The following is a 72,089-nucleotide window of genomic DNA, read 5'->3' on the forward strand; positions in this document are numbered from 1 at the left end:
TCACTGCCAGGTGGGTGGGGATGCAGAGGGTGCTCACTGGTGCATGGTGACATGTGGGCTGGCTGGGGGGCATGCCCTGGGTGGATGGGCTACATGCGGGGCATTCCCAAGGTGGATGGGCTGCCTGTGGGGTATGGCCTTGGGTGCAGGGTAGTCCCCTGTGGTGTGGGCTGCATGCAAGGCCTGGGGAAGGGGGAGAGGGCACACCTGGGAGGTCCCACACTGCCAATTCACGTGTGATACTCCCCGCGCACCCCTCAGAATGCACGTACCACGCTCGCACAAGGCCTATCGCGTGTGATGCTCCCTGCGCACCCCTCAGAATACACGTACCCCACTTGCACAAGCCCTATCGCGTGTGATACTCACTGCGCACCCCTCAGAATACACGTACCCCGCTCGCACAAGGCCTATCGCGTGTGATACTCCCCGCGCACCCCTCAGAATACAGGTACTTCGCTCGCACACGGCCTATCGCTTGTGATACTCCCCGAACACCCCTCAGAATACACGTACCCCGCTCGCACAAGCCCTATCACGTGTGATACTCCCTGCGCACCCCTCAGAATACACGTACCTCGCTCGCACAAGGCCTATCGTGTGTGATACTCCCCGCGCACCCCCCAAATGTACTGTCCCTGTGAACTGGTGCAGGGTTAGCACGGCCGTTTGCGCTGAATTGGGGATTTCAGTGCCTTATCCTTGCGCAAGGGGCGTTCTTGGGGGCGTAACTGGCGCTGCGGGATGTTCTCTGCGCCAGCGCTCAAAATGGCTTTGATGTTCCATGAATACGCGGTGCTCGTGTGCGCTGCCTCTCTGCTGAAATCTATGAATTACCCTGTATATTTCTAACAGTGCCCTGTAAGGTTATTAAAATGCCATTTAATGCTTTGGCAGATTTATGTATACACTTAAAAGAACAGTGTGGCTGTTAGGCCTTCTTGTTTGATGCTTATTGAAGTGATAAATTGTGTTTTGAGTTATTCCAGTCTGGCAAAACCAAATAGTGTTTGATGATCAAATGGACCAGCGTGGATTTCAAACCTATATTTCCCCTTTTCCCCCCAAGATGTTGGCCAGCAATAGGGTTAAATGCAGATGCAACAAAGAGATGGACGTTCTTCTGATTCACATATTTATTGGTTAGGAAATATGGCATAAACATAGCTCTATCATGGACAAGCTTGAATTCAGGCCTCCCGAGGAAGTAGTTAACATGTTTTCACATGCTATCATATGTGTTGGAAATAGCTTTGGACATTTCTTTGCTTCTAAGTCTATTAGGCTGATTGTCCTGTTGCATGTAGGAGGCCTTCCCATTCTTTAACTTTTCAAATGTTCTCTCATTTTGGGCTACTTTAATCGATTGCGTAATCCTTCCATTGGAACTAATTTCCCCTGGAGGTTCATGCATTTAACGTAATGTAATGTAACTACATTTATTAAGCACAAACCAAGGGTAAAAGGCATCTGGGCACTAGCCTAATAGTAAATATCTCTCTCAAATGAGCAGGCAGAGAGTACCACAGCATAGGGACGAAGACTGAGAAAGAGTGCCCTGCAGCAAGTGCTTTTCAAAATCACAGAACTTTCAACAAATTAGAAGAAGCTGATGCAAGGCCCTGAAAGGAGCATAGCAAATGAGCTTGGATCACAGAAAGGCAGAACCAGAGAAATAAAAGGCCCAATGTGCGATCTAATGTATTTTGAATTTTATATGACTCTTCACTGGAAGCCAATGAAGCTTGGCCAACAGAAAAGAAAGAGAGGACCACCTAGGGGCATTTAAGGTCAGACGTGCTGAAGAATTTTGCAGAATCTGGAGCCGATGAACCAAAAAATCCAGTTGCCCAAGATAAATACCATTGGAGTAGTCCAAAGAACCCTTGATAGAGGCAGTTACTACAGAAGGGCGAAACTGAAGTGGAATAAAAGGGAGCACCTTCCTTGGGGGTTTCAGTTTTGAAAAACCTGAGCTGCAGACTGCTGCAATCTGCACTTCTCTTGAGCCCAAAGGGAGAAGCTTAATCCCGAAACTGTTAGCCAAAGAGCTATGAGCTGGGCAGGGGCTGAGAATTTAGCCAGAAGTTTGAAAGCCAGAAAGAGTGGGCCTTCGGAGGACCAACCACCAGAATCTTCCTTTTCTCACCATTGAGCATCAACCAATTGTTTGACATCCAGCCGCCAATCTCTGACAAACAAGATGTTCATTTGGAAGGAGGGTCAGATACAGGAGAATTCAGCCTGAAAATGAATTGTGTGTCCTCGGCATATGTATAAGAAGATTTGTCTAAGGAGGAAATAAGATCCGCCAAAGGGCATAGGTATAAATTAAAAAGCAATGGGGTTAAGGACGATCCCTGCGGAATGCTGCACGAAATAGTAGTTGAGGCTGATTGAAAAGGAAACATAGATACTGTCTGCATGCCATCTGTCAAGAGAGAAGAGAACCATACCAAGACAGAACCTGACATCTCCACCTGTTCCTGTCGGCACAAACAAATCTTGTGATCAATTGTAGCAAAAATGTATCATGCATGCTATCACTCTATCAATTTCCCGATGTCTCTGTTAGTTAAATATTTCAAAGTATTGGGCTAACCATGTTGATTGTGGAATTTTTGCTGCTGTTGCAGTTTGGTTCCAGATTAATCGCCTCATATTTAGCTTTCAGAAAACATTTGACTCAACCACCTTTCTTCATAAAGTTATCTATTTTCACAGCCTATTACACTGTAATGTTTTTGGTTTTTCTAGATTTTCATTTGGATGCAAACCAAGTTTAGGCCTCTTTTCTTCTCTACAGTGGATGAATTTTCCCATGCCACGCAAAATACTGTTGCTTCTGAAGGTGTTGCTCCTCCTCCTTCCACCCACCGGATACCTTGGTCCGAAATGCAAACTTCTTTGTTTATGTTTCATATTTTGAAATTATGCCAATGGTCTCACCTAGCTACATATGCACCATTCTGTCATCTTGCAATTGAGATGTTGAAACTCAAATACCCAACTAGTCTTTATTGGAAGGGAGCTATTTACTTTTTTCTACTGCTAATTATGACAATACTTTTGTTTACCACATGGGTGAGAGCATCTTAAGGTTGGGTTGTGATACAAAAAAATTGTCTCTCTGCTCTCCATGTGATTATGTCATCTTAAGCCTTTTCAGAGTATTTATATTGTATGATGACATTGCCTCTAACCATTGAAGCTCATATATTGCTTAAAGTCGACATTACATTAATGTTTGCATCTGCCATGAAGGGTTATGTCCCAACTTGCACAGCAGAATTATATAGCATGTTAAATCTTCTGCTGCACGGTCCTGCAAGCATGTGTTCTATGTGTGATGAGATAAGGCAAGAATTAGATTTCCAGAAGCATATTGCAACCGAGTGATCTTAATCTAAACCTTTATATTCTATAATTCCCCTGCTGCCACTTTCCACATGTGTCATTCATTTATTAAGCCTGAGAGGTTTTCTGTTCTTAAGGGGAGTGAATATTGCACTCAAAATGTCAGCCAAAAGGCCCCTTATGGGCTGCTGAATAGTCTATTCAACTTTATGCCAATGGCAATTTGATGCTTTCCACCCATCCTCATAGTGTAAGGTTCAGTTTATTCCAATAAACATGTACAATGTATACCTGATCCTACTCACCCTGTAAACTATATCCAAGTATATTATCAAGCAGTCCATTGAACGTAGTGCCTAAGTGCTTCCTACTACTCTCCCACTTCAATCAGAACGACTGAACATTTGTTTTATCACTAGTTGGTTAAAGTGAGTGCATTGCATTTATCCCAGTTATTGTCTATGCAGAGGATTTGCATATAGCGCGTGATAGTTCTTCTTGTAATTCAAAGTATGCAGAATATCACCTGCATGCGTTAACACCTTAATAACTGTATTAGACCTGAGAGCAATTAAAAATGAGTCTTTGTCAAGAAGAAATAACAGTGGAAATGGAGACCATCCATGCCCTGGGCCCCTGCTAACCATGAAGTGGGCAGAGATATTGCCCTCACAGTCAAACCTTATGTAGCGTAAGATTTTAAATAGATAGAGCATTATTTCACAGTCAAATCTTGCAGGAGAGTTTAATGCTGTTGATAAACTTGGGGAAATACTGTTCATTGTTTACTGTATATTTAAACATTTTCATCTGAACTTACATTTAGAAAAATAGTTCATTTGTTTAAAACCAATGCCAATAAAAATATAGATTCTTTAAAAAAAAATACAGTTCTGCAAAATATAGTAGTTTTGCAGTTGATATAAAGGAAAAAGAAGAAAAAACAAAGCAGATATATGAGATAGGGTGGGGGAGAGAGTTGGCCATCACATCCCTTTTCATTTTCAGCTTTTTAGCGCTCTACAATTATATCATTGATGTGTCACTCAGCGGCAAAGGAATGATTAGCTGGCAATGTCCATAGCTATGGTACTTGCAGGGTCTTACTTTGCTCCCCTATCTATTCACAGATGGCTTCCCCAGCTTGCTGCATTCTGTTTCTTAGTTCTAACACTTCATGGAAGCAACTGGTGGCTGCTTTTATTGTCTATGGTCACTGGCCATTAAGTAAGAATGGGAGAGCTCTTTGATGGGAAAGCTCCAGACCCTCCTTTCTCAGAGGAAGGATAATGTGTCTTCTCCTTAGCTGATTATGCCCTGGCCATTATAGGATCAGGTGTCGGACATCTTAATTTAAGGGGTTGCAGTCTTTGCATTCATCTGCCCCACCAGGATCTTTTTGGTTCTCTCATTGTGTTCAGTTGGATTACTTTGCACTGGTTTGAGGAAGAATCTTCTTGTCTCACTACTGAGTTTCTTAAAATAAAGATGTATCTATTGTCAATGATCAATTATTGCATATGATCTATGTTGTTTAAGTGGTAAATTGCGTATACCTGTGTGTTTATTCTACATTTCTCCCACTCTCTTCTCGACACTGCGCGTATGTTACTTCTTGTGGCTTTGGTGCCCAGAATTATGGTAAAATGGGGCTTAGGCCATTACCATGTATTTTTTGTGCCATCTGTTGCCATCTATTACTCCTTGCAGACTGAGTAGTCAGTTCCTTTCACGACTCATCAATTAGCATGTGGCTGCTACTTTTGGCTGTTTTTATTACAGACATAACCTGTGCCTTGTGGAGTCTATCTTTTATAAATTCATAATCCGCATCTGCTTCCAAGATGACATTTGGGAGCGAGCTGGGAACTCGTAGTATCTTCTTCCCGGTTTTTCATTTAAGTACAGCTAGTCAGTTGACATTGATATCCTGCTCCCAGATTTCGCTTCCACATGTGAGCATGCTTCCCACTTTGGCTTGGATGACCATTGTCATATTAAAGTGAATTGTTCTGCTACTGGCAGAGATGAATCTGGTAACAACTCCAGCTGCAATGTCTGCTTTTCCCAAAAATGCTGCTGCATGTATTTTCCAGGCAAGGGAATTTCTTAATGCGGTCCCTCGGTTTTACTGCTTCTGATCTTTCTATTTCAAGAAAAACGTTTTCATTTCCTTGATGTTGGCCATTTCAATACTTTATTCCTATCCTAGTTACGGCATAACGTATTATCTCTGCATGAGGCTTGTGCTGCATCTAGTTATTATTGCAAAGCATTGCAGTAATCAGTCCTCCGGGCACTGATGGCGCTTTCTGCACCCAATTCCCTGCATTTGTGCTGGAACTACAAACCAAACATTCTAATGTGATGGTCATTGGTGACTTTAGTCTGCCCACCAACTCTGCTATTGCTGGGCAACCGGCCAATTCTATGGCCCTTATGTCCGACCATGGGCTTCCTCAGAGGGTAACTGAACCTACCCACTGGTTAGCAAATACTCTGGATCTTATTTTTGCACCAGAGGCAATTGCTGACACATCCCATCCTATCCCGATGGCTTGGTCTGATCACTTTCTTGTCCCTTTTTCGATTTTCTTAAAGACAATCTCCTACTACCAGCCCAAGCCTGCCATCAGCAAATGCAACTGGCGTGGGGTGGCTAATCAGAAAGTAACTTCCTCCTTGCAAGCACACTGTGGGCAGGCAGCTAACTGCTCCCTGGCCACTCTGGAAGCCGCTTTCACAGCTACGGCTAATCTATTAGCGGCTGAAAAAATGTGTAAACAAAAAATACATCACTCTGAACCTTGGTTCACTAAAGAGCTGAGATCGACCAAACTTCAGTGCAGACAAGCTGAGTGGAAATGGCGCATTTACTACTCTGATGAGGCCAAAACTACTTACCGTAATGCTCTTTCCTCATATCAAACAGAAATCCTCAATGCTAAGAAAGCTTATTTTAGCCACACGGTTGAGATGGCCCTGAATAAGCCCAAGGCCCTATTTGACCTGGTCCACTCACTCTCTGCTCCTGAGACAGGTTGCCCTTCAGTGCCACCCTCACAGAGCCTTTGTGATTCACTATCGTCCTTCTTTGTGGAGAAAATATCCACTATTAGAGATAATATCAAAGCTCTGGCTGAGGCATCCTCTGCTGAAAATGCTCATATTGAACCTCTCCCTCCGTTAGGGACGTAGTCCACTTTTCCTCTCTTCTCAGATGCTGATATTTTATCAGCTATTCAACACCTCAAGTCTGCCTCTCCTGCGGATGCCATACCCCTGGCTCTCTTAAAGGAACTATCTGGCGATATGATTGCTCACATTTCGACTGCGGTTAATCTCTCTTTGGCTACTGGCGATATCCCAACCTCTCTGAAACATGCTTTGGTCATCCCTTTACTGAAAAAGCCCTCCTTGGGCAGTACTGGCCAACTATCGGCCTATCTCACTTCTTGCATGCGTGATGAAGGTAATGGAAGCTCTTGTCTCCCCGCTGCTGTCCAATCTCCTTGAATCCTCCTGTTTCTTTGACGTATTTCAATCTGGCTTCCAGCCGGGGTGCGGCACGGAATCGGTCCTGAACTCGGTGCTTGACGACCTAGCACGCCTGTTTGACCAGGGTGGTGTCGGAGCCGTCCTTCTCTTAGATCTATCAGCGGCTTTCAACGCGGTTGATCACTCTACCCTGATCGCCTGCCTGTCCGCCGCTGGGCTATCTGGTTGTGTTCTTGACTGGTTCACTGCCTTCCTCGCTGATAGGTCACAGTCAGTATCTCTTCTGCCTTTTCAGTCCCCTCCTGTTTCCCTTGCTTGCGGGGTTCCGCAGGGATCAGCTCTCTAACAGGTCCTGTTTAACATCCATATCAGACTCCTTCTTCTCCAAGGCCACAGGTTCCGCTATTATTCCTATGCGGATGACACTCAGATCTTAGTCCGGTTAGACCTGACTCATACTCAGACTGCTGCTAGATTGAGGAAATGCCTGGAGGAATTGGGTAGCTTGATGTCATCCAACTGGCTTAAGCTCAACGCTAGTAAAACTGAAGTCCTGGTACTGGACCGCTGACTTCTGGCCACCCTTACTTGGCCCCGGTCCTATACCCGTGCTGTCAGTAAAAAACCTGGGGGTTAAAATCTCACCCTCACTGACCATGGAAGAACAGGTAGCGTCAGTCTGTAAGACTGGCCATTTCAAACTGCGGGTTTTACGGAAGTGTAGAGGAGGTCCCAAATAAAACCTGCACTCCAATCGCCCATTTTGCAGTACCAGGAACATTCACACCAAAATATGTGATGTATGATGAGCAAATAAACCAGCAGAGAGCCGCAGTGGGGCTCTGCCCAGTGCCTATCAGAAGAGCAACACCTATTGAAGTACCGATACCCAGAAAACCATGGACAGTAAGGTATCCATTAAGGAAACCCTACCAGCAAATGAAACGAAATGATTATTGCCTAAGTACTGTCCCGGAAGAAACCAAAAAGGTCTTAATGGAAGACGAATGGTGACATCACGAGGACCCGGACAGACTCACAGATAGAAGAAATGATGACCTGAGTATGACACAAAGAGATGAAACGCCATGAGTAAGGATATTGTGAACTTAAAGCAAAATAATGATGTCCAAATGTAAGAAAATTAATCTGTAAGCAATACGAAGACAGTCGACCACTTTACACCTGTAAATATGCTTGGAACCACAAGAAAGCTAAGGAAACAGTGCGGCTTGCTATGATAATTAGAAGAGTAGTGCAGCAAGCGCCATTATACATAAATATACCTCAAACTAAGTAATTTATTATAAGCATATTTCCACTTTGCAAATGAAGCAGAATCAACCGAGGTTACTAAAGGCCAAATGAGCAGAGATTCATATTTAGCAAAACGAGAAGAGACGGCGGAATCGAAACTCGGCAGAAGCAACTCGTGACAAGGAAGCCAAGATCATACCAATAGACAAGGCAAACAGTAGCTACATTTAATTGAAACTAAGAACAGAATATCCTGCCTCTGAAAGGTCCAGATAAGAAGTCGTAGGCAGGTGGCAGGCTAAATAAGAATCAAATACACAGATTGAGAGTAACAAGACAAATTCACGGTGTGGGAAGCACGTGACCAGCCGAGCAAGAAGAAGCAAGGGTTCACACCTACGCTTGGCAGCAGACCAGGCAGAGATAACAGAACTTTTCCAGACAGAAGATGAAGTTTCGAACCCAACCACAGTGAACTAATTGACACATGGCTAAGGGGCACCCCGCACCTGGCCGACCATTCTGCATGCTGCTAAGCGAAGTGGAAAAGTATGCATGGGGTTGATGCCAACCCATTCACAATGGACCAAATAATCAAGGGTCCTATAGTTAGTAGAACCAATGAGACGTTGTACTTTTAGTGACGTCTACAGTAGTCATTTTTGAAGGAAGGGCTTAGTCGCCCACCTGACAGTGTTTACCCAATCCCCTCACTCCATTACCATATACAGATATAGTACCTTTAGTAAAGTTACCTTTTCATAACCAATAGAATTGCATGTCAACTTTTGAGTGTTACACGTCAATTATGACGAGTTTTGAGTATAAATGTTACAACTTGTATGAAGTTCGTTGGAGTTGAAGCGAGAAGGACAATCACATCACTGCTGATATCCATGGCTCCCCTTTTTTGTACTTGTCATTAAACAGACTCCCTTTGCCAAACCATTGAGTTGTCCTTATTGATTGGTGTTGGAGTAATAAATCTGCACCCCCATCCATCTCAAGGGTGCAGCTATCTCCTCTAAAAGTACTTCTGAGCAAATCTCGGCTCTATGGGCCGGCTGGGAGTCTCGGAGTACAGAAGGTCTTTTCTTTCAGCCCCACAGCCTGTCAAGCCCCTGTGGTGGCCACATTAGTACAAAGTGGTCTAGACTACTGTAACTCGCTCTACCTGGGGCAACCTCACTAACTTATTAAGCGGCTACAACATTAACAAAATGCTGTGGCAAGATCCATCCTTCGCCCTCCCTTTGGTACTCACATGTCCCCCCTTCTGAGGCAACTGCACGGGCTCCCTGTTGAGGCCCATGTCATGTTCAAATCCATGTGTATAGTCCACCGGGACATTTACGGCATCAGTGCTGAGTATTTGCAAGCCAAATTTGTGCACTACTCTCCCACTCAGCTCCTTCGCTCTCAATCAGCTCTTTTTATAGTTATTACTCAATTCAGGCTGGCACAGTCAGATGGGCGTGCCTATTCTATTGTGGCTGCTACTGCCTGGAACAAACTACCACTTTAGTTGCAGAGTATTGCTGACCATTTGGGATTCCGGCATAAACTGAAAACGCTATTATTTTAAAATTCCTTCTTTTGTATCTCCCCGCCTTCGGCCACCAATCCATGTTGCGTTTGGCGAACGTGCGCTTAACACATTTCTATAACATAACATTGTCTGTTTGTCCGATTATATAACATTGGTTTTGAAGAATCTCCAATTTCCAGGCAGTCTGCAGTCTGGAGTTGCAGCTTTCAGCTAGGATTGTATTGCACATATCATTCACATGTAGCATATACAATGCCTCCGAAAATATACAACAATGTTTTACTCTTTGACTGGTTTTTAGTGGAGCAGTTGTTTCATGTTAATCTTGGGCAGATCTTTATTTCTAAATTTAAATATAGAGGCTGGTTTCTAACAGAGTACAATACTTTTCCCATTTTATTTTCATTTGATTTGGACCAATGCTTGCAGTGATCCTCTTTGTCAAATAACTTGGAAACATTCAGCAAGGCCATGTATAAGGGTTGTGTGAGCCTTGCTGAATACTTCTCCATAATATATAGAAATTGATCTTTGTATATGGTGACAAAATCGTGAAAGCCCAATAGGGTCTATCTTGTAAAATGGCACACCTATTGATAGCTACCAGGTTTGTAGCAGGACGTCAGTGATTATAATATCCTCAGATGTGCAGGTCATTGGGATGACTCCTGCCAGACAACCCCCCTTAATTATTACCCTCACCCACCCCCACATATATTTTCGTTCAAATTCAGCTGAAAAAACTCGATGGATTTGGCTTCGACCAATCTCCTGTGAAGAAAACAACCTCTCCCACAGAAAGTCTACATCTCCCCATCACAGTCACCCACCCACATCTCATAATCAGTTGTGTGCTGTTAGTAGGGTACGGTACAACTAACATGCCTATTTTGCTTTGCAAACACACAGCTACTGAAAATTAAATCACAGTGTTCCATTGTGTCTCTCATAGATTTTTAACAGTTGTGATGCGACAGCAGCAAATAGAAAATTAACAGCCACTGCAAAAGTGCTGCAAAAGAACCCAGTGCCGCTTTTGCAGCACAAGCGCCCAATCAAAATCAGGGCGACTGAGGCAAGAAGTCACACAAATATTAGATGCAGCAATTTATAAATACTTCATGTTAATGTTAATGTTAAAGGTATTTATATCGCGCACCGTCACCAACGGAGTTGGTCTCCAGGCGCTCCTGGAGACCAACTCCGTTGGTGTTACTATGTTTCATGACGAAACATAGTAACACAGGTATAATTTCACAAGTAGCGCCTGGTGTAGGCTCAGACTGTTAACAGCTGCAGAGGTATTCGGATCTCGTTAAGGCAGGAAACGTGTGCACAATTGTGATTCGGTATACTTGGAGAAGAGAGAGCGAGAGTGTGCGGTAATTCAACTATTAATGTACCTGTATTTTCCCTCGGGCTAATTGCACTTGCACTGAAGCAAAGTTTCTGTAGTATGGTCCATGATGTTTAAAAATGTATATAGGGGAAAAAGGTCTCTCTCTCTCTCTCTCTCTTTCTCTCTCTCTCTCTCTCTCTTCCTTTCTTGCTCTCTCTCATCTGAAGCTAGTGGTGTGCTGTGCACGCATGATTCAATGTATGCTGCTGTGAATATAAGTTACCCTTCAGTACTCATGATGGAATGTTGTTTGAGCAGCTCTGTCAAGAAACAACCACTTAGTAGGCGTGCGTCGCCGATAATGAGACAGTGACAAATATGCGTCATTTGACCACGCTCACTTTCCGCATCACTTCTTTCAAACATTTAAATGTACGTTGCTTTGCTTTTAAAAACTGGTTGGCTTGGATGTACCGTATCTCAATTGCTCTTACGTTTCACTGTACTCCTTGTCTATCTACTTTCTGCATCGGTTTCCTAAGATCTGGATTCTCTCCCGGCGGACTCCCTCCTTCCAGCTGCCAAGTGACGTCTTCCATGAGATTAAAAACAAAGCCTTCTTCTGCAGTCCGTTTGTATGTGAGTCACCGTGAGCCTGGTTGCTACTGGTGAGAGGCTTTCAATTTAGGCCTCACCAAAACAGGAGCACTATCTCAACATGCCTCTGGATGCCTTGTCTGCCCACGGAAGGAGGACATTTCCTGATCGTTGTCAGAGGTACACTGCCCTTTGGTCGCAAAAGAAGCAGTTCCTTTATACATTGTTATAATAAAACATAACATATAATAATAACAATGTATAAAGGATCAAAACCAAAGTAAATCCTTTCCTCAGTCATGGGATTAATTTAGCAAACTAGAGCATTCTGGGAGATGTTGTGTTGGTTTACTGCGGTTGGTCATGTTTTGCGCACGCATCTGAGGAAATCAACCCTATGGTAAATGAACACCCAAAGGCTGGAAAATGGCGCACAGATGCCTTGGCGTCCTCTGGGCAGTCTCATCCAAATCTAATCACACCAGCAGATGCGAACGTGAAATGTAGTGTATTTAGATCAGACCTTTCAAGGCGGAATGTTGGTCGTCACTGTTCATTAATTATACTGGGGTTTGTTCATTGGTCCTCATCAAATCTCCCAAGTGGATCCTTCGGCCATTAGCGTCATGCCACCATTGTACAGCAGGCCTGCAGTTAAGCATCTATCAGCCGTACTCCTTGAATGCATGTGATTGGACGTTTTCTTCCTTTTGACCTCACAGGAGGATACTGATATTGCATATTAAAAATGGCGACATTTCAGACAATATTTCCAAACGATGCAGTGATGAGGGCCTTCAGTAAAAAAAAGGAAACAAAAAAAAACACAGTTGACCTGAGCACATTATCAGCCCAAACAGTTTAGACGGAACTGTCCTGTCCACGCTGGTGCAGATTGCAGGCAGATGAGATGCTTTTATTTTAAGTGGTTATATCTTTTTCACTGAAGCGCTGGATTGCCAATTTCGGTGTCTCTGTCATCAGCATGCGCTTTCAAATCCCATCTCAACAGCCACTTCTTCTGAGAAGCCTTCAATTAACCCCTGACCCCTCCCCGCAACACCCGCCACTCGCTTATCTGTCTTTCCCGACTCCCCCTTGCGATTTTCCCTAGTCAGGGACTTTCCCTTCCTTCCAGAACAGCATCCTCTTATCACGTTGCTCTAGGATGCTCGCTCCCCTTTCATTTAGGATGCCTCTGGCAGGTGTGGCCTGCTACTCTTATCACTCACAATAATTACGATTAAAATGATTCATAAAGAATTTGGCTAGCAGTCGTGAAAATGAAAAACAAGTGAGAAACCCCCTTTTTCACCCAAAATAACACATTATATAGCTGCAAAAGCACATATATTATAGTTGAGTATCAAGAGCCATAGGAAACCTGAAAATTGAATTGCCAATAACTTTTCACTTGCATGACAGATTTTGCTGATATTTTGCAAACAAAAAGTTTGGCACAGGACGTTCTAGGAAAGACTCGTTAAAAAAATAAAAAAGTTATTAAGAAAGCAAAAAAACACTGTTTCCGGCCTACTCCCATTCATTTCCCCATTTCTGTACAGTGCACAGCAGAAACCGCTGGACCGAATTGGACCAGGTATGTAACAACTTGGGCATGAAGCGTTGACTCAACTTCCGGGAGGGGTCTGGGGTTATTGCTTCCAGTAGTTTTTAAAATATTTGACAGGGAGGGGAGTGCCACTTCTCTCAAAATTATAGCTTTATCTCCCGTGGTGCTTTGCAGCAGAGAGGCTTTTCAGGAATTAGAAAGCAGCCATTATTTTTTGATTGATGCGAGTGGTAACTGGGGCTAGCCGAAAAAGAAAATTGGAAAACATGCCATTTGGAGGAGGAAAAAGGATGAAACGGCATCAGGCTAGAGGTGGGGGAGAGAACACCATGTGAAATTGGGCAGTTGGAGGGGGTGCTGGGGATCAAGTTCAGAGCTCGAACGTTTTCGCATAACCGTGGTTATCCGGTGGGATAACTAGGGTTATAATAGAAAAGGCGATCGGCAATGAAAGTGCAACACATGGATAACCACAGTTTTTTGCAAGCATTTATGGATAAACAGGGTTATTTTTAGTTCATTGCTAATATAAGAGCGTTTATGGGAAAAAAGCTTTTAAAAAGAGAGTTTACAAAATGAGATTAATGCAAAAAAAAGTGGAATTTAAGAGCTACACTGAGGTGGGGTAACCTATTGGGGCAACATGTCAAGGGTGGGGCAATATGGAAAGGTGACACGGACGAAGACCACGGCAAGTGTGTCCAAAATAAACCTAGTGGTGTGGCCACGGCTGTAGGCCATGGCTACTGGGCCTGTTTAGGAAACCTATTGGATCAATATGTATAGTGGCCATGGCTGAAGGCCATGATCATAGGCCATGGATAGTGGAACCAGATGAAAGTTATTAGGGCAACATGTACAGTGGAAGTAGCCAAAATCCATGGCCAGTGGTCCGGCAGTGTTTTAAAATATACAGTGGGCACGGCCAAAGGCCGTGCTTACTGATCAGGGCCAAAGATCCTCACTGGTGGACACGAAAGACATACATAGTGGGCACGGCCGGAGACTGTGGCCACCTAGCAAGTCCAAAAGAAACATATTAGGGACACATGTACAGTGGCCCGTAAAAAAAACAATGGTATGGCAAAACCCTTCAAATTCACTGAAAATACCTTAGTGAAGGTGTAGTTATGTTGCGCAGATATAACACAATAAAACTGTTATATAGTGCTTGCAAAAAATGTATGAAATATGTGAGGTCATTGAGAATGCTGTGAGAGAGATTAGAATGTTTGGGTATTAGTGAGGTTCTAGCTCAGCCAGCGGGAACATGAACGCCTGGGTGATTGGAGCCAGTGGGTTCCTATGCAGCTACTTGATACAATTTGATGTGACTACAATAAAGGAATTTAAGAATAAATTACCTGAAGTGTCTACGGGGTGTTCTTTATAACAATGCTGATTAGGATGGGATATATTTATAGTTCCTGCTGAGGTACCATGCTTGGAGGTTGGTTGGTTTAGCCAACATTAACATACAGTGTCCTCATGGATGATTTAAAAGAATGAGGTGTTGATTTGCCTTGCTCATCTGAGTTTGACCCTGGTGGGTTCTAATCTGACTAGCCAGAAGATTAGAACTGGTTTTGAGGTTTGTCTTCCCTTCAGGGGAATGAGTTGGTGATCTTCTTGTGGTGTGCTTGGGCTCACCCATATGTTTGTATGAATGTGTTTACGTCTGAGATGTGCCTTGGCCGGTGTTTTGAAAGAGGGGATGTGTGGTGTGTAGTGCCTGGACAGATGTATGCAGTCCGAGTGTGTGTGAAAGAGGGGAGGTTTGTTATATAGTGCGTGCAAGAATGTATGGAATGTGTGAGGTCATTGAGAATGCAGTGAGAGCGATGAGAATGTTTGTGTATGAGTGAGTTTCTAGCTCAGGCAGCGAGAGCATGTACACCTAGGTGATGGGAGCCCATGGGTTCCTATGCAGCTACTTGAAACAACTTGATGTAACTGCAATAAAGGAACTTAAGAATAACTTACCTGAAGTGTCTACAAGGTGTCCTTTATAACAAAAACCCTTGAAATTCAGCAGATGTGGCAAGTCATGACCAGCTTAAATTGGCGTGGTCTTTTTGCAAAGCCCATGAGCACATCCATATTATAAGAGAAGGGATTCACGACATACAAAATGGCTTATGGGGGACATCAACCGGAGCGCCCCAAGTTAAGCTGGTCATGACGTCCCACATCCGCTGCATTTTATGGGTTTCGTTGCATTAAATCTGCGCAACTTAACTGCCCCATAACTGATGTTTTTTTCAGTGATACACAAGAGGATGGTGATCACTGCTCTAGAGTTAAGGTAAAACCATTGTATATAATTGTAATAACTTTTGAGTTGCTGGACAGATTTGGATGCCATTTTCCAAACAAAACGTTTTTCATGGGCCCCTGAACTGTACATTTTGGGAACGATTCATTAATAAATGAAAATTTTATTAAGAAAACAAAAATGCCTGTTTATGGCCTACTCCAATTCATAGAGAAAAGGTGTAATTTGTAGTAAGCCATAGAGCAAAAACTGCAGGACCGATTTTGACCACATAATAAACAACTTGGACTCAAAGCGTTGACTCAATTTTCACGACAATAAAAGTTGATATCAACAAAGGAGAACTTTTCGTGAAACCCTATAAAAAGCCTACTGACTGCAATGCATTATTGCATTATACCAGCTTCCATCCCAACCATACACGGGACAACTTGCCTTTTGGGCAGTTTCTACGGCTTAAGAAAAACAGTACAAACAGAGAAGACTGTATAGCAGGGGCCAACAAATTGAGATCAAATCTACAAGAAATAGGCTACCCCAAAAAATTGACAAACCGAGCTATGAAGAGGGCTGACAATAATCATCGGGAAGCGATACTTGAACAACAACCAGTATCTAAAAAAGAAAAAAAGAATGAAAAACTAGTTTTTGTCAACACGTACACTAATCTGTCAAATCGGATTAGAAAAATCATATACCGAAACTGGACGATTATGGAAAAAGGAAAAAACCCACTGGAAAAAACACTAATAGCTTTCAGAAGAAGCAAGACGGTGAAGGATCAAATAATGCGCAATGATATCACAAAGCAATATAAAATCCAACCAACACTTACTGAGAGCTGGGGAATGAGAGCACCGGAGGGACATGTGCCATGTGGCAGCTGTACGTGCTGCCCACAAACAAAGAAAACAACCCAAATAGATCTAGGCCTAAGGAGTGACTGGAAACAGAAAACATTAATGAATTGTAACTCTAAATTTGTTGTATACGTGATATGGTGCCCCTGTAAAAAAATCTACATAGGGAAGACTGAAAGAAAAAGAAAAACCAGGATAACAGAGCATAAGAGTTGCATTAGGAACAGAATCCATTCTGCACCAATGGTAGGACACTTCATTGAAATGATCCATAAGGCAGAAGAATTAAAGTGGTCTGTAGTGTATCAGGTAAAGGAGAGTAATGATACGAACATTGATAGGAGGAAATTACTAACAAAAGAAAAATAACTAATTTTCCTTACTAAATGCTGTGAGACGGGTCTCAACGAACGAGTGGAGTGACACCTTATAGACCAATGGGAATGGTTTATTGCAGGGTCCTCTACACAGAAATGTGCACTAAATGGAAGTTATATTGTAGATAACACAGAAAGGTGCACACATGTAGAAAGTGCTTGCTCTAAAAGCAACTGAAGAAAAAATACAAATGCAAATGGAATTGATGCCGGATGCTGCTTGGCACAAAAGATGCACGAAATGGAAGTTGCAATCTTTATAACACAGAATTGTGCACAAATGAGGAAAGTATCGGTCCAAAAAAACAACTGATGAAAATATGCTAACAGAATTATTTTGCTTCCCTCCCCTGGCGGATACAATATGAAAATATTGGGAGAGGACATGGACAAAACATATGCTGTATTTAAACATTGCAGGATTAGGAAATAAGAGCCTCACGAGCGATGCAGGAACGGCAGTTACAGAAATACACAACACAGACCAACGAAGACAAGAAAAAAGGACCTTCGTTTCAGAGATGATGACGTGACGGCATCCAATTGGAGGTACTGGAGCGCGTCCACCAACAGGATCTTACAAAAGGATACGGAAATGGTCACAAGCCGGAAAGAGGAACCAGCTGGATGCAGACGAGCCCCCTCGACGTTGAAAGAAGAGACAGCAGAGCTCGGAAGAGACGAGGGAACGCTGGCAACGACCCGCAAGGCAGAGGAACCCAGCCATGAAGATAAAAGGTAAGAAAATAAGTGCGAGCACTGAACGGTAGACTAGAGGAGGGTCACAAAATAGCGTGGTGACTCTAAAGTAAATAAACAAATACTTTACCTTGATAGGTGCCACGCTTATAAAACCTTATGGAATTGAAGGAAAATCAAGTGGGAACTCGGGGCAAGTAAGATCAAAATAAGTAAGTATGGCTCAATTACCCAATAGCCCATAAAACATAATTTAGTCCCAATCAGGAGATGGGAGATAGTACGTGAAACAGCTTATAATTCTCACCCTGACTTCTTTAGAGTAGAAGGAGGTATCTACCTCGAATGAAAACCCCGGAGGAGTCAGAAGGAACTATAAACCACTGACGTAGCTGATTGTTTTCAGAAAAATGGGAACATTTACATAAGGTACATCTCCCACAACAATGTTACAGTTATATGGTGAACAACATTAAAAGGACAGAAATTATTAGTCCAATTGTGGGCACTTGTAAGCTATATCCCTGTACCTGTATGTTTCATAATAGGTGATCACAGAAAAGATAACATACCAGGATTGGGAATAAAAGAATATTAAGAGATAGACATCTGGACGGATGTAAATAAACAACCAGTATACTAAAATTAGAAGGTAAATAATGTACTTCTATTGTAGTATGATTCTTGAGATAACTACAAGATCCTTATTAATAGCCCATGGAAGAACAGTGGAACCACTTTTTAATATAGAGAGGGTAGGTTACCAGATTAATGGTACACCACCTTATGAAATTATGCTGTGCTGTGATAATGTCCTCTATCAAGTTGTGCATGCCAGTACCAAATGAATGAGGGAAGTTAATTCCACTCATGGCAAATTAATACCCTAACTGTAGTAATAAACACTACGTGTAAGGTGGTTTAATAATTAAATCCATTCTTCATTTACTTACTTCTCGCAGATACCGTTTTTTGGAAGTCTGGCTCAGAAAGGAAATAGACGCCAGTGGAACACATGTGTTCCGACCAAGAAGTTTAAAAGAACACAAGAAGACCAAATGGCCACTAAATAACAGACTTTTGCTATATGAAAATTAACCCCTGAAGAATTTCCTTGAATTGTGTAAATCGATATAGGAAAGAAACATGTTGGGTAGTGTGGATTGTAGAATGAGAGGATGTATGGATGACATGAGTATGAAGGAATAGAACATCTAAAGTGGGGATATTCGAGCACCGAGTGAAGAAATGAGAGGACATAAAAAACAAACTAAGAACTGAAAAGTCTGTCCTCTATTGATGAACTATTTGTGAGTAAAAATAGGTATTAGATAGCAGAGTGTTATGTAGGTCTTTGTTTCGTGGTCAATGAGGCCAAAAATAGAAAAAGAAATGCGCAATAATTGATCTTAGATAAAAGTGCAATAATCTGTATTGTAAGAAATTGTGATTGTATGTTTTAGTGATGTTTTTATTGAGAGTAAATAAATTGATATTTTTGATTTAAAAAACTGTTTGAAATTAATATGTTGTGATATAATGAACTAAACAGCATGTATAAGTGAGTCAGAAAAAGGTACTAGAGAAGCAAGAGACCCTTTAAGCATTAGTGTGGTTTATACTAGTTTTTTGATGTGTTGAGGGTTGTCTTAAAGAGGTCCAGAAAAATATTCCCTCTAGTCTCTCAAAGTGTTATATATGGGGTAAATCCAGCCAGCAGTTTAAAAAATATTTGTTGAGGAATGGGGCCCCCCTGCTCCCCAAATATAGCTATATCTCCGATGGTACTATGTAACAGAGAGGCTTTTCAGAAATGAATAGTCGCCATTTCAATTTGTTGCTCTATGTGCAATATTACCGTGGTTATACCTGGGGAATGCGAAAAGGAAAAGTGCTGTTTGAATGAGGAAAGAAATTGCAATCACATCAGACTAGATGTGGGGAGGGGGAACGAGTGCACCATGTGAAGTTGAATAGGTGGTCTGGGGGCCAGTTACAGTTGAGACTTTTCCAGATTATCTGGAGAATACTAGGGGGAATCTCACGAGATTGCCAAAGTAATAATGCAAGAGGGCTAGGGAGAGAATAAGCAGTTGAGGGGTGTGGAGGGAACAAAGAAAGAGGAGTGGGACACATGGTGAATGCCTCTGAGGACGGGGAAGAGATTCTGATTTTCGAGTATTTTTCCATAATTTCTCCATTATCGGGGAATACCAGCTTAATACCGCAGGCCTAGGGAGTAATACTACAGGGCTAGTGGGCCTGAAAGAAACATATTGGTGCATGAGCCCCAAAGATATGTATTTGTGCAACATGTACAGTGGCCATGGCTGAAGGCCACTAGCCACATGCCATGGCTAGTGGACCTAAAAGAAACTGGTTGCTGCAACAAGTACAGTGGTCAAGACCAAAGGCTATGACTAGTGGGCTCAAAGGAACCTATTGGTGCAACATGTACAGTGGCCACTGGCCGAAGGTCATGGCTAGTGGGCCACAAACAAACCTACTGGTGCAACATGTACAGTGGGTTCCATGTGTTAATATCCCCACAAAAATATCGCCATAAGAGAATGTCACCATATTTATGTGGTGATATTAAGCAATGGAACCTGTGGGGGACACCCCCGCAACCCCCACAATTTTTTGAATGGAGTGGGGGACACCCCCTCAACCTCCGGTCCCATTAACTCCACAAATTATCCCTGCTAATAATATTGCCTATGACCTTACCCCACAAGCATATACATGGCGATATTACTGGTGAGAATAATATTACATGATACCGTACAGTGGCCATGGTCAAAGGCTATGGCCAAATGCCATGACTAGTGGTCCCCAAAGAAAGTTATTGCTGCAACATTTACAGTGGCCAAGGCCGAAGGCAGTGGCCACTGGCCATGCCCAAAGGCTATATCCAGTGGCCCCAAAGGAACCTATTTGTGCAAAACGTTCAGTGGCCACGGTCCAGAGGTCATAGCTAAAGTGTCCCAAAGAAACTATAGTGTCACAAAATCCCTTGAAATTCAGTGAAAAAACTTTAGTTAAGAGAGATTTAAGTTGATTAGTTAAGGTGGACCTGCTTCAAATGAGAGTACTGGATTTCAAGGGTTTTATTAGAAAAATCATCCAGGGGTGCTGACAGCGAGTTACAGCTGTGTCAGCAAGAAACTTAATGCATTTTAGACTTTGATTTAAAATCCTGTGGGTCGCAATCTTGACAAAGAGTTTTACACCTTCCTGGGAACCTAATTGTATTTCCGTTTTAGAGGAGCAGTTACATACATCTGCAGGAGATCCCCCTCCCTTGTATTGGAGACATGAGACCATGCTGTGTCTGACACCAGCTCTTGTGCCGATATCACAGCAAGTATTTGGAAGAAGAGAACCATTGAGACAACCCTATCGAATGTACCCCCGAAGTGAGGACAACCTACAGGAGGAACTCACTGCAGGAATATGAGAACGAGCAAGGAAAATGTGTCTGAGCCTCAGAGAGTTGGAAGTGGATGAGGGCAGTGCTCAAGAAGGGAGATGTTTAGGAAGAGAGAGTTGGAGGTAGTGCGGTCCCAGGCCTTAGAAAGCCTTGTGGATGATGCAAAGGGTCTTGAACTTGATCCTTGCCCCCACAGCAAGGCAGTGAAGAGATTTCAGAGCTGGAGAGTTATGATCCCTGGACTTGAGGCTAAGGACAAGTCTTGCAGTCCAGCTCTGAATATGTTGTAGAGATCGGAGAGTTCAGACAAGCAGATTTAGAAAGCGTCTGTGCCAGGAGTCCAGCCTAGAGAGGACCAGTGCTCTGGAGACAGTGAGGGAAGGAGAGGAAAGGAAGAATACCTCTGAGGAGATGCAGCTGATAGTTTGACTTCTTAGAGATGTCAGAGATGTGAGGAGAGAAGGAGAGGGTGGAGTCAAAGATGACACCCAGGTTCTTAGCCTCACAGGTAGGAGCATGCAGAGGGCCCAGAGTGGGCAGCCAGAGATAGAAAGGAAAGGAGAGAGCTGGTGTTCTGATGAGGAGGATCTCAATCTTACTGACACTAAGGCAGAGATCATTAGCGGCACACCATTCCTGAATTGGGGCCAGACAGTCTAGTATGAGAGTATCCCGTCATATCCTGTGTAAAGTGCTCTGTTGTGTATCTGTATTATTGTATATCTCTGTGAAGCACTCTGTTGCTTCTCGAAGCTACATCCACACTCAATAAATAAAATAATAATAATTTATATATATATGTATGGTTGTATGGGAAAGGTAAGTAAAGGAAAGAAAAAACAGAAAGAAGGGGGAAATGGTAGTAAAGGTAGTGGAGGGAGTTTTGGGGGCAAAGTGAGTAGAGGAGAGGAACCCCATTAAGAAGACAAAAAGAATAAAATATACATTATTCAGGGAGTTGCACCAAAAAGCTCCTAAACTGACATACAACAAATCTGCATTCCGCTTGTGTTATATGTGTGTGCAGTAAATACCCTTGATGGTTTGTCAATGGTCACAATCATTAATAGTAGTTGCCAGCAGAAAGAACAGTCCCACCACAGAGTAGGGAGTACACACACCACATACTTCTGCTGCGCAGGGAGGGGCCCCTACCTCTTTCCCTTCATTACTTTTCAGACCCGACTTTCTGACATGTCCATCAAAATATAACAGAAACCAATCACTCCCAGAAAATGTGCTTAATACTTATGTAATACATTTCTGCGGTTGACAAACAGGGACCTTTCTGCATTGTAAATCGAATTATTTAATGCTACCACAAAACCTTTGTATGTCTCTCAAAAGCAATATCAATCAAATTTTGAAAAATATTAATCTAAATGATTATTTTACACAGTTTTTTCTACAAGTGATAGAAACAGGAACACATAAACATGCCTCAACATTGTACATCTCAATCATCATGGGCACAATGTTGATTGTTCGGGGTCATTGCTCTAGGGGGAAGATAGCATAGATTCAAAATGCATTCATATGTCTACCTTCGGCCCTTGCTCCTATTATAGAGGCTCATTGCCATCTCTTGATCCGGCTCCACCCCTAAGGGCCGTTGAGAAAATCTCACACAACAAATTATCAACATCATGTTTCAGCCCTTAACAGTAATTCAAAACAGCACATTACATGTAGGCCTTCTTCAGGATACCACATGCGCTTAACACACAGACACACCCAGTAACTTCCATGTTATTTCTCCCACATTGCATTTTATGATAAATAATCTTCTTGTCTCTTGAAATCGACCCCACATTGTTAGGTCAGCAAGCTGTAGGAAGGCCTTGGCTAGGAATTCTTTTTTAGGTCCTAGAGCAATGGTAGCTTACTTTGGCATCAAATGTCACTGCAAGTTTTGCCCCTTTGGTCCTTATCCTGATAACATTCTTCATCTGAGACATCTTTCTTTCAATCTGTCTGCGGATCCTGACTTGTACATTCTCAGGTCCCCTTGGTTAGCCGTGCTTCCCTGTTGCATCAAGATGACCATGCCAAGACACTCCAAACTAATTTAACACAAGAAAGCTAAAACATGGAACAATGCTTTGACTTTTGTACAGAAAAGAAACTCACTTTAAGATTGCACCAAAAGTAATCACATGCTGAAACAGTTCCATTTCAGCCAAGTTCACAATTAATGTGTTTACCTTATGAGATAACCTAGTTAGTTAAGTACTAAAAATTAAACAACATATAATTTACTAACACGTTTTGTGGTTTTTACCCTTTATTAAACTAGCATGTTTTACTTCACCACCACAATTATGTGCTAATAACCTTTTAGACCTTGGGAGGGGTCATTATCGCTTGGGCATAGTGACTTGTTGCCAAATTGTGGTCCTCAGCTTTACCTCGTGCATAACTCGGGAGTGGGTCATTATCCCACGATAATGACCCCGCCCTTGGTCTATAAGGCTATGCCCATATCTATGTTCTGCGTACCTGGTCACTGGGGAATCATAGACTGTAGATGTGAAGTTAAAGTTGGAGACAATGGTGTCAGAGAAAATCTAGAGAGTCTGAAAGAGGGGCAATGGGAGCAAGTGCTCATTATAATTCTCCTTTGGTAATTTGGGTCAAAATAGTTCCTACTGCTTGTGACTAGCATATTACTGATTTTCTATCTAACTTGGCCGTACACTTCCATATTATTCGTATCTTGTCTTTGTTTAACAAATTCTTTAAATGGTGTTGATTTGTTATGATGATATGATGATGATAACGTTGATCAATTGTGTAATTGACAATGAGCTTGCCAGTGCATGGTTCTTTCTGTGTACATGGATCATGGCTCATGTTCACTGATGAAAGTCCTCACGTTACTCTGTGGTGCACATATCTTACTATATTAAACAATTTCTTGAAGGGAAAAGACATTCCAATGTAATTGGAATTGGTTGGAGATCTATCTAAATAGGATTCCATTCTATGCAGACATTTACAACTAATCATATCTCTGTGACCCTGAAAACTATGTCCACACTGTATAATGAAACAAAACAAAAGGAAATATTGTAATGCAAAAAGTCAACATCAAAAAGCAGATAATTAAAAGATGTGATTAAAAACTATGAGCTTCGGTCTGTAAGAACTACCTCCAGAAGTAAACTTAGGGTAATTACCATGGAAGCAAATAGCACAGAGGTAACTATTGCAGAAGAGGTAAAAACAACTTTAAGTAAAAACACAGAGGGAACATATATTTTTCATGATTTTCTGCGCACGCGGAAATGTGTAGTGCACAGTCAAGTGCTGTTACGCTCATATGCTGTTACGCTGCGACCCTGAGATGTTCTTCCTGTAACCAGGATCTTGTTTATTCAATTCGTTATTCAGTGCCGATACGCATTTGAAGAGCTGTTCACCTCCAACATTTACATTGTGGACACTGTGGACACTGTGGACTGTGACTAATACCCAACAATTTTTTTTAAAAACAGTTTTATTTCTCTTTTCTTTGTAGTGTGACTAAGCCACACCCACTTGCATTGCCGTGCTTATTTAATCAGCTTCCCGCACGCACCTACGCGTGCACAAACATGGAGTGCACAGCCGAGTGCTGTTACGCCTTTGAGTGATGCTCGGTGCTGGACTGCTGTCACTCTTTAAACCTGATATTCTTATTTCTGATTTTTCAGTTTGCTCTGTGCATGCTGGTTCAAAGTTAGAATGACAGTATACACGCTGACTTCAGTAACGCCGGCGCGTACAGCATCAATATTTGTCAAACCCAACAGTCACAGTTCTTTAGGGAAAGATCTACTAATGAAGGCTCCACGGGTTCCAACAGGAGCGGCAAGCAAACGTTTTTTGGCCAAAGGTAATGATATTAGAAAATGTTGCCGCCTAGTATAAGTCGCTAATGCACCAGTTGTTAGTGTAGGTGATGCAGAATGCTGTGCCGCCTCAGAGTCATTTCATTCTTCTGCTGCATGATCCATCGCATTGAATGACCTAGGATGAGGAGGAGCTAATCACCAACCAACAGACTTAGAATCCTGGAATGCCTTTCCCGGGCAACTATAGAGTTTTCAACCCCGAATTTGATGTTAGTGAATGCGCCAAATGAGCAAAATGCATTCACCATTCATGAGGCGAATCATTCTCAACGCCCGTTGCTATATTCGCAAGTGGTCAAAACACCATTACATTTAAATACAAATGCAGGTGCTATGCCAATTGTATTAGCTCCTTTACCTTACCTTTCCCTTGTGATTTGTAGTGATAAACAAAATTAAGTACATCACTCTCCAAGGTCACCTAGGCTTACGGCTGTGGAAATCCAATGGGATGCTAGTGCATCAAAGCCTAGCTCGAATTTGTCAAACTCGCCGATTTTGATACCAGACACTGAGAATGTGGGAAACTCCTAATTTTCTTCAAATTCATCTGCAGCATCCTTTGCCAGACCTACCCCACAACCCTTATTTGGAATTACCTATCCTTCAAACCTAATGCTTGAAACCACCCTTACTGCCATTAATACAACAATGTACTCCCTGGCAAAATCTGTGAAGTACAAGAAAAAAAAATGGACTCATATAGCAAACGCCTCAATTTGATAATGGCGAAGTTAGATTGGTTGTGGCCAAAATCACGCACTGATCAGAAGCGGTACAGAGTCTTTCCCACAGTCTACCTCGTGTTAGATCACTCTCTGGTTATACCCAGACTTGTGAGGAGAGTGAGCGAGAAGAGGTTTTACCCGGGGGCGGGGGGGAGGAGGTCATAATAGATATCTCAAACGGGCGCACATGACATCTTTTCATCTGAGGAATCTGAAAGTATGCGGCCTGAGGGATGTCATGGCCCTCTATCATCCGACCCTATGGAAGTGCCGAACTATGACTTATTCTACCATATGCCCCATAAACGTAAAGCTAAAAAATTCACTAATTTCACTCTGCCAAATATGGCGAAAAAAAGCCAAAAATCAACCATTGGCAACAAAATCAACTAAATCCAGAGCCAAGACATTTATTGAGAATTTAACAATGCCTCGATTACTCACGGTAGGGACCAGGGAGGCTTTTATGGAGCAGGTCTCTATCTGAGCTTCCCCTCAGCATGCTAGATTGTCTGCTTGGGGGCATGGGGGCTCTCAGGCTGCATACACAGCTCATGGCATTGCTATTACTTATCCAGCTGTCATTGCGGACGAAGTGGAAGCAAATGCAGAGCTTATGAATCTATCCATATATTCGATTTCTTCCTTTCCTCAAACAGATGTTATTTTCGAGAGCTTACATTATCCTCAGCCTTCAATGAACTCTCGTAAAATATCATATAGTAAGACATCCAATGACTCTCATAGCTTTTAAAAAATGGAACAAAAGAGAGTAAAAATACCAAAAAGGAGTGAGTTATTACAATCCCAGAGACAAGAACACCACTCCCATTTTAGATCTCAAGATCATACCACCAGTATGATTCAAGAGTCTGCGAATCGTAAAAAGCCAATGCCTTGTGCACTCAGACTCAAAATAAGGAATCAATTGCGATTAATGACCAACCCATTCTCACAATGATAGAAAGAAAAATGAATTATACTTTCACAAATAAAACTACACTGCTCACTGTCTTTCACTAGATTCCAGAATCTTTACACATATGCTCGGAGGATATAAAAGCGATAAGTTTCACACCAAGTGCTAACTTCAGTACTGTAGAACTACCAATTCCTTCCCAAATAGTGTGGCAAATGAGAGATAATCTTGCTCAGTGTGGTTTCAAGTTACAGACAAGAAAGATGCTAGCATGCATAAATCGAGATCACAGGGACACTGATAGGCTCCTGAAGAAGCCTTAGATCATAGCAAAGGCAGACTGCATAGTAGTCGCGACCAGGATAGGAGATCATTGGCACCTGAGGAGGATGACATGCAGAACTATCAGCCTTTGTCTATTAATTATAACACCTTAAAAGATCACCCATATCAAGAGGTTAGGTTTAAAGAGAAAGTATAAAGAATGGCTAAGTCAATATGGTCCTGGCTTACTGAAGCCATAAAGCAGACATATACAACGGCATATCATTAGCACTAGCTAGCACTATATCGGCAAAACTTCAGAATGGCTATATGGAACACGAGAGGTTTCTTGCATTTAATGAACCCGCAGGCAAATTGTTTAAGTAAGTACAACATTATTGCACTACAAGAAAAGTGGATTTCGACCCAACCGTTATGGCCTAATTTTGATCAATATTGCCATCATCAATAGAGTGACATCTTTTCGGGTTATCCCTAACGACTGTAGCGATCATAACAGATCGGTCCTGAATACACAGACATGCTTAACATAATTATGGAAGCATCCATCAAGACTAGTCAACCTGCCTTTAGTCATAAACATCATTATGATCCCTCTATTAAAGCTCTGAACGCTCAGATGCGTAAAAAGCTAAAAAAAATACTCTTCATTGAATTATACGAAAGGTAACGTGAATGTTGGCAGACGATATAGAAATGCAATAAAGCAGTTGAAAGCGAACCAAAGGCAACGAGCTGGAGAAGCCATGTTAGTTGCTATTTCCAGCAAATCTATGGCGCAAATTTGGGACTTATTTAGAAAGGAACCCACCTGTGCAGACTCATCAGTGCTGGTAAATGCGGTAAGCGAACAGACATGGGTAACAATTTTTTCTTTTCTATGTGCTAAACCGAAAGATAGCACATCAACTCTAAATATTAGCACAATAAATGTCTCCGCTCTTAGTTTCGCGCATGCAGAAATTTTTATCCTCATCAATAAATTGATTACCTCTCGTGCGCCAGGACCTGATGGTCAATCCAATTGGGCTCTCAAAAATCACTCGAATGAAAGGGCCTGAATTCTTGACATTATTTTTGGTAACATTATTAAAAAGGGCATCATTCTAAAATCCTGGAAAAAATCAATATTTATACCAATCTTAAAGAAAGGTAACCGTAATGATCCATTAAATTATAGACCCATTGCTCTCCTGGAAATTCCAGGAAAGATCTTTGCAAGCCTGATTTTAAAGGAGCTCACTGAATGGATTCAGGCAGAGAAGCTTTTTGACATGAACCAGTGAGGATTTGTAAAATGAGTCAGAACATCGTTAAATTTAATGTTGCTATCTGCCATAAAAAAACACGCAATTCCAACAAAGCAACCTATTTTCCTGGCCTTCATAGATTTTAGGCAAGCTTTTGATTCTGTTTCTGGAGAGCTTTTATGGTCTAAATTGCGGGAAGCACGATGCCCAACCTGTATTTTCTATTTAATATATCTATTATACACTGGCACAATGATGCAGGTGAAATTAACTAAAGATGGGCTGTTAACTAACCCTATTGAAACCTTTTCTGGCCTAAAACAAAGTTGCATTTTAGCTTTGACACATTTTAACTTTCATATTAAAGATATTAATAATTCTTTAGACAACATTCGATCTTTCCCTCCTAAAATTGGACATTTCAGAATTGGGTGGCTATTTTATGCTGACGACCATGTTTTAATCGACCAGATGCCGATAGGCATCTAAAGGAAGTTAAATGCTCTGGATAACTAGAGCCAAGCTAATGGTCTGGCTATCAATGTGTCAAAATATAATGCTAAGATACTGCTACCGAGAGTTCATAAAGCACAATCATAAATGAATATAAATAACAAGGGCAGATTGTTAATAATCATACATCTGATCATCCATACAGAAATGATCTCAAAGCAAAAACATGCACTTTAGCCTCTGAGCGGAACCTAATTCAGAAGCGTTTAGGTAAATATTCTTTCATACCAGCTTTAAACTATTGCAAACAGAAAGTTGTTCCAGTCTTGGCATATGTAGAGGAGGCGACACATCCAGAATATCATCCCAATTGGGCTGCTCTAGAGGGCATACATTGGAAAAGAATCTTGTGCCTGGCCAAGAGCTTTCCAATAGCGATTGTTCGCTATGAATTGGGATTGGTATCTCTCAGGTCAGCGATTGCTTTGCTAAGGAAATGTTTAACGCTGGGATCTAATATGACCACGTTGATGCCCATTTTAACGACCGCTTTGAATAACCTGGAATCTAGTCCCTTGTACACATGGGAAGCCTATTAGAAGAACATTATGCACAAAGTAGACATACCGTTGCAGTTGTTACTTGAAGATCCAGATAAGGCTAAAAACAAGCTATGGTTCTGGGACTGGTGTAACACTTGGGAAAAGTGCAACACATATGCTATATTTCGTGAAGGAGATTCTCATCTAAAATCTAGGCATAAAAATATGCAACAACAATCCTAAGACTATGCTTAAATCTCTGGCCCACGAAAATGCAAAGGTGAGATGTACAAAATATTTAGACGCTGTTGATTCTGGAAAAACCATGAACAAGGGGAGTCATTGACACATTTAATAGAGGAATTACCTGGTTTAAGTTACAAGAGAAAATAATGTTTCTATAAATTCCTTGGTCAATTCATAACCCTTGCAAAAGACTCATTGTGGACACAAATCTTTAATGCCACCTCGATATCGTTGAACATTGCTACTGTAAATTACATGCTTGCATTGCAGCTTCATGATGTCCAGGCAGTATACATACTTGAAAAGAGTGTACTCTCCTGAACATCAAACACGCTGTTGATATGTAAAAGTCAAATCTGCCATCTAACTACAAGGGTTTTAAATGAGAATGTTGTAATAATGTTTTATCAACAAATATCTGTTTGTGAGAAGAATTGAAGCGGTAGTGTATCTGCAACTAGAGAATTGGTAACTAAAGGTGCAGTGTTCTCTTTACAACAAATTAGAATGATGTGTTCTATCGTCTGTTTTGCTAGCTTTCGAGGCTCTAACTGTTATACACATAGAACACAATTCTAGTTGCCACTGTAAGCAAAATGGTGTTTGTATGAATTTACATATGTGTTTTAGCCCTTGATTGCTGTTTTAACTTAGAAATGTGTGTTTATGTAATAACCTGTAAATGAATTTGAAATGTTCTTGCCAATATTTTAAAAGTTATTAAAAACAAAACAAAATAATAATTTAAAAAAAATAATGGTGCAGTTAGACGGACGTCCCTGAGTTAGCAATATGCATGAGAACTATTACTCTGAGATAAGAGTGGCCAAGGGTCACTGACATAAGAGAGATAAAGTGTGGCCAAGTAAAGGGCCCAAAGGGAATAGAATTCTAAAAGTATTCAATCTTCTTGATAACTCCAAAGTTCAAGGTTCCAGCTCATTCTCATAATTGCAAAACGTGATTGCAGCCGTGTAATTGGTTTGGTTGAACTGAACCAGGGGAGTTGCTAGGTCTGGAAAAGACCCGGGGCTGCGCTGATGTCGGAACTGTTGGGACTGGGGGCTAGCTAGTCTTTTGGCTGTAGCTCCTGAGATTCTATCCGGGGCTACAACCAAAAGATCAGGGGCTATAGCCCCCTTAGCCCCCCCTAGCAACGCCCCTGAACTGAACAAAGAAGGCAGCGAGAATTATTGTAGAATTGGAGAGATACAGGGCCTGATTTATGGAATTTTTAGTGCAGTGCAAAGTGACTTTGGAATGGTGCAAAGTGACTTTGCACTGCCAACAACCCTGATTTACAGAACAGTGCAAAGTGTATTTTTCCAGTGCAAAGTCAGTTTGCACTAAAAATGTACTCTTTGCACCGTGAATTAGACCCATTCACCGTGGTGCAGAGAGAACTGTTCAGTGCGTAGTGACTTTGCAGCGCAAAAATACAGTTTGCACTGTTTTGTAAATCAGGGTATTTGTTGGCAGTGCAAAGTCACTTTGCACCAGTACAGAGTCACATTGCACCACGCTAACAATTCCCTAAATCAGGCCCACAGAGGAAAATGATTCGATGTGAAATTCAAAGTACTACTTTTTAAAATGCAGACATCCATTGAAATCGACTTATTTTCATCTTCATCAATCTTGCTGCACCCTATTTTTTTAATCGCAAAGTATTATTAAACTGCCCCACCTTGGCATCCCTAATGTGGAACAAGTAACAAGATATGGCTAATAGTAATTATTTTAAAGGAGATTAATTGTTCCTATTCCTCATTAAAAGAGTACAATATCTAAAACCAGAGGTCAGGGATATCAACATGTGCTTGCCCCAAGAACACAACAGCACCCCACTCCTCCAATCCACTCAGCATTTCAAATATGGAGTTAAATTACTGTTATTCACCTTAGAAAACAGTCTGTGTGCTTTTTTTAAGTAGTAAAATGTCTGAAAAAAGAGGGCAATGGGAGATAGTGTTACCTCTTGTGTGCCTCCTGCACAACATAGTAGCACCCACCAATCCTTAACTCAATTAGCTTTAAGTATGAAGTAAAATTAGCAGCGGCCCCGTTGGAAACAGAAATCCATGAACATCCTGTTAGGCAGAAACTTGTGCAGTTCCTTCTGGGACCACTGCAAAAGATTTAGGACTACAGGTGTTTGGCAGTAAACCCACTTGGTAGCAGTCTGTACCACACAGATTCACTTGGTAGCTGTGGCTGAGCAGTCAGACTTCCCTCAAGAAGAGTTAGGCAGTATACAGGGTATTCACAATAGGTCAAGAGAACACAATAGAACAAGTAAACACTGACCAGGGCTTTGTGTAAAAGAGATATAATTATTTATTTAAAATCACATCTAGAAAAACACACAGGCACTAAATAATAAGCAATTGAAAAACAAGGTCACTAAAAGATATTCTTATTATTCTTTTATTGTTTGGTTTATATAAACCTTTCACAATTGACAACATTTTCATACAAAATTTCAAAAATATTTGCTTACGAAAATTTGCATATTTACAACCACTAAAATTCTTCACATAAATTCACATGCTTCTACTCTCTAAAACTTTAACAAATCACACCATACAAACAGATCTTCACTTAAAATAGAATAAAAGCATTCATACTTGATTCCATGCTTTCGTGGTATCAATTATTTACAGATCATACAGTTCCTCATTTAGATACTACTTTTTTTTACAAACTATTGAGTACTAATTAAGATCCAGCTAAGCAGTTGCTCCATCCTATAGTTTATTCTAGTGAACATATGGTATTTAAAAATGACAACACTTTCAAATTCAATGCTATTGAGCTGCCATGTAGCATATCATGCCATAATTTCTCTCTGTTAATGTGCCAAGTATCCCTTACAAATCTGGAGAAGTAATCAATTCTTGATACATTTAGATTGGTACATTCCAACAACAGATGTAACAGTGATTCTTTCATCTTTGTGTCTTTGAAAAATCTGCATCCAGTAGAGCCCATAGCATTTAAACCTCATATTACTAGCATTTCGTTACAGTTCATAACATTAAAACGAAAGCGCATCATCCTGTTTCTGAATGACTTGGAGGGGTATTTTAAGAGATAATTCTCTGGCTTTGGACACCATTTCCAAAAAGATACCACGTGTGCATATAATTTCGATTTCAACAGTATGATATTGTTCTCTACCCAGTCAAACGCTTGTACTGTTTCTTTTACTTTTGCTGGTTTACTTATCAATGTTTGAAATGACATACCCACACCTACCAGCGTTTTGAGACATGACTCATTTAAGGCCATCATAAATTTGCTCTTCTTATCTACGTGCATGTAATAGTACAGGGAATCATTTTTTGCTGTAAGACATTTTCTCATCAGAGCAAGTTTTTTAATCTTCATGATGCAGGCCAAATAGGTTAAGCCCAACTCATACCAAATCATCTCAAATGGTACGCACTTAGGTATAAAGAATAGTATTTTACGCCATATTGTAGCTTCAACCTGTTTCAAGAAGTTTACCATAGAATCCGGTAGAAATTCCATCCCATAAATTAGTATTGGGATAATTTTCAGACTATAGAATTGTATACACGGTGCTATGGTAAATTTCCCGAATCTTCTTTCTACTGCTTTAATTTGGAACAAAGCTTTTTTTGCTTTCAGTAACAGAGTCTTTTTTGCTATCTCATTCGAATAGGATTTATGTACAACATAGCTCAGGAATCTTAATAGCGATTGGCTTTTTATTTCCATACCACCGCACTGCCACGAGTATTTCTCCTTGTTACACCCTACATGAAAGATGACTGTTTTACTTGGGTTAATTTTTAGTTTTCGTTCTGAGATGTATTCGCCTAAGTCATTTATTAGTCTTTGTAGCCCTATTTTGGAGCCATCGATCAGCAGAAAATCATCAGCATAGGTGATCCATTGTATCATAAGACCACCTATCTTTGGACCAATCAGTCCACTCTCATTTAGTTTTTTCCCAGCTTCAGTCACATATAGGTTGAATAAAGTGGCTGCAAGCCTGCAGCCTTGTTTTAGTCCATTTGAGGTGTTTATGATGTCAGTTAGTAATCCCTTGTTATTTAACCTGACCCTCATCACTGTATCTGAGTATAGGGTGATGATAATATTTAGTAGTCCATTGGTGATCCCCAGTGACATTAGGGTTTTCCACAAAGTGGGCCTATCCACTAGGTCAAAGGCTGACGTCAAGTCCATTGATGCTACATAAAGATTCTCAGACCTTTTGCCTTTCACCGAGTTCAGGAAATGATGTAGTAAGAGCCCCCCTGCATCTGTACCAATGCTTCGTCTAAACCCAATCTGTCTCACATCTAAAACCGCTTTGTCATTAATCCAGTTATTTAGTTTTTCTAACACAATGGATGTAAATATTTTGGATTCGACGTTCAGAAGGGTGATAGGTCTATAATTGTGTGGGCACATCCTATCCCCTTTTTTATATATCAGTAAGACGTAAGACATTTTCCATGCCTCTGGGATTCTTTTTTTATGACATATATCCTGAAACAATACTGTCATTAGTTTTGCCCATGTGAGTGGATCTATTCTTCAGGTTAGCAAATGATAGCAAATTCGGACCTGGTGTGGAAGTACTCTTAGATTTTCTAATATGGTTCAGGATATTTAATTCTGTAGTGTCCAAGAGCCAACAATCATCAGTCCCCTTATCATTTTTCCAAGCCACAGTAGAGTTAGAGTAAATTAAACTGAAGTGCCCCTGCCATGTGTTAGCATTGATTGGGTTCATTTGCAACTAATGTTCAACACCTTTGTCCTTGTTAATAATGGACCAATATTTATGTGGATTAGATGTATTCATGGCTTTCAGCATTTGTTCCCCATCATCTTGATTAATATTGGCCTTGATGCTTTTATGCCAATTTTTATAGTTCTGTTTGCATACCTTGATCCTCGCTATTCCCTCAGACGATCTCCCTGAAACCTTTTGTATTTCTCTAATAGCATGTCTAAGAGTCTTTTTCTTTATTTTCAACGCCTCGCTAAAGGAATTTTTATGATGTTTTTGTACCCCTTGTGAAGCATTATTAAGAATTTCACTTCGATCCATGGTACCTTCTGTGTATTCAGCGTAAAATTCCACAGAATAATTGGCACATTTCAGTTCATATGAGGAGTATGCATACTCTTGTGACAACATTCCATTGAATATATTCATATTGTGTTTGGACCACCTTATGCACTTACCATCATTGCTAGTGATGATCTGAATGGGGAAGTATACATTGTTGTCTTGAGTTTTTGCCCATGGAAGATCTATATACAACATTGCATGATCACTTCGTACAGAGGGTATGACAACTAGATTACTGCAACTCAGAATTTCTTGAGCCCTTGTGAATATGTAGTCAATTATGGAGCTCTTACCCAAGCATGCCACGTATGCTTATTATTAAATACTAACATCAAGTTCCTACTTTTGGCAAAGTTAAGCCACTGACTACCTCTGTTCTTTTTCTCCTGACCAATACTCAAACCCATACTGTGCACCAATAATTCTTGTTTAGATACTTCACAATCTGCATTCAAATCTCCACCCAATACAATAAAGCCGAGTGGGTATATTTCCAGCCAATTATCCAACACCACGTGTAGGCTTTCAAACAAATCATCCAATTGTTCATTTTGCTTAGAGCAGGCATTCCAGTATATGTTACATAGTAAAATATGAAATCTACACTCTTTGGCGCATAAAACAAAACTGGCTATTATCGCACAATCTAGCACCATATTACAGCATTCGAAAACTATGTTACCATCTGTTTTGTATGCAATCATGAGCCCACCACTGGGTCTACCTAATAGGCCTTTTTTAGCTGGTAATCCCTTTATGGTATATCTGTCTAAATATAAATCACTTATGGCCCATGTCTCCTGCAACATAATAAAATCAAACTCTTTCAACTTGATGCAATCTTCCTCGTTTTTTAATAACTGTTTATGGCCCCTTGTATTCCAGGATACAAGTTGGAAGAAAGAATCTTTACTAAATTGGTTTCTGGGTTGATTTTATCATTTCTAATGATTCTCTCAGAGAAGAGGCCAGGGTTCTCCACTCTTTCATATCTTTAAGGCATGCCCTGGCTTCATTCACAACTGAATACCCTTCACCTTGAACAGACCTTTCATCCAAATATCTGTCTTCATATTGTATCCCGTTTTTGGGTCTAAGGTTATCTGTTTTTTTCAATTCCCTGTGTGTGTAGGTCATAACGTCATAGCCTTTTTTTTGCAGAGAACCTGCGTCTTATAGAATCAGCGCTCTAACCAGTGGTGAGTTAATAATCAGCCGCACATAGTCATATCTTATTTTGTGCATGAAGTCCACTAGTTGTATGTCTGTTGAGGAAATCAATCTTAGTTCAGGAATGTCTTCAAACAAGTTTAAAATGCAAGATCTGTTCAAGGATCTGGATCCCCCTTCATCAAAAACATAATACAATATTAAACTTGGCTCATTTGGAAACACTGGATCCCTAAAATTTTCCTGATGGTTTATATAGTGGTCTACTGATTTGTCAGACTCTCTGGATTCTCTTCCAATGCACGATTGTTAACCTCTAAGGTTTTTTTAGCGCAATCGAATTCTGAGCATTAAAGGAATGAATCGATTTTGGTGCATTCTCTTCCGCACTTCCATTTAAGTTAGTACAATCCGTGATTAAAGTAAGCCTCTGTGCAATTATCCTGTCTATTGCCATATTTAGATCCTGCACAGACATGTTCTTAAGATTATCATTCTCACTTTTATCTGTCACATTATTTAAAGCGGGTAAGTTGTTTCCTAAGTAGGGCATCTCATTGTGATGGTTAACCCCAGCAATTTTATCTGCTGGGACATTGTTCTGTATGCAATACTCCCCATTATCTTCAGCCCTTTTTGTAATCAGATCATCTATACACAGTAAAGACTGGTCACTTATCTTATTACTTTTGTTTTTCATGATGGTACATGCCGATGTCGACGTATTTTCCCTTGAGATTACTTCGGGATTTTTAAAGATGTCAAAAATGTCTGCTACACCTCTTTCCAGGATTCGTAGATTTTTGTCAATTCTATCAGAGACATCTTTGTGTTTTAGAGCCTCTGAAAGCTTTGAAGTCCCTTCAATGTATTCATTTTCGGTGTTACGAGACTCAGGAGCCGAGCCAGGGAGAATCCTATTTGTTTTTTGTTTAGGGGTCTTAACTGTGCTTTGAGTATCTTCCTGCACAGACCTATCCCTTTCAGACTGAAAATCTGCTAATTCATTATGCAGGTCTACTCCTCGCATAAATTTGCGTGACGACATGTTGGGTCCCCCACCCTTGGCAAAATTTTCTTTTTTTCCTTTGTTATTATTTATTTTTTTTCCTTATTTTTGAATAACCCCGTATTAACACATGTTTTGGTATTATTCATACTTGGGCCCCTCTCTCCACCTACTTCCCCGGTGACAGTCGGGACGGATGAAATTGCTGGGTCTTTTTCTATAGTATGTGAAGCTATTTCCTCCACCAGAATTACCTCCGCGGTATCCTGCGCATCACATTTATTATTTTCGCTTATAGCGCACTGTTCTGTTTGATGCTTTGCCTCTAAGTTAGCCGTCTTGTATGCGCCTTCATGCCATTCCGACATTAAAGTTCTGCACAGTACTGGCAGCGCTCTTAGAGCTATAACAATTTCATCCAGTAACCTGGAATGCTTTTTTAATTCAATAAACATCATACCTTGAATACTTGCCTGTACTAATTCCTTTTCCTTACTAGGCATTTGGCTGCTACTCTTTGCTTTGAGAACATCGTGTTCTTCATTAATCGTAGTCAGGTGTTGGTCAAATTTATCACAGTGATTTCACCTGTGCTAAAGATCAAGGGTGTATCAGCAAAAGATTCATTCGCATTTAACTCTATTCCAGTATGTACAATTAGAGCGTGTTTAACACCATCATCAAACAAGCATTGCGAATTAATAGTACTTTCCACATTAAACAATTCTTTCCCATCTTCAGAAACAGTTTGGGCACGCTCCAGCACGTCATCGTCCGTGTCGGACGATACTGGAATTGGCATTGCTGTTGCCAGCGCCATGCTAGCTCGCCTTGTTACCACTTTAATTACTGTTTTAGCGTACCGCTTCTCTTTGTTAGGCGTAGATACCATTTTTGTGTAAGTTAACTTCACCTAGCATCTCCCCATACATATGTTTCTTATCAGGCACATATTACACCCAGCTTTCATGGGACTGCTCCACTGCGCTACGAGCAGCGAACAGCAAACAGCCCACTTGTAGCCCACTTGCTAGTCGCGCGCGCGCAGGAGCGCGCGTGCTGCGCTTTTTATGACGATCGTTAGAAAGGGGGCGTTGCCTATAAAAAATTCAAATAAACATCATATTAGTACTCTATAATTATAGTATACTTCCCTAAATTAATTTAAAAGTCCATCATAGTCCATTATGTATGATAAGTAGTGTCAACTTGCTTCTTAGCTCTCCTTAGGATTCGTATGATATATGAAAGGCAGGCTGTGTTAAATCCTCGATCAGTCCTCCAAACAGCAAACAGCCCACTTGTAGCCCACTTGCTAGTCGCGCGCGCGCAGGAGCACACGTGCTGGGCTTTTTATGACGATTGTTAGAAAGGGGGCGTGGCCTAGATTCCAAAGTAGGTACCTTGTCCAAAAGGCATTGGGTTTGAATCCATCCTGCAAAGTGCTTGTTTGGTCTCCTCGCATCAGCTGGAGACCGAAAAGATAATACACTCCCACAAGATAAAAGATATACACTCCCTTAAAAGAATGTTAGACACGTTTTAAGTAAAGCCCCACTTATTTTCAGACAGCGGTGAGCGCTTAACGTAGATGGCACTCTAATAATTCGTTTTAAAAAGGGAGAGAAAAGCAGAGAATAAATTGAAACAGATCCCAACACTTTTTCACGAACACAACAAGAGAGGAAGGCAAAGTAACACCGTGAATTCAGAGTCAGTAGGCCGGATCTGCTTTAAGAGGATCAAAACTAAATGTGTCCAAGGTCACACGGTTGCAGTGCACAAAAGTATTGTAACGGTTCAAAAAGGAGTTGGACCAAAGAAAGGGACCAGTTAGAGGGTCAAGGCGGCCAGCCCAGTCCAGAAGGTTAAGGGGTTACTATTGCCTTGTAGCAATCTTTAGAAAGGGAGGCCTGGCGGACACGGTACCTTAAAGTAGTGAGAACACTCCAGCGGGGACAGTTGTTCCTGGCAGCAGATGCAAGTCGGTGCTTCGTCCGGGGGAAGAGAGGATCTCGTCGGGGAGAAAGACAGGAGTCAGTTGCACTGCCAGGGAAGAAACCAGCCACAGAGTTTCTCAGGTACAAGGAGCGGTCCGTTGATTCGCGGTCCAGTGCTAAGTGGCTATCCGGCTGCCGGGGTGCTTGGCACGGGCAGTTCGACCACAAACCGGTCTGGGGTGCGAAGAGAAGAAGGTAAACTGGTTGTGCCCACCAGTCATGGGAAGAAGCCTCTCCAGCCGGGAGATCTTCTCTGTCGTCGGGAAGTGGTGAGTCGGTTCCGCAGGGCTCCACCGGTGGTGTTATCGTGGTAGGTCGGCTCAGCTTCTCCCTCGTCAGATTCTCAGGTCCTGTGGCGACTTCTGAAGATCCAGTCCCAAAAGCCCTGCTTTTATGCAGCATACCCCCATTCACTCTGCCTAGCTGTCAATCAAACATGCTAAGTGGTGAGCTGGCCGGCTCACTACTTGGGCCAATCACACAAGAGTGCGACTTGAGTTACCAAGGTAACTCAGTCCAGGGTGCATAAACCCCCTCCCATACCCCCTGTGGTACCCAGACAGAGTGGCACCACTTTTAGAGGCTTCTGTGGAGAAGCCCGCCAAAAAGTGGAACAAAGGGCTCGACTTGGGTTGGAGTCACAGAAGAGAACACAAACGCCATTTTAGAATTGAGTCCTGGCAAAAAATACCAACCGGTGAATTAATATTAAATAAATAAACCGGCGGTATGTTCGAGGCTATGAGAATTAAATAATTAAAGTTGGTAGCCTCGAACATTAGGAAAATCCCATAGGGAAATATTTGCGGTTGTATATAAAAAGTAGTATCCACTGCCACCAGCCAAAACTCGATCAGGCGGGACGCAGATGTGCCCCCTCGACTAACAGACCCCTGGGCAATCGAATTGCCCCGACCAGTACGTCCACAATATGATGGTTTGTACTGGTTTCTGTTAATAATTTGGGACTAGTAAAGCCAATGGTGACTTTACATGCCCTGGGAGACAGTAGTCAGTCCCAGGGCATAGAGTCTATGGTGGGGTGTCACTATGACACCCCTGTGTTACTGCGCGGAGGGTGCTGTGTAACACACATAGTAAAAACACATGAGACCCTATGGAGTAAAGGACCCCATAGCCCATAAAACACATTAACAGTCAAAGGAACACCATAAATCATGTCCAAGAGTGGGAGAAAAAGAGTCTCACTCTTGGCAGGAGAAAAGAAAAACTCCAGAAATCCAGCAAAGCTGCTGGGGGACTCACTAGGTTAGGAAATTCAGCCTAAAGAGAGAATTCTCTCTAACACTCGCCCCCCCCAGACAAAGGGACAGGAGGATTTAATCCACTCCTGGGTGAATCTCATACCTCTAGTCGATTACATACATCCTAGAGAGACCATCAGCATTTTGGTGGTGACACCCTGACCTGTGCTCAATGGTGAAATAAAACCCTTGCAGGCAGATTGACCATCTCAATAGTTTTGGGTTTTCCCCTTTCATTTGCATTAACCATCTCAAGGGTTGGTGGTCAGTTTGAATGACAAAAGTAGAACCATACAAGTATGGCCTAAACTTCTTCAGAGCCCACACAATAGCAGAACACTCTCGTTCAATGGTTGCCCACCTTGTTTCAGGATCCTTCAGTTTTCTACTGATGAAGCAAATGGGGTGCTCCCTACCTTTCCCATCCAGTTGACTGAGGACTGCACCTATTCCTACATTTGAAGCATCTGTTTGCACAATAAAAGTTTGGTGGTAGTCAGGAGCTCCGACTACTGGGGCTTGGCAAAGAGCCTATTTCAGGGTTTCAAAGGCCTGATTGCATTCCTCATTCCACCTAACCTTTTTAGGGAATTTAGGAGAGGAGATGACATTCAGTGGAGAAGCTATGGACCCATAGTTCTCAATGAAATTCCTGTAATACCCAGTGAGACCTAAGAAGGCTCTCACCTGGGTCTGAGTAGTAGGTGTTGTCCAATTTTGCACAGCTTCAATCTTACTGGGCAAAGGCCTTATTTCTCCACCTCCTACCTCATGTCCAAGGTAGACCACTTTACTCTGTCCAATCTGGCATTTACTTGCCTTTATGGTCAGATTGGCCTTTCCAAGAGCCTGCAAAACATATCTCAGGTGGTCTACATGTTCTTCCCAGGAATTGCTGAACACTGCTATGTCATCTAAGTATGCCATGCAGAAGTCCTCCATCCCATTCAGAACCTGGTTTACCATCCTTTGAAATGTAGCAGGTCAAATTTTCAATCAAAAAGGCATAACCTTAAACTGGTATAAGCCAATTGGGGTAGAAAATGCAGTTTTCTCCTTGGCATGGTCTGTCAGGGCTATTTGCCAATAGCCTGACGTCAAGTCAAATGTGCTGAGGAACTTGGCTGCACCAAGTCTATCCACCAACTCATCTGTCCTTGGCAAAGGGTGGGCATCAGTCTTAGTGACTGCATTAAGAGCTCTGTAATCTACACAGAATCTAAGTTCTATAGATCCTGCCTTTGGTACTAACACAACTGGGCTAGACAATGGACTAGTAGAGGGCTCTATTACCCCGAGATCAAGCATCTTGTTGACCTCACCTTTGATGTGGGTTCTTACATTTTCTGACATTCGATATCCTCTGCTTTTGACTGGCAGACAGTCACCAGTGAGTATGTCATGCTGTCCCCAAGGGGTCAAGCCTGGTGAAAGTGAGAACAGAGAGGCAAACTGATTCAACATAGACTTGCACTCTTCCTGTTGCTCAGGTGTCAGATTTGAAGAGAGATTTACTCCTTCAATCTTTTCGTCTAAAGGTAAGCCTCTGAGGAGATCAGGAAGAGCTTCACCTTCTTCTTCTTCCTCTGATGATGCTAGAAGCAAAGCTCCTACATCAGGTCTGGAGACATACGCTTTTAGTCTGTTGGTGTGGAAGACTGTTGGAGCCTCCTTGGGGTTGCCCAAGTCCACCAGATAGTTGACCTCTTCAAGTTTACCCACAACTTTGAAGGGTCCCATTCATTTGTCTTGCAAGGCCCTCTGCCTTGTTGGAATCATAACAAGAACTAGCTGGTCCTGAGTAAACTCAACCATGTTAGCCTTTTTGTCATGCCAGTGCTTGACCAATGCTTGTCCAGCTTTCAAGTTATCACTTACTTCTGCCATCATTTGTGACATTCTCCTTCGGAGACCTAACACGTAGTCAGTCACTCTGACTGGCTTGGGAGAAGGAGCACTCTCCAACCCCTCCTTGATCAGGGCCAATGGACCTCTGACCGGATGACCATAAAGAAGTTCAAAGGGAAAATAACCTACTCCCTCCTGATGGACTTCTCTATAAGCAAAGAGAAGGCATGGCAGTAGAAGGTCCCACTTTCTTTTAAGGGGGTCCTCTAAAGCACCTATCATGCTCTTCATGGTTCTGTTGAACCTTTCAACCAGTCCATTTGTCTGAGGGTGGTATGCGGTTGAGAACTTGTAAGTAACTCCACAGGTTTTCCACATGGCTTTCATGTAGTGGGACATAAAATGTGACCCCCTGTCAGAGATTACTTCCTTAGGAAACCCAACCCTGGTAAAAATACCAAGGAGGGCCTTAGCTACAGCCGGAGCTGTAACAGTCCTCATAGGAATTGCCTCAGGGTATCTAGTAGCATGGTCTACTACAACACGTATAAACCTGTTGCCTGAGGAGGTTGGAGGATCAAGGGGACCAACAATGTCAATCCCTACTCTCTCAAATGGGACTCCTACAACTGGGAGAGGCACTAAAGGTGCCACATTCTTGGGGCCAACCTTACCAGAAGTATGGCAGGTGTGGCAGCTCCTGCAGTATTTATCTACTTCAGCCCCCATCTTTGGCCAATAAAAGTAGAGTGAGAGCATTTCCTTAGTCTTCTTGAAACTCAAGTGACCAGCCAAAGGAATCTCATGGGCTAACTGCAAGAACTGTGGTCTGCTCTCTTGGGGTACTACAAGTCATTTGTTGTCCTCAGGGGCAGACTCGGTTGGTTCACTGTAGAAGAGGCCATCTTCCCAGTGTAACCTATATTTACCAGGCTCTTGCCCTTCAGCCTGAGCATCTGCCTGGTGGCGAAGACCTTCCAGAGTTGGACATTCTCTCTGTCCCTTACTGAAGTCTGACCTGTTGGGTACACCTTCTGCCATTAAAGACTGCAGCTCAGGATGGTCAACAGGATCCAGATCTCCAATGAGTTCCCGGCCTTCCACTAGCTCTTCTTCAGAGTCTAGTTCAACCACACAGGGTTGTACCTCCCTCTCAGCCTCAGCTGGAGGGGGAGTTACTGGTGTAACTTTGGACAACCTAGGGGAAGTCCTTGTTGGCTGCACTGGAGTGCTGACTGCTGGTTTCTTGTTAGAAGTCTTAGGTTTCCCCTTTGCTTCTTGTTGCTTAGAGAAAGCAGCTGACATCTCCAGTGGAGCAGGAGTGATCTCTTTCTTCATCATCTCCTTGGGAGTACCTCTCATGGTTCTCTCCCTTGCAGGTCTGGTGAGCTCCTGTAACCTTTTACTAGGAAGTCTGGGGGTATGTGACACTAGTCCAAGAGTTTTCAAGTCATTACCCAGCAGAACTCTTCCTGGCACCTCACTTTGTATGCAGACAGGTATCTTCACAGTCATGTCATTACACTGGATGAGAATTGGTAATTGGGGAAGCATCTGCACAGGGCCTCCAGCTAACTTGGTGAGGTGTTTGGGTGCCTTAGCAACATCCTCAGCCTGAAAAAATGATTTGTCCACCAAGTTATGCTGGCCCCAGTGTCCCTAATGGCAGGAGTCTCCTGACCATTCACCTGGACATTGTCCTTATAATAATCTTTAGTATTATCTGGGATAGATGTCATGATCTCTGCTTCCAAAAGGTCAGGGTTTTCCCAACTCCCTTGGAAGCAGATCCATAACCCAGGTTCCGAGTGCCAACCAGTCCCAATTGGGACCTTTTGGACCCAGTCCTGGCGCCAGTGGCACCAGGCTCATAAATATGCCCAGTCCCAGCGCTGGAAGCGCCGGGCTCATAATGCTTGGGTGGACTTACCTTCAGCAGACCATGCTGCTTACTTGCCTGCCAGTTGAGCCTCTGATCCTCTTCTGTTTGGAACTACTTTTCCTGTTGGGTGGGGCTGGAGCCACTCCCTAGATTCAGAACACTGGAACTCTTCTGGAAGGCAGGAACTCTTTTCTTACCAGGAACTCTTTTCTTACTTAGGCGTGGCTGTGGAAGGAGACACCTAAGCACTACAGGAGGCTATTTAAACCACACCCGGTGGATGAATCTTGCTTTGCGTTATTCTGCAACCTCTGCAGCAGAACGCTCATCGTGTCTTCTGCATCCGGTCCTGGGCCTAAGGAAAAAGGCTTACCATCCTGAATCCAGTCTTCAGCAACACCTATAAAGACAAGAAAGAACAGGTTAGCATTCTGGCATCTGAAAGGCAAAGGCTTACCATCCTGAATCCAGTCTTCAGCAACACCTATAAAGACAAGAAAGAACAGGTTAGCATTCCGGCATCTGAAAGACAAAAGTTTACCAACTCTTCGCACGCTCCGGAGGCCTTCGGCGCTGCATCCCGCATCTGAAAGACAAAACAAGGTGCGTTTAAAGACATTGGGGAACTTTAATACTCACGTGCCATTACTCCTTTCCACATCTAATCCAGTGGGTATTCCGGCACCCTGCAGCCGCTCCGAACTCGTACCTGCAAAATAAAAAGACAGTTAGAGCGCATAGTGAAGCAGGCAACAAGCGCTTACTTACGTGCTTCCAGGCGCTTCTATTCATCACACGGGCTCCATCTTCAACTCACTTCAGCCCGTCATCCGCCATCGCCGGAACCCTGCAAAACAAGAGACATCATTACTAAAGACTTTAAAGACATTTGAATGACTCGAAACTTACCGTTCGTGCAGTAAACGACGGACAGCAGTCCTCTGAAGTCAAGAGGCCTGCGCTACCTATCCAGTGAAGAAACTGGTTACAGCACCCTGCCCCGAGGCAGATGGAGAGCTCGGCATTCACTTACCTAAGGTGAGAGCGTTAACCTTTGGGGGTCTACAGGAGAGGAGAAGAGGAAAGAGATAGGGACACCCCAATAACCCCAGTTCATTAACCCCATATTTTCTATCTGCAGACATCTTACTCTACACGTCAGGCATACAGTGCACAGAGGTCCAGCCCAAAGAGCCAACCGGGTGCTACACATCACCTTTGAAGATACGGTAGTCGCCCAGTCAAGACCGGCGCCTCTGCGAGAATCAGGTGAGCGTTACAGAACGCAAAGCCTACCGCAAAACTCTCGCCCAGGCGCTATGGAAACCTCGGATACTGACCCCCTAGCCCGGTTACTTGGGGAACTAAGGGCAGAAGTGCATGCAGCTCGTCAGGAAACGAATGCTCTAAGAAGGGAACTAATTATTTCCAAGGAGAGAACAGACAATCTTGCTAGACAAGTGCTACGGTCACAAGCCGGACAGACCCCGTTACCCGCATCAGGGGCAAATCTTCCTTCAACATCCTCTATGAATCCAGTGCAGATCAACCTACCTGGGAATGTACCTCTGGCTCCGCCCGAACGATTTTCTGGTGACCCAAAGAGGTTTGCAGTATTTATCAATCAGTGCCGGTTGCACTTCTTATGCCGGCCAGCAGCCTTTGCAACTGATCAAGCAAAAGTAGCTTTTGTACTTTCGTACCTTAGTGGCAATGCGGCAGACTGGTCGATCCCTCTAGTTAATCAAGATGATCCGGTTCTCCATGATTTTCAAGCCTTTCAGCTTAGTATGGAAAAACTGTTCGCAAGACATTCACAGGGGCAGGCCTTGGACAATGAGCTTCTTTCGTTGCGATAGGGTAATCAAGACCTTTTGGCTTATATTGCATCTTTCAATAGACTAATAGTGGAAACTCAATGGCCTGAGGACAAAAGGATTACGCTGTTTTATAGAGGTCTACGTGGAGAGCTCAAAGACGTTTTAGCCCAAGTAGTGAATCCCCCACAAGACTGTTCGGATTATATAGACTTGGTCGTTCAAATAGATCACAGGCTGCAGAACAGGAAGGCCGATCGTTCCAAGTTTGATGCTCGAGTATTTTCCAAACCGCCAACTCCTTCCAAAGGAGTAGACTCCGGGGAACCCATGCAAATAGGGGGTCTGAAAGGTCCTCTAACACAAAGGGAGCGGGAAAGGAGGAAACAGTTGCAATTATGCCTATATTGCGGAAACTCAGGGCACTTTCTTCGAGACTGTCCGGTGAAACCTGCCAAGAAGGCAGTAGGAGCTGCAGTTACCAAAGTTACAAACTCTGAGCAGGGAAACGACCTCGCCCGACAAGAATAGAGGTCCTCTTGCCGAGCGTGAAAACCAGTTCCGTGACCTCGCATTTCGTGATACCTATGGTCCTCATTAGCCCTGATAATCCGGATCGATTACATGCAATTGAAGCTTACGTCGACAGCGGTGCCATCGGCAATTATGTGGATCATGAAATGGTTTTGAGGATGAATCTAACTCTTTGTCCCAAGGCTGTAAAGGACGTCATTACTACGGTGGATGGTACGGAGATAGCCTCCGGGCCAGTAACGCATACCACTCAAGAGGTGACGCTAGTAAGTAAAGATGGACACCATGAGAAGATCGTGTTCGATGTGATCAAGGCCCCTCAGTTTCAGATTATTCTAGGAATACCTTGGTTAGAGAAACACAATCCTCTGATCGATTGGCGAGCAAGAACGGTCCAGTTTCCAGAATGTGTCTCTACTTGTCACCCTCCACCTGGTGTTGCACTGGCCGCAATTTCTTCAGAGACTCCCCAGTTACCTCCCGAATACCTAGAATACCAAGATGTTTTCCGGAAGGATCAGGCTAACTCTCTACCTCCTCATAGGTCTTATGACTGCCAGATAGACCTGATACCTGGATCTACTCCTCCTTGTAGTAGAATTTATGCCCTCACCGAGCCTGAGAACCTTCACCTTCGACAATACCTGGATCAATACCTGGCAAATGGGTTTATTCGTCCTTCCAAGTCCCCTGCTTCTTCAGCTTTGTTCTTCGTTCCAAAAAAGGAAGGAGACCTTAGAACTTGTATCGATTATCGCTCCCTGAACCAGATCACCGTTAAGAATAGATATCCGTTACCTTTGATCCCTGAACTCCTGGACCAAGTCAGAAAAGCATGCATATATACAAAGCTGGATCTTAGAGGAGCTTACCACTTGGTACGAGTAAAAGAGGGCGATGAATGGAAGACGGCCTTCCGCACCAAGTATGGGCTATTTGAATATCAGGTCATGCCCTTCGGACTTTGCAATGCCCCGGCCGCCTTTCAATATTTTATGAACGATGTCCTCAGAGAGCTCATAGATGTATGTGTTGTTGTTTACATTGACGACATCCTCGTTTAATCTACATCGGAATCTGAACATCGGAAACACGTGAAAATGGTCCTCGAAAGATTGCGTCAACACAAACTTTTCGCTAAGTTGGAAAAATGTGTTTTCAACGTGACTGAAGTTGAATTCTTGGGATTCATATTATCACCTGGCGGAGTGCGTATGGATTCAAAGAAGGTCGATGCAGTTCTCAAATGGCCATCACCATCCTCCGTAAAAGGTGTGCAAAGCATGTTAGGCTTCGCTAACTTTTACCGCAGGTTTATCCCCGAATTCTCTCGAATAGTCCAGCCCATCACTGCCTTGTTAAAGAAACAAACGTTTTGAATGGTCTACCGAGGCGGAACAAGCTTTCCAGGATTTGAAGACTAAATTTATCTCTGCACCAATCTTAAAACACCCTCGCCCCGAACTCCCCTACATCGTGGAAACTGATGCTTCAAGCCTTGCCATGGGGGCAGTTCTATCACAAAAGGACCCGGTAACCAATCAGTTGCATCCCGTGGCATTTTGGTCCCGCAAATTCTCGCCTCCTGAAATCAATTACACGATTACTGACAAGGAACTTCTGGCTATCAAGTCTGCCTTTAAGGCTTGGCGGCATTATCTGCTGGGGGCCCGACACACCGTTACTGTGATCACGGATCACCGAAACCTGCAATATTTGAAGACCGCAAAAGCCCAATCCTCTAGACAACTCCGTTGGGCATTATTCTTTGCCGAGTTTGACTTCATAATTACCTATCGACCTGGTACAAAGAACGGTAAAGCCGATGCCCTTTCTCGGATGGGAGTGGAAGAACACTTGGTCAACCCTAAACCTGTACCAATCATTCCCGAACAAAGAATTCTGGGTGTAATCGCCACAGAATCCATAGAGGAAGTTAAGGATAAAGCCAGGCAACTTGTAACTCCAGCAGACATACAGAATTGGCATCTGCAGGGAAAGGACTTTGCAGTAAAGGACAACTTATTGTATTTCCAAGAACGATTATACCTACCCAGCACAGATTTACAGAAAAAAGTAATCTCTTGTTATCACGACTCTTTAATGGAAGGTCATCCCGGTATAGCCAAGACCTCAGAAAAGATCAAGCGCTACTTCTGGTGGCCGTCTTGGAAAAAAGATATCAGAGACTTTATAATGTCCTGTGGAGTATGCGCCCAAAACAAGAGTCAAAAGGAAAGACCAGCAGGCCTCTTACGCCCTATTGACATCCCACCTCGCCCTTGGCATACGCTTTCTATGGACTTCATCACCGATCTACCTCCATGCTCCGGATACAATACGATTCTAGTAATCGTGGACTTATTCTCCAAGATGGCGCATTTCATTCCGCTCAAAGGCTTGCCAACAGCAGCAACTCTGGCCCGAGAATTTCTCGAAAACATCGTCCGACTGCACGGTTTTCCTTCGGTTCTAATTTCGGATCGAGGTAGTCAATTTATTTCTCATTTTTGGCGAAGTTGCTGTCGGTCGGCTCAAATTGATGTGAGACTATCGACCAGTCACCACCCTCAGACCGACGGACAAACTGAGAGGACCAATCAAACTCTGGAACAGTATTTACGCTGCATGCTGCAACAAACTGAAAAAACTTGGAAAGATATCCTTTGGATAGCCGAGTATGCCTACAATAACTCTGTCCATTCGGGAACTGGGAAAACCCCGTTTTTTCTTTTGTATGGCAGTCACACTCGAACCTCGGAGTTGGATCCCCTCCAAGATCTTGAAACACCAGCAGTAGACTACCTGCATTCTACGATCACCCAAGCCTTTAAGGAAGCTGTTTCTCACCTTCAAAGGGCTAAAGAACAATACAAGAAAGGAGCAGATCAACATCGGAAGGAAGCCCCTCACTATCAAGTAGGGGATCAAGTCTGGTTATCCACCAAATATCTATCTCTAAAAGGGCCACGCACATTCAACCCAAGATACCCCCAAGATACCTTGGTCCCTATTCCATCACTACCATAGTAAACCCAGTAGCGGTCAAGTTGGACTTGCCCCCGCACATGAAGATACATCCGGTCTTCCACGTCTCTCTATTAAAACCCGTGCAACCTCAAACCCGACTAACCAAATCTCCAAAACCTATCCTAGTGGATGGAGAACTCGAGTTTGAAGTCAAAAGCATTCTGGACTCCAAGATCTCCAAATCTAAACTATTCTACCTAATTGACTGGAAAGGCTACGGCCCCCAAGAGAGATCCTGGGAACCTGCTGAATATGTCCACGCTCCTCGCCTAATCAAAAGATTTCACCAGACATTTCCTGACAAGCCAAAACCCCCGGAGAAGCCCGGTTTGGGAGGGGCCTTGAGGGGGGGTACTGTCATGATCTCTGCTTCCAAAAGGTCAGGGTTTTCCCAACTCCCTTGGAAGCAGATCCATAACCCAGGTTCCGAGTGCCAACCAGTCCCAATTGGGACCTTTTGGACCCAGTCCTGGCGCCAGTGGCACCAGGCTCATAAATATGCCCAGTCCCAGCGCTGGAAGCGCCGGGCTCATAATGCTTGGGTGGACTTACCTTCAGCAGACCATGCTGCTTACTTGCCTGCCAGTTGAGCCTCTGATCCTCTTCTGTTTGGAACTACTTTTCCTGTTGGGTGGGGCTGGAGCCACTCCCTAGATTCAGAACACTGGAACTCTTCTGGAAGGCAGGAACTCTTTTCTTACCAGGAACTCTTTTCTTACTTAGGCGTGGCTGTGGACGGAGACACCTAAGCACTACAGGAGGCTATTTAAACCACACCCGGTGGATGAATCTTGCTTTGCGTTATTCTGCAACCTCTGCAGCAGAACGCTCATCGTGTCTTCTGCATCCGGTCCTGGGCCTAAGGAAAAAGGCTTACCATCCTGAATCCAGTCTTCAGCAACACCTATAAAGACAAGAAAGAACAGGTTAGCATTCTGGCATCTGAAAGGCAAAGGCTTACCATCCTGAATCCAGTCTTCAGCAACACCTATAAAGACAAGAAAGAACAGGTTAGCATTCCGGCATCTGAAAGACAAAAGTTTACCAACTCTTCGCACGCTCCGGAGGCCTTCGGCGCTGCATCCCGCATCTGAAAGACAAAACAAGGTGCGTTTAAAGACATTGGGGAACTTTAACACTCACGTGCCATTACTCCTTTCCACATCTAATCCAGTGGGTATTCCGGCACCCTGCAGCCGCTCCGAACTCGTACCTGCAAAATAAAAAGACAGTTAGAGCGCATAGTGAAGCAGGCAACAAGCGCTTACTTACGTGCTTCCAGGCGCTTCTATTCATCACACGGGCTCCATCTTCAACTCACTTCAGCCCGTCATCCGCCATCGCCGGAACCCTGCAAAACAAGAGACATCATTACTAAAGACTTTAAAGACATTTGAATGACTCGAAACTTACCGTTCGTGCAGTAAACGACGGACAGCAGTCCTCTGAAGTCAAGAGGCCTGCGCTACCTATCCAGTGAAGAAACTGGTTACAGCACCCTGCCCCGAGGCAGATGGAGAGCTCGGCATTCACTTACCTAAGGTGAGAGCGTTAACCTTTGGGGGTCTACAGGAGAGGAGAAGAGGAAAGAGATAGGGACACCCCAATAACCCCAGTTCATTAACCCCATATTTTCTATCTGCAGACATCTTACTCTACACGTCAGGCATACAGTGCACAGAGGTCCAGCCCAAAGAGCCAACCGGGTGCTACACATCACCTTTGAAGATACGGTAGTCGCCCAGTCAAGACCGGCGCCTCTGCGAGAATCAGGTGAGCGTTACAATAGAATTATAGACATCTAAGTTCTGTTGTTCCCACAAACCCAGAGACACTAAAGAAACACTGGCTGAGTCTCCAATGGGTTCATCAGCCAGTAATAGAAAGTTTCCACTTGCCATTTGTACTTCCTCCTCTGGAGCGAAGGCTAAGGAGACAAACTGGACCCCTGAAGGTTTACCCTTACATCTGGGATCTCCTTTCACATGGTCAGTAGAGCACAAACAAAGCATTTACCAAATGCTTTCTGGAATGGTGGCTTATTCTTACCTCCTTCTGGTTTGGCACCAGGAGGTACACTAGCCTGATTTGGTTTCCCTGGTGGCTTACCCTTTTGGTTCTGTTTGGGGCCCTCTTTGGAATTGGAATTATTAGAATTCTCTTTGGAGTCCTTCCTTGGCTGTTTTCCCTCATCCTTTTTCTGAGTATCCCCACAATCCTTGTGAGTGGCCCTGTTGGCAACCCACAAGTCAGCAGCCTTAGCTAACTTCCTGGAATCTAATTCCATTGAATCAGCCAAGTGCTGTCTGAGCTCAGGAGAGCAGGCATCATAAATTGACTCCAACATTACAAGATTCTTCATTCCTTCATAAGTGTTAACTCTGTAACCCTTAATCCATCCCTCTAAGTTTTTCAAACTTTCACTCACCCAGGTAGCCCAAGGGGTACCATCATGCTTTTTGAGGGTCCTAAACCTCTTAAGGTACTGGGAAGGGGTCTTCCCAAATCTAGCTATCAAAGCTAGTTTCACACATTAATAATCCTTCTTATCCACCTCCCCCAACTCCATTACCACATCAGTTTCAACAGGGGGAAGCATAGAGAACAACCAGGGAAGTAACTCATTCCCTGTGATGTCCTGGAGTCCATGATTATACTCAAACATTTTTAACCAATCCAACACATCCAACTTAGGTTCATACATACCCACTAATTCCTTAGGCATCCGGGGTCTTTTGGGACTGGAACTCCTAGAAGAACCAGAGGAGAGAGAAGCATTTTCCACAGACAACTTTTTCATTTCTAGTTCATGATTAAGCTGTATTTCTCTGAGTCTTAACTCAGCTTGCTTCTGCTCAGCCTGGGCATTCATTCCTCTGAACTCTAGCTCTTGGTTTCTTTCAGATTGAGCAATAAAACGTTTGTAATCTAATTCATGCTTCATTTTTTCAAGTTCAAAATAAGCAGGGTTACATGTGGGACCTGGTATAGGCCCTGTAGGTAAAGTAGGTAAGGCAGACAGAGGCTCAGAGTGGCTAACTTCATTAGGTTCACTTTCCTCTTCTGACTCATTATCAAGACTTTGATTCAGATCAATACCATCACTGTTTTCTAGATTTGCTGGGGGGTAGATTCCTCTGTACCACCCAGACTTTGGTTTTCTAACAATCTTTCTATAAGTTCCATTTTCTTGCCCTTCTCAGAGAGATTCTTATGTCTACACAATACTTTTAAGCAATCAGCAGTTTTGGCAGACAATGATTCTAGGGTATAACTCTCCATAGCAGACATAGTTAGAAAATCAGCTTCTTAGTGCTAAGCTATGTGTGTCATGATGCCTACCCCTGGAGCACCAGGCCAGGCCCAGCACCCCCGGAAGCAGGCATCATGCCCTCGGGTAAAAGCCCAGCGGCCCCTTATAGGGGCTCTTTGGACTCAGTCCTGGCGCCTTTGGCGCCAGGCTCATGTTGGACATCAGTCCTGGCGCCATAGGCGCCAGGCTCATAAATGGAGGTGTTTTGTGCACTTACCTGATGCAGACCATGCTGCACGCTTCAGGCCTCCCTGAGACCTGAAAGGGACTATTTTTTCATAGGGACTATTTTTTCACTCGGGCGTGGCCAGGGAAGGATATATACCTAGTTGGGGAAGGGTACATACCTGGGACTTCTTTGGAGGCTATTTAAGCCACGCCCAGACAGCAGCTCATGCTTCGCGTTGTTCTGCTTCCTGCAGCTTAACGCTCACCGTGTCTGCTCCTGCTGCTGGACTCCAGCCACGCCCGCCTCGAACCTGGAAGACCTGCAAGGAAGGAAGAGAAGAGAAAGGTGAAAACCAAGGACTATTTCAAACTTCTTACCTGCATCCGGAATCTTCTCGCCAGCATCCCTGAAGAAAGACTTCCATTTAAAAGCATTGCGTTGCTCGCTGCAGCGCCACGCTTCACTCACCTGTCCTCGAGACATCTCCCGGCTCCATCGCGGCTGTCAGCATCGGACGCCACATCTCTGCACCTAGGGGAGAGAGGAAGAAACAAAAGGTGAGCAGAAGGAACACAGAAGGAAAGCCTGATTAACAGCCATAATACTTACCGGCTTTTCTTCCACATTTCGGGTCGGCGCCGCCCCGTTGGCAGGTACCGTACCCCGGCCCCTATGGGAAAAGGACAAGAGACATTTCTGGGGAATGATAAAGACATTTAGAGGGATCGTCCTAATCACTACTCACCTCGGCAGTTTAACCCCTCGATGCATCACCTTCATTCTGCCCCTGAAATAAAGGACAGATCACAGGTTAGAAAGACAACATAAAGGGGGCCTCACTTGAACTTTGAACTTTCATACTTACGCCGCATCGCTCAGGAAAGTCAAGTGGATTTTGCCAGCGCCATTCTGAAAACCAGTGAAGTAACTGGACGAACACGCGCCCCTGCACCAGAAGCAGGATGGAGAGTTCATCCTTCCAAACCATAAGGTGAGCTTAAACCGGGATTTGGAGGAAGTTAGAGAGGAATGAAGGGGGAAGGGGGAAAGGGGGGAGCTAGCACACTATTCTGCAGACTGTTAATCCCCTTTCTCATCTGCAGAAGGATATTCCTACGGGCCAGGCAAGCACGATTTGGAGGTCCTGTCCAATCGGTGTTCCGGGTCCTGCGCATCACGCTAGAAGAGGCCGCAGCAATCCAGACTAGACCAGCGCCCCCTTGGGAACCAGGTGAGCATTACAGAATGCGAAGCCTTCCTACAAATTCCCACCCAGGCGCTATGGAAACTTCCGAAACTGACCAGTTGGCTCAATTACTGGGGGAATTACGGGCCGAAGTACACGCCGCTCATCAAGAGACTAGTGCCCTCAGGAGGGAAGTTATTGTAATAAAGGATAGAGCTGATGACCTGGCTAGACAGCTTTTGCAAGGTCAAGCTGGACAAACTCCTTTACCTGGTTCCGGGGGGAACCCCGCTCCTGTGGTTTCCAGTAACCCGGTGCAGATTAATCTACCTGGAAACATGCCGCTGGCCCCACCTGAATGCTTTGCTGGGGACCCCAAACGATTCGCCGTATTCATGAATCAGTGTCATTTGCCCTTCCTATGCAGACCTGGGGCCTTCCCTAATGATCAGACCAAGGTAGCCTTTGTGTTGTCATATCTCAGCGGCTGTGCTGCCGATTGGTCAGTCCCCCTGGTAACTCAAGATGACCCGATTCTTCGTGATTTTCAAGGATTTCAAACAAGCATGGAAAGGTTATTTGCTCAACACTCCCAGGGACAGGCTCTGGATGACGAACTTCTATCTCTGCGACAGGGCAATCAAGACCTTCTATCCTACATTGCAACCTTCAATAGACTAATTGTGGAAACTGGTTGGCCAGAGGATAAAAGAATCACGTTATTCTATCGAGGTCTACGCGGAGAACATGAAGATGTCCTGGCACAAGTTGTAAATCCGCCCCAAGAATGCACTGAATATATAGACTTAGTGGTCCAATTGGATCACAGGCTGCAAAACAGAAAAGCAGATCGGTCCAAGTTTGAAACCCGGGTGTTGGCCAAGACCCACACTAACCCCAAGGGGGTTGATGCCTCGGAGCCTATGCAAATCGGAGGTGTTAAAGGACCCCTAACTCAAAAAGAACGGGAAAGAAGACGACAGATGCAATTATGCCTTTATTGTGGGTCCTCTGGACACTTTCTACGAGATTGCCCGGTTAAGCCGCCCAAGAAGGTGGTAGGAGCCGCTGATAAAATCCATGGAAACTCTGTATCGGGAAACGACCACGCCCGGCAAGCGTAGGGGTCCGCTTGCCGAGCTTGAAAACTAACTCTCAGACCTCGCATTTCATTGTGCCAATGGTCCTCGTAGATCCGGAACAGCCTAAACGGTTGCATGCTATAAAGGCATACATCGATAGCGGAGCTATAGGAAACTATGTGGATCGAGAATTGGTCTCTAGGATAAACCTCCCTCTGCGTCCTAAAACCAACAAAGATGTCATCACCACAGTAGATGGAACCGAAATTGCCTCTGGACCGGTAACACATTCCACAGCTGAGGTGACACTTGTAGGTCCGGATGGCCATCGGGAGGCAGTTGTGTTTGATGTAATCAAGGCTCCATAGTTTCAGCTTATTCTCGGAATCCCTTGGTTAGAGACACGTAATCCTCGAATTGATTGGCGAGCGAAGAGAATAACCTTCCCGGATTGTGCACAAACCTGCTACCCAGAAAATCCAAAGATTAATCTAGCATCAGTAACCTCTGTCCCCGTGCAACTACCTCCAGAGTACCAAGACTTTCAGGACGTCTTCCAAAAGGAACAGGCCAACACGTTACCTCCCCACAGATCGTACGATTGCCAAATCGATCTGGTGCCCGGTGCACAACCCTCTTGTAGCAGGATTTATGCCCTTACTGAACCAGTGAATCTGCATTTGAGACAATATTTAGATCAATACCTCGCCAATGGTTTCATTCGCCCGTCAAAGTCCCCGGCATCCTCAGCTTTGTTCTTCGTGCCTAAAAAAGAAGGCGACCTTAGAACTTGTATCGATTACCGCGCATTGAACCAGATAACTGTTAAAAATCGTTACCCTCTGCCTCTGATCCCTGAACTCCTTGACCAGGTGAAGGACGCTTGCGTATACACCAAGTTAGATCCCCGGGGGGCTTATCATCTGGTACGAGTAAAAGAAGGCGACGAATGGAAAACGGCCTTCCGTACAAAATATGGACTATTCGAATACCAGGTGATGCCTTTCGGGTTGTGCAACGCGCCTGCAGCCTTCCAATTCTTCATGAACGATGTCCTTCGGGAACTCATCGATGTCTGTGTTGTCGTGTATATCGATGACATTCTTGTGTACTCCTCTTCGGAATCTGATCACAGAAAGCATGTCAGGGCCGTCCTAGAGAAACTGCGCCAGCACAAACTGTTTGCCAAGCTGGAAAAATGTGTTTTCCATACCACCGAGGTTGAGTTTCTCGGATTCATCCTGACACCTAAAGGGGTCCGAATGGATACACGGAAAGTGGATGCCATCCTCAAATGGCCATCACCTAGTTCGGTGAAAGGTGTCCAAAGCATGCTTGGTTTTGCCAACTTTTATCGCAGGTTTATCCCAGAGTTTTCACGTGTGGTGCAACCCATCACTGCACTCTTGCGAAAAAATAAACGTTTTGAATGGACCGAGGAAGCCGAACAGGCCTTTCAGGAGTTGAAAGCTAAGTTCACGTCCGCACCTATTTTGAAGCACTCGCGTCCCGATCTCCCATATATAGTCGAAACCGACGCGTCCAGCTTAACCATGGGAGCTGTCCTGTCTCAGAGAGACCCTGAAACCAACCAACTGCACCCCGTAGCATTTTGGTCCAGAAAGTTCTCGCCGCCGGAGATAAATTATGCGATCACCGATAAGGAACTATCTCCTCGGCGCCCGGCACACCATCACTGTGAACACTGATCACCGAAATTTACAATATTTAAAAACTGCCAAGGCTCAATCGTCTCGACAGCTCCGATGGGCTTTGTTCTTTGCTGAGTTCGATTTTGTAATCACCTACCGCCCCGGCTATAAGAATGGTAAGGCGGACGCTCTATCCCGAATTGGAATGGAAGAAATAGACACAAACTCAGAACCTGTGCCGATAATTCCAGAACAAAGAATTTTGGGGATAACCACTTTACAAACCCTTGAAGACATTCAAGCACGAGTGAATCAATTCCTGGACTCTTCAGCCTTGCAGGATTGGATCAAAAGGGGGTCTAACTTTTCAGTCAAGGATGGCTTACCTTACTTCCAAGGACGCTTATTTTTGCCAGAAAAGGAATTGCAAGAACTGGTTATTTCCCGTCATCATGATACCCTGATAGAAGGACATCCTGGCATTGCCAAAACAGAGGAAAAGGTTAAACGACAATTCTGGTGGCCTTCCTGGCGAAAGGATATTAAATCTTTCGTGATGTCCTGTGGAGTTTGTGCCCAAAACAAAGGTCAAAAGACAAGACCCGCCAGTCTTCTTCAGCCCTTAGACATTCCACCAGCACCTTGGCACACCCTGTCACTAGATTTTATCACGGACCTGCCCTCTTGTAATGGTTACAATACTATTCTGGTCGTGGTGGATTTATTTTCCAAAATGGCCCACTTTATTCCGTTGAAAGGATTACCTTCAGCCTTTGTTCTGCCAAAGAATTCCTCGAAAATATCATCCGTTTGCATGGATTCCCGTCCATACTAGTCTCCGATCGGGGAAGCCAGTTTATTTCTCATTTTTGGAAAAAGTGTTGTCAACTGGCACAAATCGACGTAAGACTCTCGACCAGCCACTACCCACAGACCGATGGTCAGACGGAGAGAACGAACCAGACCCTTGAACAATATCTATGATGTATGTTGCACCAATCGGAGGGTAATTGGAAGGACATTTTATGGGTGGCAGAATTTGTATTTGTATTTGTATTTTGTATTTTATTTATTTGTAATGCGCACCTAACCCGAAGGTAGCCAGGCGCAGAGGCAGCAAGAGGGTTGCAAAGCTTCGTTACATACGTGTGGCGAGGTCCAGCTAGGGTTACATTGCCGGAAATATCACGCCAAGTCGGAGGGTAGAACATGTACATTAAAGGCAGTACAATAAACATATTTACAATTAATGCGTAGGTGACGAACATAACATGTGCATTAGGGCAATACTATAAACAAATTTACATTCAGTGATGCGCCACATAGTAGAGGCACATCTGGGTCTCTAGGAGTCATTGTGAGTCGAGGGATTTGAGCCAGTTGATGGTCCTGGCTCTGAACTGGTGGTAGGGTAGGTCCTCCCTGCACGACGGAGGGAGGGAGTTCCAGTATTGTGCTGCTTTTACTGGAAAGCTGTTTCCCCCATATGTAGTACGTTTAAACCTGGGCACCAGAAGAAGGTTGGAATTGGCCGTTCTCATGGGGCGGGAAAGGGTGGGTCTGGTAAATCTAGCGATGAGGTATTGGGGGGCTGCTTGGTGGAGGCATTTGTGAATCAAAGACACTGATTTAAGAAATATCTTGTCCAAAGTGGATAGCCAATTAGCAGTTCTTCTGGAATCTGAGATGTGGGCTTTCTTCGGTATGCTAAGGGCCGCTCTGAGGGCATTGTTCTGGAGTATTTGGATTTTGTTGGAGATATATTTCTTACAGCCTACATATAAGGCATTGCAATAGTCCAACTTGGACAGGATCAGTGCCCTGGCCAGGGTGGTGCCGTTGGTGGGGGAGAGAAAGGGTTTGGCTGCCCTGATAAGTTTGCAAGTGTAAGAGGTGGAGGAGGCCATTGCGTTCACTTGTTTGTTCAGGGTAAGGGTGGAATCTAGATAGAATCCAAGGGTTTTAACCTCCTTAGCTACCATGATTTTTTTGTTGTCAATTATGAATGAGGAGTATTTGTGGCCCAGTTTGTTAAGGAGGTGTGTGGAACCTAGAATGAGAAGTTCCGTCTTGTCATCATTCAGGCATAGTCCGTGTGCGGCCATCCATGCCTGGATGATGAGGTACACTTTATTAACGAATGCCAAATCCTTATCATAATCCCCCGACAACGGGATGAGGATCTGGGTATCATCAGCGTAGTTAGTGTAGGTGATACCCAGAACGTCTAGATCATCGAAAAGGGGCTTCGTAAAAATGTTATAAAGTGTAGGGGAGACGCACGATCCTTGCGGTACACCGCATGTGATCGGGATAGGGTCAGCTGATGCTGTTAATGAGAATACTCTCATTGTGCGGTTATTGAGGAAAGATTGGATCCAGTTAGTTGCATCTTGAGAGAAGTGGGCAGCTATTTGTAGGTGGTTGCACAAGATCTCATGGTCGACCAGATCGAAGGCCGCAGAGAGATCAAGGAGAAGCAATAGTGCTGTCTTCCCCTGGTCTCTCAGCTCATCTATCTGTGCCTTGAGGTCTATGAGTGCGGTCTCTGTTCCGTGTTGTGGCCTGAAGCCTGATTGACGGACGCCTAGGAGTTGGAAGTGCTCAAGGTAGTGTTGGATCTGTTGGTATGCTATTTTATCGATGATTTTGAGGAGGAAAGGTACTGTGGTAATGGGGCGGTAATTGGTGGGGGTGGATGGGTCCAGATTCGGTTTTTTAGCAGAGGGAGGACCCAAGACTGTTTTAAATTATTAGGTACGGTGCCTGACGTGAAGGACGCATTTATTAGCTTGGTGATAAATGGTGCGAGATCACGGGCAGCATCCTTAATCAGTTGAGCGGGGCATAAGTCTCCATGGCAGTTTGAGGGTTTGAGGGTGAGAATAGTATTCTCTACCTCTTTGGTGGATACTTTGTGGACGTAGAAGGAAGGGTTAATCGCTAGGGGGGGATTGAGTCGGGTAAACCTTTTTGTGGGAGGTGGTACTCTGTTTGGTGGAGGAGAGTAGAGATTCTTTTTTAGTGCTTATTTTAGTCTTAAGGGATGAGATTTTGTTCGCTAGGGCATTTTGAATGCCTTTGCACCAATTTTTATCTTTAATACACAAGTCAGGTATTTGAATCGGGGATTCGATCTCTTTAAGTATTGTGAAAAGCTCTCTGGTGTTAGATTTGGCTTGTGAGATCCGCGTGCTGAATGACGATTGTTTAGCCAGTATAATTTCTTTTTTATATTGGGAGGCTAGGCTACTCAAGTTTTTTTTATTTTTTTCTGAGGGGGAAGCTCGCCAGATTTTCTCACATCGTCGCTTTTCTTGTCTGAGGGTTTTGAGATGAGGCGAGAACCAGGAGTTAATGTGTTTCCGGGGCTTGCTCTTTTTTAGCTTCAAAGGGGCTATAGCGTCGAGGGATGAGAGCATGATTTTATTATAGATATCCACCATCGTGAGTGGATCAGTGTGGTCCGGGATGGCATTCAAGGTAGGTGTGATAAGCGGTATCAGGTTTTCCAAGGTGATGTTTTTTTTGTTACGGGATTGGATGGGTGGAGCTATAGTACTGGCTTGTGCTGGGGTTGTCTTTAGGGTAAACAAGATCAAATAGTGGTCTGTCCAAGGCTGTGGGAGTATGGCAGAGACCAGGACTGGGCAGTTGTGCACAGCTAGCCAGTCCAGAGTTCTCCCTTTGATATGGGTAGGTTCGGTAATCATCTGGGTGAAGCCCAGTTCCTCTAGGGTATTGTTAATTATACTAGCATTGGCGTCTGCAGGGTCGCTAAAACCAAGGTTAAAGTCTCCTAGTAGGATGCGTTGTGAGGAGTTTTTGAGGTTGTTTGATAAGATGTCTGTGAGGTCTTCTTCGAATGATCCTAAAGGGCCCGGTGGTCGGTAGATAAGGTGAATGGAAATGGATTGAGTTCTAGAGAGGGTTAACTTAGCTGTAAGAGATTCACAGGAGCTAGCATTGATAGGAGATTCGATTGTGATAGTAAATTTAGTTTTGGCTATAATGGCAAGACCTCCACCTCTAGAGGTGGTGCGATCAAGTCTTAATAGCGTGTAGTCGTCTGGGACTGCTAGCATAATTGCAGGGCCTGCCGTGGGGTGAAGCAAGGATTCGGTAACTGCTAAGAAGTCCAGGTCTTCATTATGTAGCAGGTCAGCAATGTCTGATGCGTGGGCTACCATGGAACGTGCATTTATTAATGCACCCTTGGTCCCTGGATCTACTAGGTTAGGGGGTGGTGGCATAGCATCGTGCGTGCTTTTCTGGTCTCGGATGGGCTCACGGTGGAGTCTGCTATTCAGTTGAAGGGGGTGTAGAGATGGATTCCTGGTCACCTTGTTGTGGGCTAGTTTGGACAGTGGGTCATAGAGTCTTGCGAGCCTGGCACGTAATCTACGGTTTCTTGCGAGAACAGGGCAGGGTGTGGAATTCATTTCAGTTAATAGGTGTGGGTTGTGTGCAGGCTCAGGTGTAGAAAGGTTGGGTAGCATGATTAGGTGTTGGCTATTCAAGATGTACAATGTTAATCTCAGTAACACTGTGTAGAGAGTGTGGATATACATTGTATGTTGGGCAGGGTAGACTAGTACGATGTATTAATGTCTGGTAGCGTGGGTCAGTTCGCGCAGTCCAGGCACAAAGGCAAGGTCACAAACACAGTGTGGGGGCAATGAGTCACTTGGATTCAGTTTTTAACAGTCACGGCACGAGTGCAATGGTCGCTTACTGCAGTTTGAAGGCAAAGGGTCATTTAGAATCGTTTTTAACAATCAGGGCACTAGAGCGTGGGACGCCCTAGCAGGATGCATAGGCAGGGGGTCACCTAAATTCAGTTAACAAACAGGTATAAGGCATAGTTCACTATCAGGGTGTGAAGGCAAGGTCATCTAGATTCAATTTAGACAGTCAAGGCGCAAGAATTCAGTTAGCAAACAGGTATAAAGCATGGTTCACTATAAGGGTGTGAGGCAAGGTCATCTAGATTTGATTTAGACAATCAAGGCACAAGAACCTAAGTCTCTGGGGTGCATAGGCAATGAGACACCTAGATACAAATTTTTAGCAATCAGGCACAGAGCATAGATCACTAACAGGGTGCGAAAGCAAAGGGACATATAGAATCGGTTTAGACAATCAGATACCAAAGCATTTTGATAATCAAGGCACAAGGGCATAGGTCTCTGGCATGGTGCAAAAGCGGTAGGGCACCTGGAATCAAGTGTTTAGCAATTCGCCATAGAGCATAGGTCACTAGCAGGGTGCATAAGCAATAGGACATCTAAATTCAATTTAGCCATCTAAGTGTGAAGCATAGGTAACTTAGTAAGGTATAGAGGCTGAGGAACCACTAGATTCGATTTTAACAATCGGGACAAAGAGGCATTGGTCGCACTAGTGAGGTGCATAGGTGATGGGTCACTTGAATTCAAAATGTAGCAGTCAGGCACCCGAGCATAGGACGCTAGCAGGTGCGGTGGCAGTGGGTCCTAAGATCAGGTTTAACAAACGGGACACAAAGGTATAGATCGCAGGGAGTATAAGAACATCGCAGGAGCGTTGCAAGGCAACAGTCAATGGAGGCGTGTTCAAAGGGATGCAGATATTCAAGGTACAGTTACTGTGCAGCTCAGGCAATAGGCAAGGTTTCTGTACAAACGTGCAGTAGAGTAAAGTTGACCCCTTGTGTTAGGGCAGCGGCTGGGCCTTGGAGAATGTTACCTTGTATAAAATGGGCCAGGGGGGCTGGCACACGGTCCTCACGGCTCCAAACAGGCTCGAAACAGGAGTCAGCCTTGCCTCCGTGGGCCTTGGGACGAGTGGGCCGGCTTCGCCTGCCGGCGCCCAATGGCTGAAGAGATAGGCCAGTAGGCCAATCAGAAGGCTGCTTGGGGCAGATCAGGTGGAATGGGCAGCAGGCGTCGGGTGGGCGGCCATCTTCAAGAGGAAGGGTACCTCATGTATCTTAATGGCGGCAGGGACTACGAACAATGATTCAGGGCGAAGAATGTGCAGATAAAGCACATTGCGTTTCAAGCGAAGCGCCTGTAGTAAAAACAGGGGCTAAATGGGAAATTCTGTTGACGATGCGCGGATGACTTCAGCGCTTACCAGGAGGCATGTAAAATGTAGAAAAGCATGTCGGAGTCCTCCATGGGTCCTCTGCTCCTGCAGGGGCCGTCGCCTGGAGCTCCTGCTCCGTCGGTGTCTGGTGGAATAAGCATACAATAACTCGATACACTCTGGAACTGGTCAGAGCCCCTTTTATACCCTATATGGACATCACCCTCGTACTTCAGACTTGGACTCACCTCTGAGCCTTGAAATGCCCGCAGTGGACCATTTGCATTCTACGATTACTCAAGCCTTCAAGGTTGCAACTGCACATTTGCAACATGCGAAAGGGAAATACAAAAAGAATGCGGATCTGCATCGAAGAGAGGCGCCTCCATACCAAATAGGGGATCAAGTATGGTTGGCTACCAAACACCTATCACTCAAGGGGCCTCGAACTTTTAATCCAAGGTATTTAGGCCCTTACTCGATCAAAGCTATAATCAACCCGGTGGCAGTCAAGCTCGATCTACCAGCTAACATGCGGATTCACCCCGTTTTTCATGTGTCACTTTTGAAACCAGTGCACCCAGGAACCAGATTAACAAAGCCATCAGAACCGATTCAGATAGATGGGGAGCCTGAATTCGAGGTGAAGAACATTTTGGATTCTAAGATCTCAAAATCAAAACTTTTCTATCTAATTGATTGGAAAGGGTACGGGCCTCAGGAAAGGTCTTGGGAACCCAGTGATCACGTACATGCACCTCAGCTGGTAAAAAGGTTCCATCGGAATTTCCCAAACAAACCGAAACCTCCAGAAGGAACGACCTTGGGAGGGGCTTTGGGGGGAGTGCTGTCATGATGCCTACCCCCGGAGCACCAGGCCAGGCCCAGCACCCCCCCCGAAGCAGGCATCATGCCCTCGGGTAAAAGCCCAGCGGCCCCTTATAGGGGCTCTTTGGACTCAGTCCTGGCGCCTTTGGCGCCAGGCTCATGTTGGACATCAGTCCTGGCGCCATAGGCGCCAGGCTCATAAAGGGAGGTGTTTTGTGCACTTACCTGATGCAGACCATGCTGCACGCTTCAGGCCTCCCTGAGACCTGAAAGGGACTATTTTTTCATAGGGACTATTTTATCACTCGGGCGTGGCCAGGGAAGGATACATACCTAGTTGGGGAAGGATACATACCTGGGACTTCTTTGGAGCCTATTTAAGCCACGCCCAGAAAGCAGCTCATGCTTCGCGTTGTTCTGCTTCCTGCAGCTTAACGCTCACCGTGTCTGCTCCTGCTCCTGGACTCCAGCCACGCCCGCCTCGAACCTGGAAGACCTGCAAGGAAGGAAGAGAAGAGAAAGGTGAAAACCAAGGACTATTTCAAACTTCTTACCTGCATCCGGAATCTTCTCGCCAGCATCCCTGAAGAAAGACTTCCATTTAAAAGCATTGCGTTGCTCGCTGCAGCGCCACTCTTCACTCACCTGTCCTCGAGACATCTCCCGGCTCCATCGCGGCTGTCAGCATCGGACGCCACATCTCTGCACCAAGGGGAGAGAGGAAGAAACAAATGGTGAGCAGAAGGAACTCAGAAGGAAAGCCTGATTAACAGCCATAATATTTACCGGCTTTTCTTCCACATTTCGGGTCGGCGCCGCCCCGTTGGCTGGTACCGTACCCCGGCCCCTATGGGGAAAGGACAAGAGACATTTCTGGGGAACGATAAGGGCATTTAGAGGGATCGCCCTCATCACTACTCACCTCGGCAGTTTAACCCCTCGACGCATCGCCTTCATTCTGCACCTGAAAAAAAGGACAGATCACAGGTCAGAAAGACAACATAAAGGGGGCCTCACTTGAACTTTGAACTTTCATACTTACGGCGCATCGCTCAGGAAAGTCAAGTGGATTTTGCCAGCGCCATTCTGAAAACCAGTGAAGTAACTGGACGAACACGGGCCCTTGCACCAGAAGCAGGATGGAAAGTTCATCCTTCCAAACCATAAGGTGAGCTTAAACCGGAGTTTGGAGGAAGTTAGAGAGGAACGAAGGGGGAAGGGGGAAAGGGGGGAGCTAGCACACTATTCTGCAGACTGTTAATCCCCTTTCTCATCTGCAGAAGGATATTCCTACGGGCCAGGCAAGCACGATTTGGAGGTCCTGTCCAATCGGTATTCCGGGTCCTGCGCATCACGCTAGAAGAGGCCACAGCAATCCAGACTAGACCAGCGCCCCCGTGGGAACCAGGTGAGCGTTACACTGTGGTTAGTTGTCCTAAAGTGTTCAACAAGCACTCTAAAGTTTATACTCAATACAAATCCCACTTCTGTACACCAGTGTTAGGCAGAAACCTGTGCAGTTCCCTGTGGGACCACTGCAAAAGATTTAGGACTACAGGTGTTTGGCAGTAAACCCACTTGGTAGCAGTCTGTACCACACAGATTCACTTGGTAGCTGTGGCTGAGCAGTCAGACTTCCCTCAAGAAGAGTTAGGCAGTATACAGGGTATTCACAATAGGTCAAGAGAACACAATAGAACAAGTAAACACTGACCAGGGCTTGGTGTAAAAGAAATATCATTATTTATTTAAAACCACATCTAGAAAAACACACAGGCACTAATAGTAAGCAATTCAAAAACACAGTCACTAAAAGCTATACACTCCCTTAAAAGAATATTAGACAAGTCTTAAGTAAAGCCCTACTTATTTTCAGACAGCGGTGAGTGCTTAACGTAGATGGCACTCTAATAATTTGTTTTAAAAAGGGAGAGAAAAGCAGAGAATAAATTGAAACAGATCCCAACACTTTTTCACGAACACAACAAGAGAGGAAGGCAAAGTAACACCGTGAAATCAGAGTCAGTAGGCCGGATCTGCTTTAAGAGGATCAAAACGAAATGTGTCCAAGGTCACACAGTTGCAGTGCACAAAAGTCTTGTAACGGTTCAAAAAGGAGTTGGACCAAAGAAAGGGACCAGTTAGAGGGTCAAGGCAGCCAGCCCAGTCCAGAAGGTTAAGGGTTTATTACTACCTTGTAGCAATCTTTAGAAAGGGAGGCCTGGCGGACACGGTACCTTAAAGTGGTGAGAACACTCCAGCGGGGGCAATTGTTCCTGGCAGCAGATGCAAGTCGGTGCTTCATCCGGTGGAAGAGAGGATCTCATCGGGGAGGAAGACAGGAGTCCGTTGCACTGCCAGGGAAGAAACCAGCCGCATAGTTTCTCAGGAACAAGGAGCGGTCCGTTGATTCGCGGTCCAGTGGTAAGTGGCTATCTGGCTGCCAGGGTGCTTGGCGCGGGCAGTTCGACCACAAACCGGTCTGGGGTGCGAAGAGAAGAAGGTAAACTGGTTGTGCCCACCAGTCAGTGGAAGAAGCCTCTCCAGCCGGGAGATCTTCTCTGTCGTTGGGAAGTGGTGAGTCGGTTCCGCAGGGCTCCACCGGTGGTGTTGTCGTGGTAGGTCGGCTCAGCTTCTCCCTCGTCGGATTCTCTTTAATAAGATTTTCTGAAGTGTAACCCAATAATTGCAGAGTCTTAAGGATTGTATTGCTCCCAAGAATAATCATGGTCTGACAGTAGCACTATCTCACATTTCTCTGTATACGTGCGATGTTCGCAAAGGGAAGGTGCTTTCCCAGAATTGACGTTGGAAGGTGAGAACTCAGGCATTGCTCAATTCAACATTTAATAATTTTATTGAAATTGAAATGTCAGTAGAAGACTTGAGAACATTAGAGGAAACTTTCCAATAGATATTAAGTGTTGTGATGAATATAGTGATGTCATCACTTCCTCTCCAAGGAAACTCTCTTCCCAGGTGGCCAGGGAAGGGCAGCCACTACCTGATCCTGACCCTGGGGGCGGCTGCCTGAGGGAGGACCACATGGGGAAGAACTATCCCCATGAGAGGGAAGGAGACTCCCTGGCAGGAACATGGTATTCCCCTTTCCCCTCAGGGTATAATAACTCATTGAATCCCCAAACATATATGACCTAGTGTAAAATAGACCCAATCCAGCCATTTGGTAGAGACAATAGGACTCTGAGCAATCCTTTTTATCAAAGGACTGGGATGAAGAAGAAAAAAAGAGTAATGCAGAGCAATGAAGTTCCAACCCGAGCGGAGCGCTCTAGTGGTTGGTTGGGACCTAAAGATGCCAGGACATTTAAAATCCCAGCACCACAAGAAAGGGAGAGACTGTGTCCTCCTAGTCAAGATGAATGGTGTAGGTGCTGCAGCAGCGCTGGCAAGGGCAGCAGGTGGAGAGACGTCACTGTGCAAGCCTGTGTCCTTGCCCTCTGGAGCTCTGAGGCTGTGGAGTTAGGCAGGCCAATGAAGCGAGCCAGAACGGACCCTCGAAGCCAGCATGGGGAGCCAGCGAGGCAAGCTGACACTGAGGCACTGCTGAAACACGTTCCAGCAGAAGATCAAGCCGCGAGAGCCGCTGAACAACCCACAAAAGAGTGCAAAAAGGCAGAGAAGAAGTTGCATAACCGGCGAGCCCATATTACAAGGGTTGGGATGCTGTCCGAGTGACATGAGGACTGAAAGGGAGCCTGGGGAAGCAAGAGACCCTTTCGACCTGCTGCAGGCTGCATAAATACCACTGATGGGTAAATTGGGAAACAGAAAGCATGAACATTTACGTGAAAGCATAAGGGAAGAGCCATATGCATTTTTCGTGCAGTTATAAAAGAAAGCCCTTGCGGAAGAGTATACCAGGCAGCGTGATAGCGAGTCAAAGACCCACCCCCAAATCATAATGTGAAAATTGTAAAAGTCCTGGCAGGACAGTATACCAGGCAGTGTGACTGTGTGTTGGAGACCCACCCCAAAGATAAAGTGAATTGTGTGAAAGTCCTGGGAACAGAGTATACCAGGCAAATTGCTGAAGTCTGGGATCCATACCCAAATCATCAAGTAAACATTGCAAACATCCTGGTAGGAGAGTATACCAGGCAGTGTGGTTACAAGTGTGTGACCCACACCTAAATTGTAAATAAGTTAAGAGAGATAGAAAGAGCACTTAGATTTGTAAAATACAGGGGCAGGAACCCATACCCCCTGCATTGGATAAATCACACTAGCTGGGAAAGAGAAATGTGACGTAGAGGAACTTAAGTGAAATCAAGGGAAAAGGGATCATACCCCTTGGGTGGAAGCAACATAGGATAAAGGCAAGGAAGTCCTGATTCATTACAATCGACAGTAAATATAGATTGAGTAAGTCAATTACTTTCCAACTGATATGGACATTTGTGACAGTAGATGTGAGAGGCAGGTAGCCTAGAGTGCCTAAATTGATAACATTAACTGTGGTAGAGTTTAAGAATAAGTAAAGGGCAAATTTAAAAACAACTTCATGAAAATGAATATATTTTAGGGTTCTCTGGCAGGCTATCAAATAAATAGATCAAAATGGTGCACATGAATAGAAAAGATAATGCTCTGGGGATAGTGTTCATGCAGAGACCAAAAGAGATTAGTAGGTGCATCAGGGGATTTGTATGGACCATGACCATGTACCATTTTATTAGATTCCTCTTCTTAGATTCACAAGCAGGTGTATGACATACTAGATAAAGCTATGGTGGTTCCAGGAATTTTGGAATCCCAGAGAGACATTTGAGGAGCCAATTATAGTACAAGTGATTGACAAATGAATGGCCATGGGTTAGCCCCAGGATTCAATGGACTGCTGGCAGCATCTGCCTATACTAGCATTCTGGTTGAGAGCATTCATCCACAAGTAATGAGGGGAGTTAGGTATCATATTGTTGTGAAACCTGGGAAGCATCTTCATAAGTGCACCTCATATAGCCCATTGTCCTGATTAACTATGCCCATTTCTATGGACCAAAATGATTCACACTAGAATTTAAAATGTTATTAATAGCTTTGTGCACTATGATCCGTTGCAGGTTATACCAGGAGGTAGCACTACCATAAATGTGTAGCATATGCATCATATTATGGATGATATAAGGATTTCAGATGCAGAGTTGGCTGCTTTTTCCTAGAATGTGCAGACATTTGGTTCAAGAAGGTGGGAATATTTATTGAAGTTCACAAGAAGGATGAATTTATTAACATTGTCTATTGTCTCTACCCATGGGTTATATAATAACTTAAAAGAATTGGGAGGATGATACTGGACATTTGGGGGACTAAACGAGGCACAAAGCATGCCTTTGCTGTTTTGTTGATCCTTTTTGTATTCATAAATGTAATTTTGTTCTGGATTCTTCTCAAATCACTGGAGGATAGAGAGCCTCTATCGGTTTGCGGAAATAAAGCTGTATTGCTTTACATTGATGTCTTACTCCTGTAAATGAGGGATCCTAGGAATTTAACTTATAAACTGTTAGATGAGGTTAAGACTTTAGGCCTATTTCCAGGCTCAAAGATTAACGGGTGCAAATCCTGGCCCTTCTGTTTGGGACAGGCCTGACCGGTCAGAGGAAGCCCTTGATTTGACCCCTATTAAGATAATGCAAATTTTCATCAAATACATCCACATGTCCCATTCCTTGCCACACAGTATTGCCAAAACAGTAAGAAGGCCATTAACAGTTGAAGGATTTTTTTCTCAATTGCTGCCTATCGGTGATGAGACTGATGTCCCATTTTGTGGGCATATCCTAGCTGCATTTTGCAGAGAATGAAACACACATAACCCCATTTGTGAAAATCTACTTGCATATACTCTGCTTGTGAATGACGAAGGTAGAACTGCAGTGCACGTACTCATAACATGCCTGAGTCTCTCACAATGTTCCTACAACTGATGGGCTTATTGACTCAGGCTTATTTAAGAGGATCAGTTTTTTTGTTCCCTTTTGGTCTTCCTTTGGGGGCATGTTTGAGATGATAATTAGCTTTTTTAGGCTTCTCAATTTTTTGGCTTGTGGTTTTAGTTTCATTTTTCCATAGACTTTCTGATTTGATACATAGAAACAACAGGTTTTCAGATGGAGTGGCCTGACACATCTGATATGTTGCCAATTGCATGACTTTGAAGGATGCTGGAGTTTATGGTGGTGAGGTCTCACCATGTTCAACCTCAGGAAGCCATGTGAGCCTTAGTGATGGTAAGAAAGTGGAGAGAACACTGGGAGTGCAACACACAGACACACATCTTTTAACATCTATGATTTGTTTTCAGATATTTTCAGCTATGTTTTATCTTTTAATCAAAACGTTCTTGAACTAATTGTAACACTGTTTAACTCTTTCTGGAGATGCTTACTTTGCTGGCATCTTGTGCTTTTTAGGTGGAGTTTTCAGTTGTGAAAATGTGGTTTCTCGGGAAAGTGATTAATTAATTATTTGTCTACATGGATTGAGTAGAAAATAATACATAAGCATAATATAAGTATTTAGGAGGAGTCTTTAGATAGGCAATGTCTTATGTATGTATGCTCTTGGATGTTCTTACTTTCAGTGGCGATATGTGGCATGCATCACGGTACAACCTTTGTTCAAAGATATTAATGCCATACAATGGGAGATGAGAAACTGCTTGGCTGCGCTGGAACAAGGGGAGTGTGAAAATTGACAATTTCAATTGTGCCTATTTTAGTTTGTTCACGATATTTTGGGACAGAAAGAAATGAATGTGTATGGTAATTAAAAATTCAAGTATTTGATGTATGCCATTATTTCTTTGTCTTACTTTTCAGATACACTGTCAACAATATTTGTTATTTTCTCCCCACTTTTTTCTGCAAAATTGGATAAGGCTGTCTTGCCCTACCTCCCACAAACCACTCACTTACGTTAACTTAACCGTTTTTCTAAGATATTTAAAAAACATATGAAGGAAATCATGAAGTAGAATCAGCACAAATTCTCACACCTTCTGAATTACAGAACCGTCAGCTATCACTCGTGCTTCCAGCTCAAGAGAAAAAGTGAACCCTACTAGGCCCATGACACTCATTTGCTTTTTGTTAAAAAACAGATTTTTATTTATTTTGTAGTGTGCATTGAAAGCCTTAAGATATGGCTTGACCAATCAACATAAAACATGAATTCACAAAATCACACAGTACTAAGAATACATAGATGATGTTTGCATATCACTGCTAATGCAACAGTTTCGGGTACAAAATATTTGTGACTGGGGGTTAGTATACAAGTGATTTATATCACAGTAAGGGAGGGGTAGCCAGTCTCGCACAGATAGATATTTGTATAACCTCTTCCAGACTTCAGTCTGGTCCACTGATAAAAAATAAATAAGTCGAAGTACCCAGTCGATGCACAGAAATCATGAAGTTACGTGCAACTCAAATACAAGGTCACCACAAATACAAAGCCATAATTATTAGAAGCTTTTAACAATATTGCTTTATATTTGAATTTCCAGTCACTATTTCATTAAAAACTGTTGACTTTTTAAACAGTTTAAAAGGTTTTAAAAATATATTTGAAAAAACAAATTGTATGTCAAAATTGTGTACACCTTATAATCCTATGCAGGACTGTGCTTGAATTTGATGTCACTGTCTTTGTAAACTGTTTACATTTTGTCATTTTTATAAAGAGTTGAAAAGGTTTGAAAATGTATAATATATTTACTTGTTCTACACGTTTGATCAGTTATGCCTCCCATATTAATTATGGCGTCTTGCAGCATGTTTTGAGAAGAAGCTATCAATGTCGCAATGCACTCTCAAGTTACCATAATTATGTACATATGCTCCCCATACCTGGTAATTAATTTCATATCTCCAAAAATGTATAGAAGCTAACGTTTATATACATATAACAATACTATTAGACATAGCAAAACGTCTTCCATCTATCGCTTGGACAGAAGTCTTTTTGCCATGAATATTAGCAAAACTACATACGTAACACAAACGTCGTGTCAGACATAGACAGCACAGATAATAGATATGCAAGCTAATGCATCACAACTTGTGAACACACATCAACATACCAAGTAACAGTAAAGAAAACAATCAATAAAAGGCATCATTCAACAAATCCCTCCCCAATGTAGACCACTGCACCGGCTACAAAGTGGCTTTTGCAATAACAGAGCTTTCGGCGGGATGCTCATTGTCTGCTTTACAGAGCCTCTGCCAGGCAGCAGGACCCTATCTAAAAAATGTGAAACTGTTCCACCAATCCCTCAACGGAGGGCAACATACACAATTAAACTTTGTACACATTCCTCGATGGTAAAATTCCTTCCCTCTGGCGCAGGTAGGGAACGGCTGCGCAAACATTCTTTGAAATTGTTTTCGGACAAAAGACTAATGCTCACTATTGGAGTGAATTATTGCAAGTTTGTGATGCTCCATACTAGTACATCCCCTCCTAAATAATACATAACTTATTAACGTCAGACTGATAATCTGGAAATACCTTTGTGTTATGCAAGCACCATGACCTACAATTCAGCCACCTCTTCCTCGCGGTGGCAGCAGTTGCATCAATGCCTCACAGCGGCGTTCTAGTGGCATCCTCACACCTCAGGAACAGGCATGGTCTTTCACCAAACTGTTTCATCCAGCACTCTTCCAGGTGATCTGCAGAACACACGACAATGTTTCTCTCCCAGGGAAGCCAATGTTGTTCTTGTGCTGATGGTCATAACTTGAGGCAAACTCCAGCTTCACCTTACACGCCTTCTCAGGGCAGGTGACGGCCTACAGCATCATCTCTAAGACTCCTGATGATTGCTGTAACTGCGATTCTGCAAAGAGGCTGGTGAGGATATTGGTACAAGTGAAACATTGTATTGTTCGGGTGTTGGTGGGTGAGGATCCCATTGCAATGCTGAATGAGAATGTGTCTATTACAGTTCAGT

The sequence above is a fragment of the Ambystoma mexicanum genome, chromosome 2q (assembly GCF_040938575.1).
Source record: "Ambystoma mexicanum isolate Mex_15411 chromosome 2q, UKY_AmexF1_1, whole genome shotgun sequence".
In the NCBI taxonomy this organism is placed as follows: Eukaryota; Metazoa; Chordata; class Amphibia; order Caudata; family Ambystomatidae; genus Ambystoma; species Ambystoma mexicanum.